Below are 72089 nucleotides of genomic sequence, written 5' to 3' on the forward strand. Positions count from 1 at the left end.
CAGCTACTCAGGAGGCTGAGGCAGGAGAATTGCTGGAACCCAGGAAGTGGAGGTTGTGATGACCCAAGATCATGCCACTGCACTCTGGCCTGGGTGACAGAGTAAGACTCTGTCACAAAAAAAAAAATAAATAAATAAATTTTTTTTAAAAATGTGATTTTTTAAAAATCTTCTTGTTTTGACTTTATTTTCTGACTTTTCTGCAATGAACATGTACCACTTGACTAAATTAAAAAGATCAATAAAAGTTATTTTTAAAATATGCCTGTAGCGCTATCAGTTGGGAGTTACTGATCTGTAGTAGGTAAGAACTCGAGGCAAATTGCGGTCTCTGTGGGAGCTAATTTAAACTTGTCAGAGCAGTTAAATTAATTAAGTCTTAACTGACATTTAACAGCAAGGGTGGCAGACCTGATATCACACAGCAAGGACTTAGAAAATTAGGGATAATGACATGCAGGTTGTATTTCTGCAAAGCATACTCAATTCAAAGTGCATCAAGTAGTGTTCATAAAAAACGCCTCTGTATTTTAGGTTATTCTTTTCCACAAGAGTTGCATGGGTGGAAATATCTAAGATGAAACACAAGCCTATTTTTGTTGGCACTTCTCCTTTGTATATTTTGACAAGGGAAGTATTTCAGGCTTTGCTGAAACTCATTCACATATGGATCATTGTTAATAAATCCTGCAGAACTTTCCCCCTGTAACAAAGAGGGATAAAGAGCTCTCTTCTTTGGTAAGTAAATGTTCTTGAAAAAAAAAAATAATAAGTTATAAGAGTTAGATTTGTAATGTCCAGGAGAAAAGACGAACTTCAGAGTTTCCAGGGAAGTGTGAAACAAACTTCCAGGCTAGAAGGCAGAGACAGGCTTAGTTGCCATCACAGCTGTTCACTTGGCCTGTCCTGGGACAAAGCTGGGTGAAGGAAGGAAGTGAGAGCAGACCAAGGAAAGGAACCACAGCACGCCTTGAAGAGTCAAGAACAGTGCAGCTGACTGTCCCAAGCAAGAAACTTAAACCCCAGCCTTCAGGAAAAGGAAAAGTTTAGCAGGAAATCCTAGACTCTATTTTTGCTTCAGGTAGGTCTGGAGGGAGCATATATCCCTTGCATATATGAGGCAAACAGAAAGAACCCCCATCTCCAGAGTCTAAAGAAACTAGCCAAGAAGTTTTCATTTTTCACGTGGAAACCTCCATAGCCATGTCAGACACTGAATCAAAATATAACAGAGTGGGTTTGCCAAACACTTCTAGGGCAAAGGTTTCTTTCTGCAGCTCTACCAATCCCAGACTATTACCTGTCTACGGCCTCCTAGGCTGGGCTTTAATCACTTCCAGCTGTGCTGGCTCCTATAGTCCCTTTAGCCCCTCCCCGTCTGGCCTCCCTGCACTCTGCCTCTCATGTAGGAAAAATTAAGTATTGCACTTAAATCCCCCCTTAGGACTTAGGGGTCCCGAGCAGGATCCTCACCACAGTATCCATCTCCAGCCACAGACGACAGGGCTGGCTTGCCTCATGTAGGGGTGTCTCCTTTCTGCCCTGAAGCTGAGCTCTTCTCCTGGCTCCCCACTAATCGGTTACAGCTATGCACACAAAGTAAAGGAGGTAGAGCACAGCTCCACTGGAGAGAACCTCTGCCCTCAAAATCCCATCCTGGTACCCACATACCCCAAATTCCTAGCCAGTGGTGTCCTGATGGCACCAGCTGCAGGGATTGGTTCATTAGGACTAAATTTGTTCCCTAGGGCTAAACCTTCTCCAGGCAGTCATCTTCTGAAATATACACCTTTCTGCCTGGGTGGTATCTGCATTATATCAGTTTAAGCGTTGGTGATTTGCAGGGACTGAAAATCTGTGGCTAGAATTAGAATGGAAAGTGCCTGACACCGGGCAGCCATTACCCTGTCTCTTACATGTCATTAATTGATTATGGGGCAAATTATCCTGATAACAAAGACTGAGGCTTCATTATCTTCAACACATCATGTCAGGTAGCCACTAAACTCTGAAAAGAATCGGGGAATTCGGTGAAATCTCTTTGCCATCTTTGGGCTAAGCCCTAAGCTGCATCTTGGGTTTAGTGGGCAATGAATCTGGGCCAGCAGGCAGGGATTGCCTAAATCGGTGTTTCCTAAACTTGATCTTACATCAGATTCATCTAGAGGGCTTTTTAAAACACAGACTTCGGGACCCCACCCCCAGAGTTTCTGACTCAGTAAGTCTCAGATGAGGGCCTAGAATTTACATTTATACCTTGTTGCCCAATAATGCTGCTCCAGGCCTGGGGACTACATTTGAGAACCATTGTTTTACATCACAGCAAGGAACTTGAACTTTATTCATCAGGCAATGTAGGATCCTTGGAGGGTTTTAATGTAGGTGGGAGGGGGTCATGGGATCAAGTTTACACTTCTGAAAGCTCAGGTGGCCACAATATGAAGTATTGACTTGCAGGGACTGCAGCTGGGAGAGGACGGCTAACCAGAGGCTATTGGCAGAATCCAGATAATTTTCACTATGAGGTGTCTCATATAATGTTACAGTGTGAGATCCTGGCAACAAACTGCACTGATTAGCCTCCAGGAGGCTGAGAAAGGTAGAAAGTTGAGAGAGATGATTTAGAAGAAAGATGAAGGCACGGCATGGAGGCTCACGCCTGTAATCCCAGCACTTTGGGAGGCTGAGGCAGGCAAATCACTTGAGGTCAGGAGTTCAAGAGCAGCCTGGCCAACGTGGTGAAACCCTGTCTCTACTAAAAATACAAAGATCAGCCAAGCGTGGTGGTACACACCTGTAATCCCAGCTACTCAGGAAGCTGAAGCAAGAGAATCGCTTGAACCCGGGAGGCGGAAGTTGCAGTGAGCCAAGACTGTGCCACTGCACTCAAGCCTAGGAGACAGAGTGAGACTCCTTCAAAAAAAAAAAAAGAAAAGAAAAAGGAAAAACTCTCTAAAATATAGGAGGCCTGAAAGATAAATGTCGGTCATTCCACAATTTTGACAAGGGCCAGTCTGGTTCCCAGAGGGCATGAGAGACTGGGACCTTGCAGAGAGGTCAGAAGTCACACTCACCAGGCAGACCTCCTAAATAGGTACTGGCTCTCTCCCTTCCTTCCTCCCTCTCTTTCCTGTGGGGTAATATTATTAGGGTGAATGGTGTGTAGCGAACAGGTCTGATAATTACTAGGAGACAAGCAGTTTCCCAGCTTCATTTTTCAAAGTCTCAAAAACACAGACTTGGAGTGCAGGCTTTCCTGGTTCAGTTCAATAATGTTTGGCTAAGCCTGGTCCTTCTGGCTGAGTGTCTGAGGTATAATTTTGGAAGGGCATTAAAAATAATCTACACTCTACCAATAGTGCTTTTCTAAGGAGGATAGGCCTATGGTTATTAGCATACACATGATAAAAGAGAATTCAGAATTTTACTATACATTCCAGATATGTAAGTGAAGCCACTGTAAGGTTTGGACAAATCATCATAATACCCACAAATGGCATCATGGAAGACCCTGCTTTTCAACTTTCAGTGGATTCATGTGGCTTCCAACATCCCTTGACTCAGCTACAGGCTACAAAATTGGTTAGACTGGCCTACTCTGAGTCTGCTTTGCTTGTTTTCATCTTTGCTTCTGCCCAGAAAATTCTTCAGCTGTAAGATTCCTGTCTCTTTCCTCTCTAAGTTCTGACCTAACCTTAAGGTCTCTCTCAAATTTACCTTCCTTCATCACTTTTCTTCAAACACACCAACCCATTATCATCCCTCTCCACCCTGAAACCTTATGGCAGTTACAGGCTAAGCTTATCCTTTGGTCCTTGGATATTAGTTCCCTTTTTAGGAGTAAAAGTCTTGTCTTCCCAGACTGATAGTAAATTCTTTGGAGCCTGGAGTAATTGAGTCCCATCTGTCTAAAAATGAGCCATTATATTCACATTATACTTGCATGGGTGACATGGGGAATGTGTTGGCTCAGTTCCTAGATCCTTGGGCAATGAGGCCTGCAGTTGGGCCTCAGGCACAGCTAGAAGCAGGGACATAAACACTGCCAGCTCACGATCTCTTCCTCTCCAGCTCTTGTTTCTGAAACCTGTTCTGTTCTCTTAAACTGTATCCTCAGCAGTGGTGGGAATTTGGCCATTGCCAGCTCTCTGACTCACATTTGACAGTCAAGCCACCAGAGAGGGCATAGCTCCCTTCCCTGTTTACAAGTTCAAAAAAATCAGATTGGCCTGGCTTTGAGACATTCCTAGCCTTGGATCAATTAATGAATGATGGCCAGTGGGGAGGGGGAGAGCCCATTTCATGCCCCATTCTCCTTTCCAAAGAAGCTCAATTTTGTTACCCTCCCTTTGGTGTATGGTTTCAAGGGGACCAGCTCCCGCTGTAGCCTTGAGGGTAGGTCTGAAAAGTGCAAGCCGAGGGTCAGCAAACTTTTTCTGGAAAGCACAAAATAGCCAGTATTTAGGCTTTGCAGGCCATATCTCTATTGAAACTGCTCAACTCTGCCACTGTAGTCTGAAAGAAGCTATAGACAATGTGTAAATAAATGACAGTGTGGTTGTGTTCCAATAATATGCTATTTACTTATGGACACTGAAATTTGAATTTCATATCATTTTCAAATACAGTGAAATATTCTTCTTTTGATTTTTTTTAACCATTTAAAAATGTGAAAACCATTCTGATCTCTGGTTTAAGCTCATCCCCTGCCAATGTTTTAGATTGGACCAGAACATGTGATACAACTTGGGTCAGTAGTGTTACTGGTGGTGAATCCTTATGGCTCTGCAGCAACCTCAATTCTTGCCTCTTCAGAAGAAAGAATTTGACCTAGGAGAGACCAAGGCAAGGTTTAAGGCAGGAGTAAAAGTTTATTGAAAAGTTTTAGGGCAGGAATGAAAGGAAATAAAGTACACTTGGAAGGGGACCGAGTGGGCATCTTGAGAGATCAAGTGCATGGTTTGACCTTTTGACTTGGGGTTTTATACGTTGGCCTGCTCCTAAGGTCTTGTTACTTCCCCCCTGATTCTTCCCTTGAGGTGGGCTGTCTGCGTGAGCAGTGGCCTGCCAGCACTTGGGAGGGGCCCCATGCACAATGTGTTTACCAAAATTGTGCACACAATCACTTGAGGCATTCACTTACCAGTCGAGTGTTCCCAAAGGAAGGTCATAGACCAGTTAAATGCTACCATTTTGCCTCTTAGTGTGCATGCTCAAGCCCACTTGCCCAACTCCTGAGATCTTATTGGGAAGCAGCTGATCACCAGTTTCAGGTTTTTCTATTGGGAGACTGGCTTCCCGTGGCGCTGGCTGTGGCCAAATACCATTTTAGAGAGACAGTTTAATACCACCTGACTATTACCTGATGGTTGCCTGACATTCCTGGTTGGGTAGAGTTCATCTCCTGCACTGCTCATGTCTGACTAGTTACCTACTGGAACAGCAGGATGTGAAGGGAAGTCTGCTGGGACAGTTTGGGGAAAGATTTTCTCACACGCAAAAAGAAGCATGGGCTGGGCACGGTGGCTCATTACTGTAATCCCAACACTTTGGGAGGCTGAGGTGGGAGGGAGAGATAATTCCTTTCTGCTTCTGGACCCTGCCTAGTCTAGATATGGCTGCTGGAAATCCTGGGCCCATCCTTTCACCAGCAGCGGAGCTGGGCTGAGAGCAAACCCCTCACACTGATGCTGGGAGAGCTGAGAGACAGGAAGAACCTGGTCTGTCATGAAGTCTGAGCCACTGAATTAACCACCTTGACACAGCCCTCCCTGCAGTCTTCCTGTGTGAGTTTATAAATATCTCTGTTATTTCAACAGTTGAGTTGGAGTTTCCTGTTAATTGGCTGCAGAGTGAGTGGGGAGCAAAACACTCAAAGAATAATCTGGAAGCCCATTTTATATGTCCTCATACCTTTATATACTACATCTTCAATATACCACCTGACTGACTGATCTTCACTCTCTCCCTCAAACCCCATCTCTTCCACATTCTTCTTAGTACAACACTTGTATTTCTAGTTCCTTCTAAGGACTAAAATATTCTCTGAAATTGCACGAAATGCACATCTGAAGAAACTTCAGGGAGAGGCTCAATGCGACCTTGGGTCTCTCCTCGGCTCACTCACCAAAGTACAGCCGAGAGTGTTTCCTCATATGACCTGTGGCTTGAATCATCATTCCCTCTGCGCTTCCTGATTCCAGCCTCACACCCATGATGAATTCACCTCTTGAGTTAAACTTCTCTTCCCACAGTTCTGGCCACCCTCCCACCACATTCCTCCCCCCGGACCACCCTCTTGAGCATCTCTCTCACACCCACATGCTTGAATGTCAAGACAGGGAAGCTGTTGTTACACAGCGTCTGACTGCAAGAAATGGCACAGGCTCACACCCCAAGAAAACACCCTGCTTTGCCCTCAGACACAGATTTGGCTAGCAGGTTACCTCCCTGTTTGCATTTCAGGCAACTATGCAGCCCAGTCGGCTGCCTGCATTTTTCCACCAGTAGCTGCAAACCCCTATTCCTTTCTCTGCTTGCTGCTTTTGTCTCTTTCTTCTCTGTATTTATTTTCTTTGCTTGCACACCTTGTTTTTCTTTCAGGGGACCTGCCATATGGTTCTCCTTTACACAAAGTGTGGAGTGTGCAGAGGCAGCTGGTGGGGTCCCTGAACATGCTGGTCTATGCAGGGGTCCCTTGGAGCTCGAGCTGCCACCCAGCAGAGAGAGGCTAAGCCCCAAATGTGGACAGGAGAGGAGGAGACCAGAAAAAGGCCAAGGCAGGCCACACAGCTCATTAGTTCATTTTGATTAGTTGCTTTTATCCAGTTGTGAGGAATGGTGAACAGTGATAGATGCAGACAGTCCTGAGATTTTTATCCTCTGAATTACTTACAACTTGGCAAGATGAGATAAACCATGGAGAGAGCAGATGGAAGTTGATGTGTGCGTGACCAGATTGACTTGTAAGATTTATAGAAAATAGCCCGAAATCCTGATTCTACAGCCTAGAAAGTCTTCTAGGGGGCTTAGAGAGAGACTTTAATAGCTTTCTTTGTCTTTTGCCTCCTTGTTCATTTGTGCTGTTTTTTTGCTCATCAACCTGGGCTGAGAGCCAGGACAGCTGTTCAACTGGACACAGAACCAGGTTAGACTCTGGGCAAGGTGACAGCTAAATCCAGCTCCAGATCAGCACTCCAAGGAGAGTTTAGAGAAAGGGGTGTTTTAGGTTATTCCTCCACCCAGAGGGTATACCAATTTGTAATTTATTTCACCTGAGGGGTTGCCTTTTCTAATTTGTACAAAGATGTCACATAGACTAGCTGAGGGTCAGACCTTAGTCCCTCTCTGACTCCTAGGAGGGAGTATCTGCTCACACCAGACACAAGTGGGTTTCTCATAAACTAAAGATTTGAGGGGTTTTGGGCAGAAGGTCACTTTGCATAATGTACAATCTCTCTCTCACTCTCTTGTTCTGTTCGTTTGTCCCCATCTCCTTCCCCAGAAGCTTAGTGTCATCCTTGTTGCTTAAATAGGCCATGGAAGTCTTGCTCTCCATCTCCAATGAGTCATCAAAGTATTTATTTCAAATAAATGCAAAGCTCTCCCTGCAGGGATGTCTAGTGAATAATATTACCTCTATCTCAATATGTTGTTGATGACCAAAACAAGACAGTTTGTCTTTGAGAAGCACTAAATTGTTAAACATTATTGGTTGCAGAAGTAGAGCTCATGAGGTCAAGAGCAGAAAGCAAGGAATCAGTTATGCTCCCTTTACTCCCTCTCCTGACTCACCATTCAAACTTGTTCTGTGGAATTATGCTTTCCTCAGGTCTCCCAATGTACCTGCTTATTTTTGTTACAGTCTTACTCCTGTAATTAAACTGTCTAGTCACATGAAATAGTAAAAACTTCAAATTTCCTTTAAAATGAAGGCTAACCAACCCTACCAGCTTGGGTCTGCATGATGGTTTCACCTGCCCATGATTCCCTTTCCTCCCTGACTCTCTTTGGGTTGAAGCAGAAGAGGCCAGAGAACCAGGGACAGGAGACGTGTGTGTGCCTGGTACCCATGAAATCTGGTGTTGATTCTCTCAGGCCCTGGCAGAAGCTTAAAGCTGAGTTTCTTTGAGCTTAATGAGTGTTCAGATCTCTTCCTTTTTCTTGAAGTCTATTTGTGGGCTCTTTGGAGTTTCTCTTGCTGGACCCCTTTGACCATCACTTCAGCTGGCTGCTTTTTTTTTTTTTTTAGACCAAGTCTTGCTCTGTTGCCCAGGGACTACAGGCACATGCCACGACACATGGCTAATTTTCACCTGGCTAATTTTTGTATTTTTAGCAGAGATGGGTTGCCATGTTAGCCACGCTGGTCTCAAACTCCTGGCCTCATGTGATCCACCTGCCTCAGCATCCCAAAGTGCTGGCATTACAGGCTTGAACCACTGCACCCCACCAGCTGGCTGCTTTTGATCCCGCCTCAGCTTTGCTTCATGTGAGACTTCTCCATCCTTTTCGTTGTGGTTTCCCTGCTTTGGGCAGGATCCATTTTAAGATGACTGCAGGTCTGCTGTCTCCTCCAGGCAGCCAAGACTGGTCCAAGGGAATGCCGTCTTTGGCTTCGATAGTAGCCTGGGCACAGTCCTCATCCCTGCTGTTTCTAGCTGCCTCAGCCAGCTCTTCCTGGAGAGTCATTTCCCCCACGTGGATCCACTGTGTCTCCCAAACTCTCTTGATGCTATTCAATCAATCTTTGTCCAAATCATACTAACTTCAGCTGTTTTGTTTTTGACTTTTTATTATGGAAAATTTCAAAATGCAGAAAAATTGAGAGATTATTATACTAAACTATAATAAACCCATGACCCAATCACCCAATTTAACAGTGATTAACTCAAGGCCAATCTTGCTTCATCTTTACACAGATGCACTCCCCATTCCACTTCTCTGCAAATACTGGATTATTCCCAAGCAAGTTTACTTTTCATGTGAAATTCTTCAATAAGTATCTCTAAAATTTAAGAACCCTATTTATAAAAAAAAAAAAAACACATACACCTAATATACCAAACCAACAATAATTTCCTAAAACCATCAAATAAACAGTCTTCAAATTTCCTTTTATCATCATTTTTTAAAACAGTTGGCTTATTCAAATCAGGACTTTGAAAGTCCATACATGCAGTTGGTTGACATGTTTCTTTTAATCTGTAGATTTCCCTACCCTCTTTTTTCTCCCTTTGAGATCTATTTCTTGAAGGAACAGGGTCATTTGTTCTATAGAATTTTCTACAATCTGGATTGTTACTGACTGCATTCCTGTTTAATCAGTATTCTTATCAACATTTAATATGTTCTCTGTCTTCTATATTTCCTGTAAAATAGTATGGTACACAGAGTTAAAAGATTAATCAGAATCAGTTTCCATTTTTTGTAAGATTAGTTCTTGGAGATGTTGTGGACTTTCTATTGCATCATGTAATGTATGGTTGTCTTTCTTTTCATGAGGTCAAGATTGACCACTGGGTTCAGGTACTATCAGCTTGATCTAGACATTTGCCTTGGACTTAATAATGCTAGCAGTTATTAATGGTTACTTCCTAGATCCATTATTTCATTAGACTATTAGCCTTTTATACCCACTAATAAAAAAAAGTGCATTCTAAATCTAGCATCCTTGTGCATTCATTGGCTCAATTTCTCCTATAGAGAGAACTTTTCCTCATTAATTATGGGATATAGTCCATACAGGAAAGGGAGGTTAGGTGTGAGGACTAAGCTCTGATTTTTTAATCCTGCCCCAATTCCCCCCAAGCTGTCTCTTGTGGGGAAAATCTACATTCTATAGAGAATCCCCTTCCCTTTGTAGGTTTTTCTTAATCCGGAAGATAATTAACAGAGTTTGGCATCTTTTAAGTCTGATAAGAAACATTTACACTCTATTCTGTCTGAAGTGTGCTATCTGAGACTTCATCCACATAATAATAACCTTGGCTTCCACAGCTCTTTATCTTGATCTAGACCCTCCCTTCTATTGATTCCAAGTCTTTGGATAAATTCTTTTAACCAGCTGCCAATCTGAAAATATTTGAATCCACCTACAACCTGGAAGCCCACTGAGTCAAGTTCTCCTGCCTTTTTGGATGAAACCAATGTACATCTTCCGTGTATCAGTTGAGGTCTTATGTCTTCCTAAAATGTATAAAACCAAGCTGTAGTCTGGGATCTTCTGGGGCTGTGTCACAAGACATGGTCACTCATATTTGGCTCAGAATAAATCTCTTTTCACAGATTTTGACTCTTTTCATCAACAGAATGAATATTTCAAATATTATTAAAAGATTAAGAGTATTAATGGCTCCCTGTCAGAGAGGGAAGAATAAATTGGGAAGTGGCAACTCAGTAGGTCAACACCAGCAATTTTGCTGTCCTGGTTATTTTACTGAGGACTAAGCTCTGATTTTTTTTAATCTTGCCCTAATTCCTATCTAAGAGGTCTATGGAGTCATGCCCTACAATCCATAAATTCTCATCAGATGGATTTTATTTAACCCTATATATCGTGACTTACTTTCTAATCGTACTCTGGCATAACATTATGTGACAAAGAAGAAAGTCAAAATATTTTACCCCAAAACGTGCTTCTTTGCCATATTTTGAAATGGTCCTGCAAAGCTGTCCTTTGTGGGGGAAAATCTGCATCTGTAAGAATCTCTATTAACATAGCTAGCTTTTTTTCTTCCAGACCCCCCAAGTCCTGAAAAGATTAAGTAAGAGTCTAGCACCTTTTAAAGGTCTGAATAGGAAACAATTGTCATCTGTTGTCTCTAAGGGCAGCCACTATAAGACTTCAAAAGAAACTCGCTCTCTATAATCTTTTATCTTACCTGAACATTTCCTTTCTATTGATCCCAAGTCTTTAGACAAACTCAACCAATTGTCAACCAGAAAATGTTTAAATTTACCTATAGCCTGGAAGCTCCCCCCTACCCCCCTACCCGCACTTTGAGTTTTCCCACCTTTCTGAGCTAAACCAATGTATTTCTTAAATGTATTTGATTGATGTCTCATGCCTCCCTAAAATGTATAAAACCAAGCTGCACCCTGACCACCTTGGGCACATGGTCTCAGGACCTCCTGAGGGTTGTATCATGGTCCATGCTCTTGGCTCAGAATAAATCTCTTCAAATATTTTACAGAGTTGACTCTTTTCATTGACATTACTATGCCTTGGTTTTCATATTTGAAAATAGTTTGCTCATTAACCACTTTGAGCTTCATTCAAGTTTTTAAAAAGGGCGTTATGCAAAGTCCTGTGAAAATTAGTGTACCCTCTACTGCTACTAAAGATAGAAGACAGAAATATGGGGTCAGCTTTAAATATGAAAGTAATTCAATCAGCGCCAGTTCTCATTTGCCATAAATGTAGACATCAAGCAATGGAAACGGTGCTGTTTCCTCTTAGCTTTAATGTATATTGCAGGTGCACATATCAGAAGATAATGAAATTCTAAGAGCCCCATGAGAGCCTAAAACCACACTGGATTGGCTGCATAACAGAATTCAAAATTGGAGTAAGGGACAGAAGAACTATAAAACTGACAGGATTCATTTTCGGTATGAAGTTTAAAAGAGACATTCTTACAACTCAAAGTTTGCAAGCTCTGCAATTTTTATACATTTTAGAATCAGTGTGTGAAGTTACAGACATCTTCTTTCAATAAGGCACACCAGGAAAGGTGCAATAAAGCTAAAAACGCACAAATGCTTGCCCAGGGGCTCTGGACACTCCAGCTGCTCACTCAATACCAGTGCTTTGAGCCACCTATACTTTAAGACATCCCTGAAAACCCTGTTCACCAGTAGAGTGGATTGTCTTACAAGGGAGGGATCTCTTTCTCTCGAAGTATTTCACATATATACCTATCACTTCTCTTTTCCAGTCCTGTGTGCTCCCTTGCTATCCCTGGGTTCCCCCTGTACAGATATGGACAAAGAACTCAGTACCTCTTTGAGTTACCCCAAAAGAATCCACTCACCCAAAAGCTTTAAATAAGTAAGGCAGCCTTTGCTAAACACTTTGAAAGAGAGACAAAGGAAAGTGTTTAAATTACTATCCTACAGCAAGCAATTTTAAAATTTCTTTATGCTGTGTATGCTCTCTGGAGTCCTGTTTCAATGATACTCTCCAATCTGAATGACCTTTTCTCTCTCTCTCTGCTTCTCTTCCATGAACTTCTTGCCTATGCAAATGCCTGCCTATCCTATCTTTTTACTCTCTCACTCTCAGATTTCCTCAGAAACTTCAATTGTTTCTACCCTTTATTATTAGGCAGATCAACCTAGCTTTCTCTGTTCCTGCCCTCAAATTTGCCTATGAAAAGTCATTGCAAGGATTCTGCAAAGTAACAGATTCTCCAGTTAATAGAAGCAATACTCCATAGTTCACACATTTAACAAATATTTCCTGTGTGTCTGCCATTTGTCAATGGTTGTCTTAGGAGGTTAGGATATCACAGTCAGTGACCATCTTTTTCTGTTTGAGCATGCTTATGTTGTCTCATCTCTACCCCAATTTTCTCATTAAAACATTTCTTCCAAACACACATAGTATTCTCTGAAGGGAATTCTGATGAATAAAGTTGTCTACACCTTGCTATATTTATTGATGTAATGCATATATAATGTTACATATATTCATGTTCCAAATATTATATATGAGTATTTATTAATGTTTCATATGTTAATCATGAAGGAATTAAAAATCTGAACAGACCTATAACTAATACTATTGAATCAGTGATCAAAAACCTCCCAACAGAGAAAAGCTCAGGATCAGATGGTCTCACTAGAGAATTCTACCAAACATTTAGGAAGAATTAACACTAATCCTTCTCAAACTCTCAAAAAGTAAAAATTAAAGAGTACAGCCGGGTGCAGAGGCTCATGGCTATAATCCCAGCACTTAGAGAGGCTGAAGCAGGAGGATTGCATGAGCCTAGGAATTCAAGGCTAGCCTAGGCAACATAGAGAGATCCTGTCTCTATGAAGGAAAAAAAAGAAAAGAAAAATTGAACTGGAGAAAACTCTTCCAAATTCATTCTATGAGGTCAGCCTTACCCTGTATTCAAAATCAAAGATACTATAACTAAACTACAGGCCAATATCCTTGATCAATGTAATACACCACATTAACAGAATGAAGGACAAATTCCACGTAAACCATCTCAACCGATAGAGAAAAAGCATTTGACAAAAATCAGCACCCTTTCATGACAAAAACACTCAACACTAGGAATAGAAGGAATTTACCTCAACATAATAAAGCCATATGTGAAATGCCCACAATAAAATCATACTCAATGGTGAAAACTAAAAGCCTTTTCTGCAAGGTCAGGGACAAGGTAAGAATGCCCAGTCCTACCACTCCTACTCAACGTAGTTCTAGAAGTCTTAGCCAGAGCAATTGGGCAAGAAAAATAAATAAAAGGCATCTAGATATAAGAGGAAGAAGTAAAGCTTTATGACATTGAGCTTATTTCAATGGGGAAAAGCTTTATGACATTGGATTTGTCAGTGATTTATTGGATATGATACCAAAAGCACAGCAATAAAGGCAAAAATAGACTAATAGGTTTACATAAAACTTTACAACTTTGGTGCAGCAAAGGAATAATTTAAACCCTTTTCCCATTCGTCCTGAGAATACTCACTGGTGGTGCTTGCAGCAGCAGCATTTACCCTGAGATAACGTTGCCATGAACTATCTTGCTTTTATTATTATTTTCTCATCACTCTAGCTACCGACTTTGGAAACAAAAGACATCATTCAATTTATAGCATTTGTAGTTAGTAGTGATATTTCTATTTATGAAACATAGTAATTCTCAATTGCAAAAAATGTCAAATCCTAGAAAATGTAGCATTCCTACAAATAAAGTTAATATTGTTGTCGAATAGTTATAGGCCAAAGATTCATTTGATGAATCTGATTTTCCTGAAATGTTTCTGATGATTCAGACAATTCTTATGTGAGTTCTGTTTATAAATAACTCTAAAAACAGTTTTTATATTTTATTTTCACATTGAAAATCAGATTTGTATCAGCTTCAAAGAGTGTGTTTATATAAAATTAAATAAGTGCTGGCAGTGAGCTACACTTTCTTTTCTAAACAGAAAAAGGGTTAACAAGTGAAAAGGCAACCTACAGAATGGGAGAAAATATCTGCCAATCATATATCTCATAAGGGTTTAATATCCAGAAAATAACCCCTATAAAGAACTCCTACAACTCAACAACAACACAACAAATAATCCAACTAGGAAATGAACAAAATACCTGACAGACATTTCTTCAAAGAAGATATACAATTGGCCAAAAAGCCATGAAAACCTGCTCAGCATCACTAATCATTAGGGAAATGCAAATCAAAATCCCAATTAGATAATCGCCTCACACCCACCAGATGGGCATTATCAAAAATACAGAAAATAATGTGTTAACAAGGATGTGGAGAAATTGGAACCATTGTGTATTATTGGTGGGGATGTAAAATGGTACAACCACTATAGAAAATAGTGTGAAGTTTCCTCAAAATTTAAAAATGAAAATACAGTTACTGGGAGCAGGGTGTGTGTGGCCAAGATGATCAAATAGAAGCAGCTAGTATGCGCTGCTCTCACAGAGAGGAATGGAAAGGGTGAGTAAATACAGCACCTTCAAGTGAAACATGCGGTGTACCCACTGGGACTAATCAAGGAAACAACTCGACCCACGGAGAATGGAGAAAAGCAAGGCAAGACGACAGCCCACTCAGGAGCAACATGAAACCAGAGGAACCTCCCCTGCCCAGGGAAGTGGTACTGAAAAATCTGAGGTGACTAGGGACTGGAGCAGACCCCCAGCATACTGCAGTAGCCCTATGGAAAATTGGCCAGACTATTAGGTGGGTGCCCATTCCCATATCTCCTTGCTGGACAGGTCCTCCAGGCTTGGGCCTCCAGCCACCCCTTGCCGGGGCTATCAAGCCATTAGAAGCTCTATAACTTCCTAGACAAAGCCCCCAGGCACAACTGAAAACCTCTTTTCCCAAGCCTTTTTAGTGGAACTGCCCTTGCTACCCTTGGACTAATGAAAGAGCAAAGTTCCTAAGTGCCTTATCCACACCTCCAACAAGCTGCAGTCAAAGCAAGGTCCATCTCCTATGGGTCCCACCCACCCCCTACTGCTCATCACCAAACAGACAACCCCCAGCTTGGGCCCACAGCATAGACCTCCCTCCTGGGCTGATTGCACTGAATGACTGCTAACCTACGTCTCTCAAGCAAAAGACCCTTGGCCACAACCACTACTAATGTCCCTTCTTCTGCTCCAGGTTGGGGAAGGAACATAAACACTGATATCACCTCAGAGCTGCAGTGGGCAACCCAGGAGTGCCAAGCTGTGAACTACAGCCAGCACTCAAGGGGGAGAAGAGCCAATGCCTTCAGAGTATTGAGAGGGAACATGGTTGCCAACTATGAGGAAACATAGGGGAGCCACACAATTGAGCAAGAATCTAGCAATTGACCAATAAGCCTAAGTGCCATCTACTTGATCACACCCCAAAATTTCAACACTAAAAATACCTTCCTAACATACTCCACTCTGAAATCAAAGACAAAAAGTCAGCTTCAAATACAGACCCTGCACAAAGCCTTGGCTTTGTGAAAACATCCAGAAAAGAAGTCTGTTGATTGCACTCAATCTACCACATCATAGATAAAAAAACACCATTGCACTCACCTGGCACCAAATGAAACCAACTCAAAAAAAAAAAAAATATATAAAAAATTCCACTAACTCAAATGGCCAGAATGTCATGTGTCCTCCAAACAACTGCACCAGATCTCCAACAAGAGTTCTTAACCAAGCTGAGCTGGCTGAAATGATAGAAATAGAATTCACAATATGGATAGACGTGAAGACCATCAGGATTCAGAAAAATGGCAAAACCCTATCCAAGGAAACTAAGAATCATGACAAAATGATACAGGAGCTGGAGGACAAAATATCTGGTATATAAAAGAACCTAATGAGTCTGACAGAGCTGAAAAATGCAATACAAGAATTTCACAATGCAATCACAAGTATTAACAGCAGAATAGACCAAGCTGAGGAAAGAATCTCAGAACTTGAAGACTGGCTCCCTTAAATAAAAGAGTCAGACAAAAATAAAGAAAAAAGAATAAAAAGGAATGAACAAAACCTCTGAGAAGTATGAGATTATATAAAGGGCCAAATCTATGAATCATTGGCATCCCTGAAAGGGAGGAGGAGAAATCAAGCAACTTGGAAAACATATTTCAGGATATCATCCATGAAAACTTCCCCAACCTTGCTAGAGAGGCCAACAGTCAAACTCAGGAAATAGAGAGAACTCCTGCAAGATTCCACACAAGAAGATCATTCCCCAAGGCACATCATCTTCAGATTGTCCAAGGTCAAAATGAAAGAAAGAATGTTGAAGTCAGCTAGAGAGAACAGGCAGGTTACCTACAAAGGGATGTCCATTAGGCTAAAAGAGGACCTTCCAGCTGAGACCCTGCAAGCCAGAAGAGACTGGGGGCCTGTATTCAACATTCTTAAAGAAAAAAGTCTGCAGCCAAGAATTTCACATCCAGCCAAGCTAAGCTTCTTAAGTGAAGGAGGAATAAGATCCATTTCAGGTAAGCAGATAACTGAGGGAGTTTTTTACCATCAGACCTGCCTTACAAGAGATCCTTGAAAGGAGCACTAAATGCAGAAAGACAACTACCACCTAATAAAAAACTCACTTAAATACACAGACCAATGACACTATAAAGCAACCATACAAACAAGCCAGCAAAACAATCAGATAACAAGACAATGACAGAATCAAATCCACACATAGCAATACTAACCTTGAATGTAAATGGGCTAAATGCTCCCACTTAAAACGCACAGACTGGAAAGCTGGATAAAAAAGCAAGACCCAATGGCATGCTGTCTTTAAGAGACCCATTTTACACATAATGACACCCATAGGCTCAAAATAAAGAGATGGAAGAAAATCTACCAAGCAATTGAAAACAGAAAGAAAAAAAAAAAGGCTGGGGTTGCAATCCTAATTTCAGACAAAACAGACTTTAAACCAACAAAGATCAAAAAAGACAAAGAAGGGCATTACATAATGGTAATAATTTCAATTCAACAAGACCTAACTATCCTAAATATATATGCACCAAACACAGGAGCATCCAGGTTCATAAAGCAAGTTTTTAGAGACCTACAAAGAGATTAAGACTCCCACACAATTATAATGAGAGATTTCAATAATCCACTGACAGTGTTAGATCATCAAAGCAGAAAATTAACAAAGATATTCAGGATCTGAACTCAACATTGGGCCAAATGGATCTGATAGACCTTTATAGAACTCTTCACCCCAAAACAACACAATATGCATTCTTCTTATTGCCACATGACACATACTCTAAAATTGACCAAATAATTGGACGTAAAACAAACCTCAGCAAATGCAAAAGAACCGAAATCATACCAGACACATTTTCAGACCACAGTGCAATAAAAACAGAAGTCAAGACTGAGAAAATAGCTCAAAACTATGAAATTACATGGAGATTAAACAACCTGATCCTGAATGACTTTTGGGTAAACAATGAAATTAAGGCAGAAATCAAGAAGTTTTTTTAAATGGATGAGAACAAAGACACAACATACCAGAATCTCTGGGACACAGCTAAGACAGCATTAAGAGGGAAATTCACAACACTAAATGCCCATGTCAAAAAGCAGGAAAAAGCTCTAATTAATAACCTAACATCACAACTGACAGAATTAAAGAAGCAAGAACAAATCAACTCCAAAACTAGCAGAAGACAAGAAATAACCAAAATCAGAGTTGAACTGAAGGAAATTGAGACATGAAAAACTATTCAAAAAATCAATAAATCCAGGAGTTTATTTTTTGAAAAAAAAATAAGATGCATAGGCTGCTAGCAAGACTAATAAAGAAGAAAAGAGAGAAGATCCAAATAAACACAATTAGAAATCATGAAGGAGATGTTACCACTGAAGGCACAGAGATAAAAATAAACATCAGAAACTACTATGAAAACCTTTATGCAAACAAACTAGAAAACTAGAAGAGATTGATGAATTCCTGGACACATACACCCTCCCAAGACTGAACCAGGAAGAAATTGATTCCCTGAATAGACCAATAATGAATTCTGAATATGAATCAGTAATAAATAGCCTATCAACTAATAAAAGCACAGGACCTGATAGATTCACAGCCAAATTCTGCCAGATGTACAAAGAAGAGCTAGTACCATTCCTACTGAAACTATTTCAAAAAATTGAGGGAGAGTGACTCCTCCCTAAATCATTCTATGAGGCCAACATTATCCTGATACCAAAACCTGGCAGAGACACAACAAATAAAGAAAACTTCAGGTCAGTTATCCTTGATGAACACTGATACCAAAATCCTTAACAAAATACTAGCAAACTGAATCCAGCAGCACATCACAAAGCTAATCCACCATGATCAAGTAGGCTTCATCCCCAGCATGCAGGGTTGGTTCAATGTGTGCAAGTCAATAAATGTAATTCATTACATAAACAGAACTAAGGACAAAAAATGCATAATCATCTCAATAGGTGAGGCAGAATAGGCTTTTGATAAAATTCCACACCTCATCATGTTAAAACCTCTCAGTAAACTAGATATTGAAGGAACATAGCTCAAAATAATAAGATCCATCTACGACAAACCCACAGCCAACATCATATTGAATGGGCAAAAGCTGGAAACATTCCCCTTGAAAGGCACAATAGAGGGAGTGCCCTCTCACACCACTCCTATTCAACATAGTGTTGGAAGTCCTAGACAGAGCAATAAGATAAGAAAAAGAAAGGGCATCTAACTAGGAAGAGAGGAAGCCAAAAGCTATCCCTGTTTACAGAAAACATAATTCTATATCTAGAAAACCCCATAATCTCAGGCTAGAATTTCCTTCAGCTGATAGCTTCAGCAATTTCAGTATACAAAGTCAATGTACAAAAATCACTAGCATTCCTATACACCAACAGCAGTCAAGCTGAAAGCCAAATCTGGAATGCAATCCCACTCACAATTGCCACAAAAAGAATAAAATACATAGGAATAAAGCAAACCAGAGAGGTGAAAGATCTCTACAATGGGGATTATAAAACACTGCTCAAGGAAATCAGAAAAGATACAAACAAATGGAAAAACATTTCATGTTCATGGATAGGAAGAATTAATATCATTAAAATTACCATAGTGCCCAAAGCAATGTGCAGATTCAATGCTATTTCTATCAAACTACCAATGACATTCTTCACAGAACTAGAAAAAAATGATTTTAAAATTCATGTGGAACCAAAAAAGAGCCTGAATAACCAAGGCAATCCTAAGCCAAAAGAATAAAGCTGGAGGCATCCATGACCTGACTTCCAACTATACTACAGGGCTACAGTAACCAAAGCAGCATGGTACTGATACAAAAACAGGTACATAGACCAATGAACTGGAAAAGAGAACCCAGGAATAACACTGAACACCTATGACCATCTGATCTTCAACAAAGCTGGCAAAAACAAGCAATGGGGAAAAGACTCCCTATTCAATAAATGGTGCTGGAATAACTGGCTAGCCATATGCTGAAGATTGAAGCTGTACCCGTTTCTTACATCATATACAAAAATTAACTCAAGATGGATTAAAGACTTGTATGTAAAATCCAAAACTATAAAAACTCTGGAAGACAACATAGGCAATATCATCCTGGACATAAGAATGGGCAAAAATTTCATGACAGACACAAAAGCAATTGCAACAAAAGCAAAAATTGACAAATGGGATCTAACCCAACTTTAGAGCTTCTGCACAGCAAAAGAAACTATTAGCAGAGTAAACAGACAACCTACAGAATGGAAGAAAATATTTGCAAACCATACATCTGACAAACGTCTAATATCACACATCTATAAGGAATTTAAACAAATTTACAAAAAAACACTATGTTAAATAGTGGACAAGGGACATGAACAGACACTTTTCAAAAGAAGATGTACATGCAGCCAACAAGCATATGAAAAAAAGCTCAATATCATTGATCATTAGAGAAATGCAAGTCAAAACCACAGTGAGATACCATCTCACACCAGTCAGAAAGGCTATTACTAAAAAGTCAAAAAATAACAGATACTGGTGAGGTTATGGAGAAAGGAACCACTTACATGCTGTTGGTGGAACTGTAAATTAGTTCAACCATTGTGGAAAGCAGTAAGGCGATTCATCAAAGAGGTAAAAGCATAACTACCATTTGACCCAGCAATCCCATTACTGGTTATATACCCAGAGGAAAATAAGTCATTCTACCATAAAGACACATGCATGAGAATGTTCATTGCAGTACTTCACAATAACAAAGACCTGGAATCAACCTAAATGCCCATCAGTGACAGACTGGATGAGGCAAATGTGGTACATATATACCATGGAATACTATGCAGCCATAAAAAAAGAGTGAGGTTATGTCTTTTGTGGGAACATGGATGGAGCTGAAGACTGTCGTCCTTAGCAAACCACCTCAGGAACAGAAAACCAAATACCACATGTTCTCACTTATAAGTGGGAGCTAAATTATAAGAAAACATGGACACACAGCTGGAAACAATGGACACTGGGGCCTACTGGAGGGCAGAGGGTGGGATGAGGATCCCTCAATAGGATCAGAAAAAAATAACTATTGGGTACGAGGCTTAACACCTGGGTAATGAAATAACCTGTATAACAAACCCCCATGACGCAAGTTTACCTATAGAACAAACTTTCACATGTACCCCCAAACCTAAAATAAAAGTTAAAAAATAAAATAAAATAATTATCACATGATCCAGCAATCACACTTCTGAGTAATTATCCAAAACAATTGAAAACAGGGACTCAAAGAGATATTTACACACCCATGTTTATTGTAGCTTTATTCACAATAGCCAAGAGGTAAAATAAACCTAAATGTCCATCACCAGATGATTGGATTAATTAGATATGCATACAATGGAATATTATTCAGTCTTTAAATAGAGGAAACTCCTATTATATGCCACATCTAGGGGGAAACTTAATGTCATGTTAAGTGAAATAAGTCACAAAAACTGTTGACTTTTGAACAACACAAGTTTGAACTGCATAGGTCTACTTATACTTGAATTTTTTTCCAATAAAATTTACACTAAGTATGCCTGCCTCTCCTGTCTCTCCTTCCACTTCCTCTACCTCTTCTGCCTCTGTCTGAGAAAGCAAGATCAGCCCCTCCCGTTCCTCCTCCTCAGCTTTTTCAATGTGAAGACAACAAAGATAAAGACTTTTATGATGATCCTTTCCTACTTAAAAAATTGTAAATATATTTTCTCTTCCTTATGTTTTTTTTGTTTTTTAAAAATATTTATCTATTCTCTTTCCAACTTTTATTTTACATTCAAGAGGTACATGTGCAAATTTGTTACATGGGTAAATTATACGTCACAGGGGTTTGGTTTTATCACCTAGGTAATTGGCATAATACCCAATGGGCAATTTTCCAGTCCTCACTCTCTTCATACCCTCCGCCCTCAAATAGGGCCCAGTGTCTATTGTTCCCTATTGTGTCCATGTGTACTCAATGTTTACCTCCCACTTACAAGTGAGAACATGTAGTATTTGGTTTTCTGTTCCTGTGTTACTTCACTTAGGAGTATGGCCTCCAGCTCCATCCACGTAGCTGCAAAGGCCATAATCTCTCTCTTTTTTTTAATAGCTGTGTTGTATTCCATGGTGTATATGTACCATATTTTCTTTATCCAGTCCACCAATAATGGATATCTAGTTTGATTCCAAGTCTTTGCTATCATGAGTAGTGCTGAGATGAACATAACATACATGTGCATGTGTCTAGAATGATTTATCTTTCAGTGGGTATATACCCAGTAACGGGATTGCTAGGTCAAATGGCAGTTCTATTTTAAGTTCTCTGAGAAATCTCCAGACTGCTTTCCACAGTGGCTAAACTAATTAACATTCCCACCAGCAGTGTATAAGTGTTACCTTTTGTCCACAAGCCCTCCAGCATCTGTTAGTTTTTGACTTTTTAGTAATAGCGGTTCTGACTGGTGTGAGGTGGTATCTCATTGTGGTTTTGATTTGCATTTCCCTAATAATTAGTGATATTGAGCATTTTTAAAATCTGCTGTTGGTTATGTGTGTGTCTTCTTTTGACAGGTGTCTGTTATTGCCCTTTTCCCATTAAAAAAATGTATTTTAATAGTTTTTTGGTTACGGGTTGTTTTTGATTACATGGATAAGTTCTTTAGTGGTGATTTCTGAGATTTTGGTGCACCTGTCATCCAAGCAGTGTACACTGTACCAAATATGTAGTCTTTTATCCTTCACCCTCCTCCCACCCTTCTTCCCAAGTCCGCAAAGTCCATTATATCATATCATCCTTATGCCTTTGCATCCTCATGGCTTGGCTCCCACTAATAAGTGAGAACATACGATGTTTTCCATTCCTGAGTTAACTTAGAATAATGGCCTCCAGCTCCATCCAAGTTGCTGCAAAAGTCATTATTTCATTTCATTTTATGGCTGAGTAGTATTCCATGGTGTACACATACCACAATTCCTTTATCCATTTGTTGCCTGATGGGTATTTAGGTTGGTTCCATATTTTTGAAATTGTGAATTTTGCTGCTATAAATGTATGTGCATGTGTCTTTTTCTTATAATGACTTCTTTTCCTTTGGATAGATACGCAGTAGTGGGATTGCTGGATCAAATGGTAGTTCTATTTTTAGCTCTTTAAGGAATCTCCACACCATTTTCCATAGTGGTTTTACTAGTTTACATTCTCACCAGCAGTATAAAAGTGTTATGTATTCACCACATCCACGCCAACATCTATTTTTTTTTATTTTTAAATTATGATCATTCTTGCAGGAGAAAGGTGGTATCTCACTGTGGTTTTAATTTGCATTTTCCTGATAATTAGTAATGTTGAGCATTTTTTTCATGTTTGTTGGCTGTTTGTATATCTTCTTTTGAGAATTTTCTGTTCATGTCCTTTGCCCACTTTTTGATGGGATTATTTACTTTTTGTCTTGCATATTTGTTTGAGTTCCTTGCAGATTCCAGAGATTAGTTCTTTGTCAGATGTACGGTTTGCAATATTTTCTCCCAGTCTGTGGGTTGTCTGTTTACTCTGCTGATTATTTCTTTTGCTGTGCAGATCTTTTCATTTAATTAGATCCCATTTATTTATTTTTTATTTTGTTGCGTTTGCTTTTGGGTTCTTAGTCATGAATTCTTTGCCTAAGCCAATGTCTAGAACAGTTTCTCCGAGGTTATGTTCTAGAATTCTTGTGGTTTCAGGTATTAGAGTTAAGTCTTTGATGCGTCTTGACTTGATTTTTGTATAAGGTGAGAGATGAGGATCCAGTTTCATCTACATGTGGCTTTCTAGTTTTCCCAGCACCATTTATTGAATAGGGTGTTCTTTCCTCACTTTACGTTTTTGTATGCTTTGTTGAAGATAAGTTGGCTTTATGTATTTGGCTTCACTCCTGGGTTTTCTATTCTTTTCCACTGGTCTATGTTTCTATTTTTATACCAGTACCATGCTCTTTTGGTAACTGTAGCCTTGTAGTATAATTTGAAGTCAGATAATGTTATGCCTCCAGATTTGTTCTTTTTGCTTGATATTGCTTTGGCTATGTGGGCTCTTTTTTGGTTCCATATGAATTGATTTTCCTAATAATGTTTTCTTTTTTTTTTTAGTCTACTTTATTGTAAGAATATTTCATATAAAATACATGTTAATCAACTGTTCATGTTATTGGTAAGGCTTCTGGTCAACAGTAGGCTATTAGTGGTTACGTTTTTGGGGGACTAAAAGTTATACACAGACTTTTGTGCAGGGAATTGGTGCCCCTACATTGCTCAGCGGTCAGCTGTATTGTATGATTCCACTTTTATAAGTTATCTAACATAGCCAAACTCTTAGAAACGTGAAGTGGTGGTTGTCAGGGGCTGGGAGGAGATGGGAAAAGGAAAGTTGTTGTTCAATTAATTTAGAATTTCAGTTTTGCAAGATGAAAAATTTGTAGAGCTCTGTTGCACAATAATGTGCATATAATTAACACTACTGTATTGTATACAAAAGTTTCAGATAGTAAACTGTATGTTGTGTTTTTTACCACAATAAAAAAAAATACTGGTAGAAAACCCTCCCTCATGAAAAGAAAAAATATATACATACACATATATACATATTATATATGTAGGTATGTGTGTGAGTTTCTTTACTGTACTTTTTTGGGTTTTTTTTTCAAGTTTTCTTTGATGAGTATTCATTGTTTTCATAAAAAATAATTTGGAAATTTCAGTTCATGAAAGAAATTCTGTCCCAAAACCCTACTTCTTCCATGAAACTATTCTTGTTTAATATCATCCATCTCTTTTCAATTTTCTGCAGATTCCACATCTCTATTTATACTTTCACATTGGCTTTCAATATTTGTGGATATTCCCTATGTATGTTTCAGGATGGACTCCTTATTAGATTGAAAGCTCTTCAATAGGAAAAAATCTGTCTTCAAATTCTTCGATATTTTGTTGCCTACCTATAAACTACCTTTTTGTTGTGTGAATGCTCAGATTAGATTTCAGTGGGACAGCCTTTCTCAAATTATGTATCATGGGGCTCTAGTTTCCTGGAGATGCTCCACAAATGAGGAGTTTCCTAAAGAAATAACTTTAGGAACACTTCATGCTTTCTGTTCCTGTTTAGAATTCACAATGGATATAAGCATATTAAAGGCTCTGAAAAATCCTGCTGTAAATAAACCTGCTTAACTTACTTTAACTCAGCACTTCCCAAACAAATTTGATATAGAGCACTCTTTAAAAATAAAAGAAAAAACCTATTGACATTGGCTGCCTTCTGGAATACTTTGTAGAAAATCAATTATTGACTGGACATGGTGGCTCATGCCTGTAATCTCAGCGCTTCGGGAGGCTGAGGCTGGCTGATCACCTGAAGTCAGAAATTCAAGACTAGCCTGGCCAACATGGTGACACCTCGTTTCTACTAAAAATACAAAAATTAGCTGGGCATGATGGCAGGTGCCTGTAATCCCAGCTACTCGGGAGGCTGAGCCAGGAGAATCGCTTGAACCCAGCAGGCAGAGGTTGCAGTGAGCCAAGATCACGCCATTGCACCCCAGCCCAGGTGATAGAGTAAGACTCTGTCAAAAAATAAATAAATAAAAATTTGTTTAAAAAAGAAAATCAATTATTATCTCCTAGAATACAGAGGCAGAGCTTATATCTTATTCCTCTTTGTACTTGCCATATCGTAATGTTGTCTGACACATAATAGTGTTAAACAAAGTAAGTGCTTTTGTGTGAATAGAGAAGTACCAGAAAGTGAGCTTCTATGAAGCCCACAGTGATATGTGGTTAGATAGCTGTAGGCTAAGGACAGATTGATCAGTTTTTAAAAATACACTTAGCAATTGTTTAAACTGAGTCCACAAGAAGCTGGTCAATAGAAAAATACATGAAAATGTCCCAATTTTAGGATTAAAGCAAAATTATAGGCCTGGAAGATTAGCTAAGGACAGCACAGCTTACATGCCATGAACCATGTACGCACAGAACATTTAGACAGCATGCAACATTTAAGATCACCTGGTCCAATTCCTCTCAAACATTTGCATTGACATATCCCTATTGGCCAAAGATAGTGAACGCATACTTTGAGAGAGGTCTATAGGAGAAGTCTACCTGGCCAAATACCAACAGGGAGTTTCATTGAAGTTTTATATTTTATTCCAAAAGAAAAAAATCAGTTATATAATTGTTCCATAATATTCCTGAGTTTATTTTAACATAAAAATAATATTTCACATGTATTAGTTGACTGGCACAGTACTTCTGTTTGAGATGCAAAGCCTATTCCAACTCCTCCATTTAACACTGGGAAAACTAACATCCACAGAGAGAAAGTGACTTTTTCAGGATCGCACAGCAAATCTCTGGCAAATCTCATCAGGCCTCCTGACTGCCAATTCTGTGCTCTTCCACGGCTAGATGCAGCTCTCCCACCTCACACAAGACTCACAAAATGGAAATCGACTCAGTAATTCCACTCCTAGGTACCAATCCTAAAGAAATCATTGCAGACACAAAGAAAAATCCAAAGATGTTGTTTACATTAGCATTAAACTGGAAAGGCTCTAGATTTCTAATAATGGGAACATGGCTAAATAAAATCCATGTGATAGAATATTTTGGAACCATTAAAATGATGCTTATAGGGAGTTATACAGTATTCAATTTAAAAATATGAAAACAGGCTTTCCTACTCTGTAATATATGTAATAACCATCTACTATTTTTCTATCTCAAATACAATGTTCAAAATATTATGAGTGAACATTGTTGAGCAGTGGAGAAATGGATGATTTAAATTTTCTTCTTTATACTTTTCTGTTCTCCACATTCTCAGCAATGAACATACAACTTTTATAATTAGAATTAAGTAGAGTATTATTTTAAATTTATTTGTAATTTAAAAAATATTTATGGGAAGATAAACACAATGCTTGGCTATTTTAGCTATCCGATGCTGAGTTTCTTTCCAGACCCTTCTTTCTCTGTCTGGAAGAGCTACCACAAGTTGCGTGTTGGTTGCGCTGTTTTCACGCAAAGGTTCTGAGCCCACTGGTAAACCCTGGGAAGAAGATAATACAGAATGCCCTCCACAAATGTCTGAGCTGCCAGGATGAACCTTGGACAGAAATCCCCTTGCGTGGCTGGCTTTGTCCTGATACTTCTTTTATCCACCTTTCTTCCCTGTTCCCTTGTTGGATTTTTACTCTAGAAAGAGCCAGCATGCAAGTTGTGCCCAACCTGTGAGCACCTGGGCAGTTCTTGCTCAATGTAGCATTTGTCAGTGAGAAAACATTATCCTTGGAGGCTGCAGACACTTGTGTAATGCCATCAAATGAAGCTGGACTCTTGTTTCCAAAGGGGAGGAACAGAGTATCCCGAAAGGAAAATGTCTTGAAATAAACCAGGATAACACATCATTCTAGCACAGTGGTTCTCAAACTCCTGAGTGTGGGTTAGAATAACATGGAGGGCCTGTGAAAACATCCAGCTGCGTCCCACCCTCAGAGATTCTGATTCTGTATATGGAAAATGTGGCTGGGGAGATGAAAATTTGCCTTTCTGCCAAGTTCCCAAATAATGCTGATGTTGCTGGTCTGGGGGCCACACTTTGAGAGCCACTGCTCAGGCAGAATCGGAGGCCTGTTTAAAACCAGGGAAAGAAGGGTCCCTGTGGCTGTGGACCTAAGGCTCTTAGCAGAGGAAACATTTGATTCATAAACTTCTTTCCTTTCTTTAGCCTAATCATTCTCTCCTTCTGTGCCTATTTAGGAGCTGTTCATTCGCTCATTCAGCAACTTAAAGAGCACCCAGAATACACTAGACAATAAAGGCGGAGCAATTACCAGGACAGATAAGGTCTAACTTGGGGAAGCCTCTAACCCAGTGGGAATGGTCAGAATTGATCCAATTCTGATGTGCGTTTCCAGTGTTATTTGAGAATGTTCTACTCTATTACAGTAGATGTGAAACTCATGCAGTGTGTTAACTATAGATAACGAGTCAGCAAGCATCTTGTGAGACAGTCAGGATTCATAAGATAAGTAAATATAAGTAAGTAGAGCACATCAAGAGAAATCTGATATTCCTAAGGCACCAAATATTTGTGAAATGCTAAATGTACATGAGGCATCTGAGCCATTTAATATACAGTGTTAATTTAGCCACCCTTGGTGAGACTCTGGCCCCATGTGTCCTCTGCCCAAGAAACACAAGTACAACCCAAAGGTGCTCATCATGCTAGCTGGCCAAAGGTACTTGTTCCTGCATCTTCCATAAAGCAGGCATATGGTCAGGGTTCCAGGTATCTTCCACTTTGAGGGGACCTTAGTCAAATCTCAATTCTGGTCTTGTAACCATACCATCCATGTGAAAGGCTCAGGTGGCAGAGAGAGAAACAGAGCATGTGCACTTGGCTTAACCCAGGACTCCGGTGGTATCCACCCTATTTGCACCCATCCTTTGTGTGTTATTCTGTCCCATCCCTTTCCCCTAACTTCTTACTGTATGTTTTAAATTGGTTCAAACATTTTAGTTTTATATGTGAGACCTTCTGTTCCATGACCTCTGGGATAGATTGTCTTGTAATACACAGCATCGATGTAATTTCCTATAATACCCTAATAATCATGCAAACACATTACAAGCACATATTACTACATTTTCTCTTGGCTTTTGGCATTCCCTCTACCCTTTACCGCAGCTTAACCCTTAAGCTTGTCTTAGGAAAGAGAATGGACACAAAACAGACCTGGGTAATAACTATCTGGCAGCCTTACTGCAAAAATCAGAATAAGTATGTATGAGTGTCTGGGGAAGGGTCTGGTTTGCAGTGTGTTCCCCACTAAAGTAGCTATTAGTATTACGCTTCTACCCTCTACAAGATAATACTGCCTTCTAAAAAACAATACAAAATCTTAAAAGCCTTCTTCAATTCTTAAAGGATTTTTTTACAAAGCAGTACTAAATTATGCGGCAAAGTCACATCATCTAATGAACTTGGTCACAGCTTTATTTCTGTTTCTTTCCCCAGAGCACAGGGTCTCCCTCACTCTCTGTTTTAGGGGACTGCTTCTCTCTCACATTGCTTGGGTATAATTACTCTGCAACTCACAAAACAAAGAGCATGTCTGGGGTTCATCCACTGACACTATCACCTTGTCCCCTGCTTGCAACTCCTATCACTTAATGACAAACATCATATATTTCTTCTGTAAAATCAATGCTTTGTAATTAATCAACCCCCAACAAAGCAAGCCCTCTTCTCATTTACTGAGAAATCATGGGAACCCCCTTCCTATTTGAAACATTCTATAGCACTGGCTTCCATGAACTCCACAAAACTGTTGTCTGTATCAAGACAGGAAAAGCTGGGACACATTTAGTAAGGTTTTGTTTAGGATTTTTAAAATGCAGCCTGGAGGGATCTCCCTTCTGCTAGAGCTGAGAAATTAAGCTGCAGAACCCGGCTGAAAGCAGCCATTCAGAGGAGCAGCTGAAAGTTATTTCACCATGAAGCCGGCCTTGGCAGGCCTCCGACACTCCATATGGTTGCAACTCTGGCCTCCAGGAAGCCCCCAGATCATTCTCTCCCCTTGGTTTGCATTGTTTATAATCCCAGCATGTGTGTTTGAAAGGCAATTATATAGAAAAGATGCCTCACTCTGAGTTTTTTTCCCTATTAACTTTTACGTGAATAATCCACTGAGCTGTAATTTAATATTTCTTCCATGTATGTATTCTCTGTTCATCTAAGTTATAAGACAATTAAACATGACTTGAAGCAAGAAGGACTCAAGCAAGCAAATGAGGTTGTTACCCTCAAGGGGCTAAGGTGTGAAAAATATGTATACTGTCTTAGTCAGTTTGGGCTGCTATAACAAACTACTAATAGACTAGGCAGCTTATTAACAGTAGACATGTATTTCTCACAGTTCGAGAGGCTGGCAGTCTGAGATCAAGGTGGAGCATGGTTGGGTTGTGGTGAGGGCTCTCTCTTCTGGGTTGCAGACAGCTGACTTGATCCTGTGTCCTCACGTGGCAGAAAGAGGGCTAGTGAGCTCTCTGGAGTCTCTTGGATAAGGGCACTAACCCCATTCATGAGGGCCCCACTGCCATGATGCAATTTCCTCTCAAGGCCGCACTTCCTATATCATCACCTTGAGGGTTAGGATTTCAACATATGAATTTGGGGAGGACACATTCAGTCCATAACATCTATCTCCCTGTGCACTCTAGAGGCCTTAGAAACACCAAGTCCTCCTTCATTCCCCAGCTCTCCACTCTGCTTCCCTAGAAAGCTGCACACAGACTCCTCCTTCGGCCCCAAATCCAAAGCTTTTATGCATAAAGAGGTCAGCTCTGTGACCATATCAGACCCCACAGAAACAAGGCAGTTTCTCTCCTGGCTCAGCCCATGTGAAAGGCACCCTGCTAGGGAAATGCTGATACCATGAATTTGCTTAGAATGAGAATCTGCTGTCACTTTTTATCACTTGATGGAAAAGCAGAGAAATTTTATTCCTCCTTCCCTCTTGAGCTCAAGTAAGGTTCCTGCTGTCCAACAGAAATATAATACAAGCCACAAATGCTTGCCATTTTCAGACATATGCAATTTAATATATGCTAGTAGCCACATTTTAAAAAAAGAATTAGAATAATAAATTTTATTTAACCCAATATATCCCAGTTCTATCATTTCAACATGTAATCAATATAAAAATTATTAATAAAAAATTAAGTTATCTTTTTATAGTAAATCTTCAAAGCCTACTGTGCATTTTGTATTTACAGCACATCTCAATTTGAACTGGTCCCATTTCAAGGGCTCAATTGCCACATGTGACCAGTGGCTACAATATGGGACTATGCAGGTTTAGAGGCTCAAAAACAAAGTGAGTGGCATAAGGAGAACCTCTGAGTGAGAAATTTCCATGGAAATCACATGCTGTTTCACATTTTTGGGAATTTCCTTCTGTCTGATGAGTGCTGCTGAAGAACACTTCCTCTGGGATGAGGCTTACCTGTATCTGTACCAAGAAAGCTTCCTTCTTTACCTGCTCCCTCTTCTCCAGAGCATTGCTATTCCCACTCTCTGTGCACACAGATCCTCTGGTGCTGATTCAATAGATCTAGAGTCTCCCCTCCTCATTCCTCTCCAATCATGCCCTTCTAATAAGCTCCCTAGTGACTCTGCTCCTGCTGGTCCTTGAACCCCACTTTGAATAGTGAGGTGCTGGATACTGATGCTCTCCAGAGCTGTGCACATTTGATCCAATGGAGGCAGTAGATGTAATGGTGGGAAGAATGTGAACTTGTACTCAGACCGCCAGGGCATAAGCTTCAGTCCACCATGTGCTAGCTGTGAGCTGGGCAAGCTACTCAACCTCTCTAGGCCTCAGTCTCCTTTTCTATTAAAATGGAGGCAATAGTAGGGCTACCACATTGGGTGGTGCCAGCACATAAGAAATGGTCAGCAAAGCTCAGAAATTTTAGCTTTACGACATTCAATTCAGCCTAAATTCAGACATTGAGAAAAGGAAAGAATTACATTTTCTTGATTTAAACAGAACTGTGTCTGGCTTAATCACTTCCTCAAGGAAGCCTTCCCTAACTGTCTAGTTTGAAGTCGATGTACAGCCATGCATTGTTTAATGGTGGGGATGTGTTCTGATAAATGTGTCATTAGGCAATTTTGTCATTGTGCAAATATCATAGGATGTACTTACCAAACCTGGATGGTATAGCCTACTACACACCTAAGCTAATAGTATTGCTCCTAGGCAATAAACCTGCACAGCATGTGAGTGTACTAAATACTATAGGCAATTGTAGCCCAATAAGTATTTGTGCATCTAAACATGTTTAAACATAGAAAAGGTAAAGTAAAAATATGATATAAAAGATAAAATATGATAGAACTGTGTAGGGCACTTACCATGAATGGAGCTTGCAACACTGGAAGTTGCTCTGGGTCAGGCAGTGAGTGAGTGGTGAGTGAATGTGAAGGCTAGGACAGTGCCGCACACTAGTGCAGACCTTATAAACACTGTACACTTAGGCTACACTAAATTTATAAGAAGATTTTTTTCTCTCTTCAATAAGAAATTAACCTTAGCTTACCATAAATTTTTTACTTTATAAACTTTTCAACTTTTAAAAACTTTTTGACTGTTTTGTAATAACGCTTAGCATAAAACACAAACACATTGTATAGCTGTCCAAAAGTATTTTCTCTTTATATCCTTATTCTATAAGCTTTTTCCCATTTTTAAATCTTTTTTTAACTTCTAAAACTTTTTTGTTAAAACTAAAACACATTAGTCTAGGCCTACATAGGGGCAGGATCATCAGTATCACTGTCTTCCCCTTCCACATCAGGTCCCACTGGAAGGTCTTCAGGGACAGTAACACGCGTGGAGCTGTCATCTCCTAGAACAACAATGCCTTCTTCTGAGGGACACCTGCCTAAGGCTGTTCTACAGTTAACTTTAAAAGAAATAAGTAAAAGGAGTATCATCCAAAATAATGATAAAAAGCATAGTCTAGTAAATATATAAACCATTAAGATAGTCATTTATCATTATGAAACATTATGTAACTGGTAAAGCGGTAGGTTTTTTACACCAACATCACCACAAACACATGAGTAATGTGTTGTGCTGTAATGTTGTGACAGCTATGATAGCACTGGTTGATAAGAATTTTTCAGGCTCGTTATAACCTTATGGGACCACTATTGTATATGCAGTCCGTCATTCACTGAAACATAGTTACGCGCATGACTGTGGATGCATCCCCTGTTCTCAGATGTGTATATCTCCAGCATAGCCGTTATCACAAATTACCAGTCTTAGTCCATTTGGGCTGCTATAACAGATTACTATAGACTAAGTGACTTATAAACCACATATATTTGCTTCTTATAGTTCTGGGGGCTGAGATGTCCAAGATCAAGATGCTGGGAGATTTGGTGTCTGGTGGTAGCCCATTTCCTGGCTCATAGGTGGAGCCTTCTCACTGTGTCCTCACAAGGTGGAAGGAGAGAGGTGGCTCTCTGGGGTCTCTTTTATAAGGTTGCTAATTCCATTCATGAGGGCTCTCCCCTTATGGTCTAATTACCTCTCCAAAGGCCTCACTATGTAATACCATTGTCTTGGGAGTTAGGATTTCAACATACACATTTTAGGGGGACACAACATTCACACCATAGCAGTACTATAATTATTAACTTATTTCTCTGTCTCCCCCATAGGAATTTCAGTAGTTTGAAGGCAGCAAGGGCAGCATCTCACTCATTGCTTTCTTATGGCTGGAGAGCCAATGACGGCTTGGCTGCGTAACAATCACTTGGGGAATTTGTTAATGATATCGATTCATAGGCTCCACCTCCAGATAGTCTGGTTCAGTGGGTCTCATTTGGACCCAGAAATCCATATTTTTTTAAAAAGCACCTCAGAGATTCCGCTGCATAGTCAGGTTTGGAAACCAGTGGATTTTTCCTCTTTGTATCCGTGGTACCCACCAGTGCCTGGCATGTAGTCAGATCCAAATAAAATGTTTGCTGAATGAACACATCAGCCTTTCCATTGATACAGCAAGTCATAATCTCCAAAGGGCTTGCTTATATGTAATCTTATCTGCAGGGGTGGATCAGGTTTTGTGGAACCCAACCCTTAGTCAATCTGAGGAGCCTCCTTAAAAAAGAAATACAAAATTAGAAGTGAACGTTAATATTTATTTAAAATGAAAAAAATCACAACAAATTACAAACTGAAAAAATGACAAATGCTACATTACAAAAACCACTTACTACCTTTACTAATTAATTGCCTGATATGCCTCTGTAATACTTTTCACCTTTTTTTTTGGAAAGGGAGAAAATATTATTTTATCACTTCTTTATGTGTTAATGATTTTATTATGTTATTGATAACAAAATTTTCAATAGAGAAATAATGACATTTAGTTATTTGTCTAACATAGTTCATCACATGTTGTTTCCCTTAAAATCTGTAGTTTTTTACACACTTGCTATTTGTAGTATTTCTACTAGTGTGTGTTCTATAAACACAGAAATCTTAAAAATTATATTTGTTGTAACTGCCCTAAAAATATGTGTGGATAATGTGTATTTGTGTATTCTCCATTATCAAGTATAATCCTAGCAGAATCTTTCTTAACTAGGTGTTGATGAACTGAATTATCCAATCACAACATCATACAGTGGTGATTAGAATTTTCCACAAACCACCTTCTGGCTCTAAATAGTCCAAACCTTGTTTTTCCTCTTCTACCCACATATTTCCAGTGTTGGGGCTGAAGCAGGCCTCATATCACTGTGTGGCTTCTGTCCCACACCTTTGGGTCACAACACCACATGAGTCAACACAGTGACTACTATGGGGTAGTAGGATCATCCCTGGAAGTCTTTTTTAAACTGGAACAACTAGCAATAACTTTACCGTATCTGAAAATGACTGACAAATCTAATGATTCCATTACACCCAAACTAAATGTATCTCCAACTCAGCTTTCTCTAAGCTGGATTCTCAAAATACCTTTGTCCAATCCATTAACAACTAACACAAGGGGAAATGCAATAAACAGAAATACAAACTGGAAAGAAGCCGCAGTCTTAAACAATAGCTGTTAAAATCTTACTTTTGCAATGTAATTTAAAGATATGACCATGTGAACACATTGCCTGAACTCCTCCCAGGGTCATGTAAGGGACTTATGCACATAAAGGTCTCAATATCCAAGCTCAGAGAGCTTCACAGTCAATCTACCTCTGCCCATTTGATCCTTCACAATCCTCGCATTAGACAGAGTTCCCCAGTTGTGTGCAACAGAGACAACTCTGGGTCAGCAGGAAGGCATTTACTGGAAACATATCAGTCCCCAGAACTGAAGGAAAAGCTGAAAAACCATTTCTCTGAAAGCAGCTCTTGGATCCAGGAAGCAAAAACACATCAATAGGCTTTTCAGATTTTCCCCCTTAGGATGAGTGGGATTCAAATGTTTTTCAGCCATTGCTTCAATAGTTCAAAAATGTGATTCCAGGGACATAACGAGCATGGCTCATGGGCCCACCCCCTTGTCCAGGGAGGAGATGAGTGGCTTGATTGACATTTCCACCAAGACTGGGTCCAATGGGAAGAGGCCTGATTACCCAACACTGGATCAGGTGCTGCTATCAGAATAAGGGGAACATGGAGCCAGCCTCTCAGATAGAGTGAAGCCCACAGTCTTCTCTGCTATGAGAAGCTCATCAGCCAAAAAGCCTAATCAAAACTGAGTGTGTGCCAGCCGGCAGCATTGCTCCCTCCAGGTGGTTCTCAGTAAGGAGTCTTGTAATAGGAGGTCTAAGTCATAATAACATTTGCTTTCTGCAGCTAGGAGTTGCCTAAGCTCCTTGAAGCATATCAGAGCTAACAGGGAGAGCCCTGGGATAAAAATCTTGCAGGAGTTCCCACAGCTGGACCCAGACTAATGCTTTTTCCAAGTGCAGAACAGCAAAATCTGAGTTGTGGCTATCATTGGCAATGGTTCTCAAACAACAGCATGCGCTCGAGTCCCTGGAAGGGCTTCTTATGATGCCGATTGCTGGGCCCCATGACTTCAGCAGGTCTGGGGTGGGATTTCAGACTCTGCATGTTTAACATGCTCCCAGAGGATGCTGAAGATGCTGGTCTGAGGACCACATCTTGGAACCTACTGGTTTTAGAGGCTTCTTTTATCTTCTCCACATGATTACTGCAAGGGATTCCACACCCTCTACCTGGCTCAGCTATCAAGGAGAAGCTTTCAAGGTTAAAAGGATAAGGATCCTTTCAAGGAAAAGGATAAGCAGCGTATCAAGTCATCCAACAACTGATCACTGGCTTTAAGACACGGCGTATAAGCTTGTGTATACACCAGGGGTTCTCATGTTGGACCAGATAATTCTTTGATGTGAGCAGTGTCCTGTGCACTGTAGAATGTTTAGAAGCATCTCTGGCCTCTACCCTCTAGATGCCAGTAGTATCCTGTCCCTCTACCCATGGCCAGCTGTGACAATCAAAACTGTCTCTAGACATTGCCAAATGTTACTTGGGGAGTGGGGGGAGCAAAATTGCCTCCAGTTGAGAACCACTAAGATATATGAGAACCACTAATATGTATGAGAACATGCTTCTGCAGCATGAGTGGGTTCTAGGGGAGAGCATTCAAGATTTCTCCAGCTGGGCTCTATGCAGTCCCCTAAAGCAAACTGTAAGTTGACATAAATCATAATGATGCCTTTCCTTTGGCGCACACATTTTTAGGGCTATTTCACTTACTCAAGTTCCTCTGATTCCTGACCTGTGTGATTGGTACAACAAATATTACCATCTTCCCCATTTTAAGAATCTCATGCTCTGCTGACTGAGTGAGCTAGCCAGGTGCTCTGTTGTCTCTCTAAAACTCAGAAAGTCTCAAAGAGGTTTCAGATTTGCCCAAGTTTACACAGATAATAAATCTCGGAAAATGACCAGAATACATGCCTTCTAATTTCTAGGCTGAAGAGTTGTCCATCACATGATGCAATATGCATTCATTCTATAAACATTTCATAAATAGCACCGGGCAACAGATTTTCATAATTTTTCGTGGTCAAAAAGCCAGAAAAGACATGAAAACATTTGTTTGTACAGATGGTGGGCTTTGAAAATCCCAACCAGGGCCAATGAAATCTACGCATTACGGGTTAGTTGTTGTCGTTGTTGTTGTTTTGAGACAGAGTCTCACTCTGTAGTCCAGGCTGGAGCACAGTGGTGAGATCCTGGTTCACTGCAACCTCCGTCTCCCAGGTTCAAGTGATTCTCCTGCCTCAGCCTCCTGAGTAGCTGGGATTACAGGCACCCACCACCACACCCTGCTAATTGTTGTATTTTTAGTAGAGACGGGGTTTCACCATGTTGGCCAGGCTGGTCTCCAACTCCTGACCTCAGGTGATCTGCCACCTCGGCCTCCCAAAGTGCTGGGATTACAGGCATGACCCACCATGCCCAGCCTATGGCTTAGTGCTAAAGCTCCTCCTGAGGACAAGTTGATAGCCATGGAGACTTCTTGGTATATAAGATCAGGTAAACCTAAAGTTCCCTCGGAAATGTACCTGATCAAGCCAATGAGATTCTTCTGATGGCTAGTCTAGGCCCTGTAGCCATAAGCAGAGCAGGGACTCCTTGTCTCAGATTTATCCAAGTTACCTCTACCTTTTCTAATATGTCAAATAATATTTTCAGTGGATAACATCCAGGCCTAAGTCACCACCTATGTAACAATCTCTCTCTCTCTCTGTCTCTCTCTCTCTCTCTCTCTCTCTCACTCTCACTCTTACCCTGAATTTATTCCAGAGAGGAGTTGAAGCCAAAGCTCATAGTGAAACATCAAGCCACATAGAGAGTTCAATAAATGCTAGAAATTCAGGGTTAAGGCATCTCCACATGTACACAGTATATTGCCACCTCGCATCATATCTACCAGCTTACACTGCAGTGTGTGACTCTGGTTTGTTGGAATGAGTGGTTGGGCAAAGACAAACCCCCAGGGGCTACATGTATCTACAGGAAATATTTTTCCTATTACTTTAATTTAGCCTCCCTGCCTTTCTAATTTCCTTGTTTACTGTCCTAAAGAGAAAGCAATATCCACTTGAGTTTGAGCACACAACATGCCAAGAAACTACAGACAAGAACAAACCCAGGAAATTAAGAAGATAGCCCAGTAAAATATAAGTATGGGAAACAACCCATAGCCTTTATGTTTTTATGCTAATTTGAAAGCATCCCTAGTAAGGGGGTGTGTGTGTGTGTGTGTGTGTGTGTGTGACCATTATCAGGGTCTTACTAGTGAGAAGACTAATAAATGCAACACAATTTGTCCGGTTTTCAAAGCTGGTGGTCATTTATGTCTTCTGCCTCTTAGGCTCAAGAAAACCTTTCAATATGAAGTTAACATGGTTGAGGGTTGCTGAGTGAGCCAGCAGGGCTATGCCAGAGAGGGCAACGGACTTCCCTCCTAGTGAGATCAAAACAGAGCTCTTGGCTGGAAAGAAGCCCCTAAATAAGCCCTAAAGTAAACTAATAATGAAAGCTTGGATTCCACCAATCCCACCCTCTCTCTCAGTGTGAGATTGTCTCAACGTTCCAGCATGCTGTTGGAGGCTCTGGTGATGCCAGGCAGATGGAGTTACAAAAATAATCGCCCAGCCAGAATGCTCACTGCCATGTGGGAATGACTTCATGTCATGACTGCACATGCCCGAGTGATTTTGCCATCCAAACAAGATGAAGTTACTCTAATGGCTCCCACTGGCTCCATATGGCCTCTCGATGTTCTGTTCCCCGTGGTGGGATTTTCTTTGGTCTTATTTCTTGCTGTGAAATGTATTAAGAGGAAGAAAGGGAATAATAATGAAACACAAAACCCTTACTTACCCGAGTTTGTCTGAAGAAAAAGAAATTCTATGGAAAATATATGGAAAAAAAGACCAAATGAAACTGTAGCACCTTTTCAGTCTTTGACCACATCTTCAATGAAATAAGAACTTCTTGAACTAAAATTTTATGACTCTATTTTGTTCTGGGTATATTGTGTGTTTCTGTTAATACTTTTGAAGATGGTTGTGTCAACATGTATAGAGATTTGAGGTAATTAACAATATCAATTTCATAAAAGATATTCAAATAATTGAATAGAAAGCTAAAAGCATGGGTATTGGGTTATCGGTTTATTACTTTCTAGCTGTGGAAGCTTGGGCAAATTACTTAACAGCTCCAATTCATTTTTCTCATCTTTAAACTAGCCATAAAAATGATAGTCTTGTTGGGTTTTATGAAAATTCTATATGTAAAAGGAAAACTAAAGCATGTTATCAAAAGTTGGTGAAAAAAAGTAGGGATGTAGAGGTAGTTATAAAGGTAATTATTAGAAACTAAAATTGTTAGTATAAATATCAAGTTTTAGGAGGGCAGGAGGAAGAGGTATAGTGTGTGAGAACTTAATCTTCATCTTTTTATTGAAAAATTAACAAAATGTCATTTGTAGGTGATAGATTTAAAAATGGGAAGTATATAAATATTAACTAAATTTAGTGCAAACTACCAGAAAAGCAAAGGACAGCAATGTTAAAGGTTGATTTTGGGGAGTGGGGCAGGGATGAGTGAGTGTTGTATGCAAGACTATTACTTTTTATCATAGTCTCTTCTGTATTCTTTGATCTGCTCCCATATGCAAATATATGCTTCTATTTAATAAAAAATAAAGCATCTTAAAATTAATAAGATTTAAAAACATAAAAAGGTTTACATTAAAATAATACTGTGAAAAAATTAACAAATTGTTTCTTTCCTTTTTTACAAGTCTAATATTTTATTAATTGTACAATATAAGAAAACTTTCCAATTATTTTTGATGTGTTATAATTAACCATAGCACATGATTTAAAATATTAATCGAATATGAGGGAAAATACTTCCATCAGATATACATCCACTTATTACCTACCATTTGATGTCTAAGGAGACATATTTCTTCAGATCTATTTTGAAGCATATTTAATATACACTGATTCAGAGAAGTACAAATATAACTATTTCAGTAAACGTAATACACATAGTTATGCAACATTATCTTAAAAAAATTGTCTTTTTCTCTAGGCAAGAGAAACTTTTCCAATTATCCTTTAAATTTATAGTCTTAAAACAGACAAAGTATTATCTAATGTTGTAATAGTACAGGTATATTGTAGGTATATGAGTAGGAGGATGTGATCTGGAACCAGGCTGCATAGCTTCAAAACTTAGCCCTTATGTGTTTCTGAACAAGCTATTTAGACTTTCTTAGAAACAGTTTTCTTTTCTGTAAAATGAAAATAATATTGACTACCTAATAGAGTTTTCATGAGAATTAAATATATTTAATACCTGAAAGCTCCTAGAACATTGCCTCTCCCTATGCCATTGGCAAGTATCAATAAATGTTAGCTGTTATTATTACTACCCACTATTTTCGGCAAAATTTATTTTTTTATTTTTTTAAATAATACTTAAAGTTCTAGGGTACATGTGCACAACTTGCATGTTTGTTACATACGTATACATGTGCTGTGTTGGTTTGCTGCACCCATTAACTTGTCATTTACATTAGATATTTCTCCTAATGCTGTCCCTCCCCCATACCCTCACCCCATAACAGGCCCCGGTGTGTGATGTTCCCCACCCTGTGTCCAAGTGTTCTGACTGTTCAATTCCCACCTATGAGTGAGAACATGCGGTGTTTAGTTTTCTGTCATTGCGATAGTTTGCTCAGAATGATGGTTTCCAGCTTCATCCATGTCCCTACAAAGGACATGAACTCATCATTTTTTATGGCTGGGTAGTATTCCATGGTGTATATATGCCACATTTTCTTAATCCAGTCTATCACTGATGGACATTTGGGTTGGTTCCAAGTCTTTGCTATTGTGAATAGTGCCTCAATAAACATACGTGTGCATGTGTCTTTATAGTAGCGTGATTTATAATCCTTTGGGTATATTCCCAGTAATGGGACGGCTGGGTCAAATGGTATTTCTAGCTCTAGATCCTTGAGGAACCGCCACACTGTCTTCCACAATGGTTGAACTAGTTTACACTTCCACCAACAGTGTAAAACCGTTCCTATTTCTCCACATCCTCTCCAGCACCTGTTGTTTCCTGACTTTTTAATGATGGCCATTCTAACTGTTGTGAGATGGTATCTCATTGTGGTTTTCATTTACATTTCTCTAATGACCAGTAGTCCTAAGCTGAACCAGAGTATATGAGGACTCTAAACCCTCACCCCTCCAACACTCACCCTGTGTGCAGTTTCTGTGGGCACCTGGGGTGAGAAGCCAGCTTAGTATGTGTGCCCCAGGCCTGTACCCTGGGAACAGAGAAGACAAAAAATCTAGAAGATATTTCTCTGTAGTAATTTCTGGGCCATTTTGGGATCCACATATCGTAGCTGAATGGGAAATGAGGGAAGGGGCATGCTGCCATTGCTTTGAGGAATTCCATAAGACCCCAGCTCAGGAAGCACCAGTGCCTGGAGGAGGATGGTGGGGGGTGGGGGCAGGATTTACTGTTTGGTGAGCACTGGGAGTCACACCCTAAAGTGGGAAAGTGATGTTCCCATGGCGGATAGAACCACAGTGGCACGTTCTGGAGGGCTCACAGGCTACAGTGGGGTACATGGGACACAGCCCTGCATTACCTGAAATATTTGGGACAACTTTAAGGGTGGTGTTGAAGTTCTGAAGGTTTGTAGATAGGGCTCTGAAATAACAAAATTTAAGAAACTATTTTAACATGACCCCATTAGTGTCCACAGGCCTGATGAAAGGTGTATTTCATAAGTACTCCTGACTGAGATAATTATGGAAGCTGAAGCTTGTTCTTCATCCTTCCAATTACAGATGGATTCATATCATCTGGTTGATGGTTTAAGAGTGCACCTGCCTAGAGACATTGCTGGACAATAACTTCCCAAATTCACTAATAGTTCCTGTTTCTATAATTATGTAGCAACCTTCTCCTTTTAAAATGTCTCACAGCCTCTCTTTAAAATGTTGTTGGCCAGGCATGGTGGCTCATGCTTGTAATCTTAGCACTTTGGGAAGCCGAGGCAGGTGGATCATGAGGTCAAGAGATCAAGATCATCCTGGCCAACATGGTGAAACCCCATATCTACTAAAAATACAAAAATTAGCTGGGCATGGTGTAGTGTGCCTGTAGTCCCAGTTACTCAGGAAGCTGAGGCAGGAAAATCACTTGAACCCAGGAGACGGAGGTTGCAGTGAGCCGAGATCATGCCACTGTACTCCAGCCTGGCAACAGAGCGAGACTCTGTCTCAAAAAAAATAATAAAAATAAAATAAAACAAAATAAAATATTATTGTTCCTGTGTGTTAAGTATAAAATGATTGACAATTATCTAGTCAATAATTATAGTAAAAAAATATATATATATCTAACTAATAATTATAGTAAGGCTATACATATCAAGAATCCACAATGCATGCCTACATTTTAAATGTCTTAAAATATGACCTAAACTTTGATTTGCCCTATATATTTATCAAATTACTCAGGGAATTCTAACAAAATATTTGTTAAGGCAGAAAAGCTATAGTTATGTCATTTCAGGAGATAAGAAATCTGATCCCGTTGATAGAAAATATTATAAAATACATTTTAAATTTCTTAAGACCTATTAAAAATAAGGAAGCTATGCTTATTTTATTATCATCATTTGGATATATGACAAATTCCCTCAGTGATATGCAGATCAAGGTTGAAGTATATATATTTCAGAAAAAATCAGATTATGTGGCCTTAAGTAAGTTATTTAACCTGTCTTAGCCCCAGTTACCTAAACTAGGCATTCATTTATTCATTTATTTGTTCATTCAACAGATATTGTTTGGGTTCCTACTGTGTGCTGAGCACTATTTTGAGTATCCTCAGTGAGTACTGAGTACTGAGGATATACTGGGTACTGATGATACAGTCTTTCAAGAAAGACAAGCTCCTTGCTCTCATGGAGTTGGCATTTCTAATGGGAAAGAGAGAGAGACAATTAAAATATTGAAAATTCAAAAAATCAAAAATAATACCTGCTATTGAATAATACTAATAGCTCTTTCTGGCATCCAGATCACAGCTAAAATGTCACCCCCTTAGAAGAACTCCCTGTCCATTCAATCCTTCCCTTTGTATTTAATCTAACTACATTTGACTCAATACAAATAGAAGGATTGAATGACAAGAAAAAGCAAGCCATGAAAATGTTAGGGGAAGAGGATTTGAAATGGAGAGAATGAAAACTACAAAGCTACTTCAATGGAGGAGAGCTTGGTGTGTTCAAGAATGAAAGAAAAATTCTGCCTGACTGGAGCCTGATAAGGAGGGAAGAGGGTGGTGCCGGAGTTGCCTGGCTGGATAGGTAGATAAAGGAGAATTTGAAAGGCTATGATAAAATAAATTAATTAATTTAAAAAATAAAACCATTAGAGGTTTTATTCTGAATGTGGTGGAAAGTTTATCTATTGCTGTGTAACAAAGATTGCTGCAAAAGATTTGATGTTTGTTGCAAAGCCATTTCTTAATCTTATCATCCTTTGCCATTAGAAGAAGCTGAGAATTTTCAGAACCTCCAAGTCCAGGTTCCTTTTGTTTAAAAGTCCTTCTTTAATCTTATCTCTTTCCTCTTGCATTTTAATGTAAGCAGGAAGAAGAAATCAGGAGTCACCTTCAACACTCTGCTTGCAAATCTGTCTTAGCTAGGAAACCTAGCCCATTAGGCACATTTTCTGCTTTCTACATATCAGCCAGGCAGGATGGCTCACACCTATAATCATAGTACTTTGGGAGGCCAAGGCGTGAAGGTCACTTGAGCTTAGGAGTTCGAGGTTACAGTGAGCTATGATTCCACCACTGTACTCCAGCCTGGGTGACAGATACATTAGCACAGTTCAGTGTTGCTAAACTTTCTGCCCCTATATGCAAAGATGATCCTCTGTCCTCTAATTTCCCATACCATTTTCTTTTTGAGTCTTCACCAGTACCTCTTTGAAAGCCATTGGGCTTCTGCTAACACTTAGTCAAAACACCTTATGCTTTCACTAACACACTTTCTTAAAAGTTCTTTCTACTTCCACCCACTGCTGGATTCCAAAGCTACTCCCACAGTTTAAGTTTTTGTTATGGTAGCACCAAGTGTTCAGGTACTAACACCGATATTAGTTACCAATTGCCATGTAACAAATTGCCCCAAAACTTAGTGGCATAAAGCAACAAATATTTTTAATTTCTGAGAGTCAGAATCCTGGGAATAGTTTAGCTGGGTGGTGTTACCCTGAGTAACTCATGAGGTTTTAGTGGAGGTGTTAGCTAGTAGGGTGGTAGTCATCTGAAGGCTTGACTGAAACTAAAGTATCCATTTCCAAGATGTTTCATGTAAATAGCTGGCAAGTCTGTGTTGCTGGTTGGCCATGAGTGGTTGTCATGCAGTCCTCTCCACGGGGCTGCTTGAGTGTCATGACATGACAGCTAGCTTCTTTCAGAGTGTGTGACATAGGAAGACCAAGATTAAAGCCACAATGTCTTTAATGTTTGAGCACTGAAATTTTCAAATAATCAGTTCTATGATATCCTAGTGTTTGTACACTTCCAACTCATTTAGGGCAGGATGGGAATACACAAGGGCATGAATACAAGGAGGCAGATATTGGGACCATCTTTTTTTTAAGATTCAGGGGGTTCGTGTGGAGGGAAACAGAATGGAAGTGGGGGGATGGTTGGAAAATTATGTATTGGGAACAATGTTTACTATTTGAGTGATGGGTACACTAGAAACCCACACCTCACCATTATGCAATATATTCATGTAACACACCTCCAACAGGATATTAATAACACAGAGAATTTGGACAGTTAAGAAATCTGTTTTGTTTATCTTTGTTTTTTCATTTACATCAGTGTTTCCCAGGTTTTGAACATGAGACACAGGCCTACAGTACTTTTGCCTAAAAAGAAGAAATGAAGCTACACTTGGGGTTCCTAAACTTTGTGAGAAAGGCTTTTAATTTCCTTGAAAAACATGATGCAGAAGTTGGAGGGGCAGCTACAAAGTGACCATATTCTTCTCACTACTGGGACATGTGGCAACCTGTAGAGAGGGAGGGCTCAAAGCTGCACCTGACATGGGGCCAACCAATACAGCCCTGAAGTCCACTGCTGGGTACTCATTAACTGGTTGGAAAGCTAACCCTGTTATCCTTTACAATTAGAAAATTATGGGCCGGGCCAGGTGGCTCACGTCTCTAATCCCAGCACTTTGGGAGGCTGAGGAGGGCAGATCACCTGAGGTCAGGATTTCAAGACCAGCCTGGCCAACATAGTGAAACCCCGTATCTACTAAAAATATGAAAATTAGCCAGGCGTAGTGGTGCACGCCTGTAATCCCAGCTATTCAGGAGGCTGAGGTGAGAGAACTGCTTGAACCTGGGAGGCAGAGGTTTTAGTGGGCCGAGATCGTGCGACTGCACTCCAGCCTGGGCGACAAAGCAAGACTCTGTCTCAAAGAAAAAAAAGAAAAAGGAAAAAGAAAAAAAAAGAAAATTATGTAAAATTTTGATGATCTCACAAAACAAACAAGCAAACACATTTTCAACGACTAGGTATTGTTAGCTGCTAATAATTACCCAACAGGCAAAAATCTGCTTCACCCTAAAGTACATTGTGCCCTGTTTTGCAGGGAAGAGACTGTTAATAACAGCCCCACTACGAATCCTATTGGCAGATTGTCCCTCAGCATGAAAAGGCCAAATATAGACGAGTTTCATGCTTGAAACTAATGTTTAAGATCTGTTCAAGCACTTAAGCCTTTTACCATGAAGACGATATGTACCCCCTGCGCTAGGCTACATATTCAAGAAGAGCTCAGCCAGAGACGCTGGGAAGAGGCTGAGCAGGGGCTGGAGAAAGTCTGCATTATTACTGGCAGTGTGTCCTGGGGTCCCTCAGCTGGGTGTGACCACGGAAGATGCAGACAGACCTTTAAAATCGATGACAGCATGTCTCCAAAGAGGATGAGCGGCCAAGAAGAAAAGCAGCCAGCCCAGCAACCCAGGCAGGAGCCCAAGTGATGCAGGCGATAATATCTCCTTCCTAGAGAACGCGGCTTCTCTATCGTTGTGCTTCTTTTCCATACATTCATGTTTTCTAAACAAGGCAGGATTGAGAGTGAGAAGAGGTGGAGGGGTCTTACTGAGTGAGCTGAGGGGGCCTTTTCAGGGTCACGAATTTATTAATTCAGCTCTCCAAGGCCAGATTTCCAACTATAAAATAGAGACCGTAATAGTATCTACCTAATGGCGCAGATCAGATGAGAGTCTTACCACAGTACATGGCCTGTAGGAGGAGCTCTGTTAATGTTGCCTTAATTTAGACAATGATAGTAGTGTTTACCTCCTTGAGCTCATGTCATATGCTGACCATATTTCGCTTCCTTCTCCTAAGAGGGCCTGTGTCCCAGCAGGCGCTTGGCCAAAGCATGCTCATGGTAATTGAATCTAAGGTCTGGTGGTGTTGTGTAAAGAATAACTGATACGCAGAGATTCTGAAGGGAGCTTTGGGAATGGAACATCTGGTTTGGAAGGAAGCCTTATAGGCCAACCCCCTGTAGGCCAGGGTAGGAGAGGAAAACAGGAAGTTTAATTCATCTTACTTTCTTCGTTTTTCAAGTTACAGTCTCCAGCTGTTTACATCAACTTTGCTTTTCCTAAAGAGCACAGACAGTATAAAGCACTGTAAGTCACACCCTTTCCATGAAGTAGCCCTTTGTGGAAAATCGGAGTTATTCTTTGACTTGGCTAGTTCATCTTTTATTTTTCTTTTCTTCGCCCAAAGCAAGTATCTTTTCCCTGGCTTCTTTTCAGGCCCGAATAAGTTGTAGAGAAGGACGAGAGGAAAGAAGTTTGGGAAGAAGAAGGTGGGGAGGAGCAGGAAGGTGGAAGAAACAAGAGAAAAACCCAGGGGAAGAGGAAAGAAAGGAAAAGAGTTCATACTCCAGAAATTTAAGATACCAACATGTTTCCAGTGTTGGAGGGTCTGCACGTGGGTCAGTATGAATTCAGTGGGGCACCACAAATGGGTGTTGTTGTCCTCAGAACTGAAGAAGAACAACAGGAAACGAACCCTCAAAATGAAGACTATGTGTTTCTCGAAAATAAATTATATTCAACTTATTGACAAGTATCACTGCAAACACTTAACATGACATTTTCTAATCTTCCTGTTGCCCTCGTATCTCTTCCCTCTAGCGTAGGGGTGAATGAATAGTCTCTGGTGCTAGACTACAAGGATTCAGACCCCAACAGGGCTACTCGCCAGTCAGGTGACCTTGGGCAAACCACTTAACTCTCTGGGCCACAGTTGACTCATTTGTAAATGGGGATGATGATGATGATGATGATGATGATGGTGATACCTTACCTATAGCCTAGGCTATCCTGAGGATTAAATTAGTTAACATATGTAAAGTGCCTAGGCACAAGGTAAATGCTATATGAATGTTAACTATGATTATTCTGGCCACTCTGTTGAGATACTTGAATCCTACAACACAAAGTGGCATGCACTGTTTTTTCATAGCACTTACTGCATGCTTTCAACACTTCATATATAAGACACCATTTTATGCCCTAGGAGGCAGGTACATTATGAATATGACCCATATTATAGATGAGGAAACTGAGGCACAAAGAGATTAAGTAACATGCTTAATTTCCTGTGTCTCATAAATGACAGAATTGACTTAAACCTAGGTAGTTCAGCTCTAGAGAGAGGTCGGCAAACGAGGGCCTGCTACCTGGCTTTGTAAATAAAGCTTTATTGAACCAAGGTTATTCCCAATCATTTACGTATCATCTGGCTGCTTTTGCATTAAAATGGCAAATTTGAAAATATTTGTTATCTGGTCTTTTTACACTAAACGTTTGTTGACTCCTGATCTACAGTCTAACTACACTTATAACTATTAAGGTAGGGTTGCCAGATTTAGTAAATTAAAATATGAGATGATCAGCTAGATTTGAACTGCAGATAAACAATGAAGAGTTTTTTTTTTTTCAGTATAAGTGTATCCCATGTAATGTTTGGCAACTCTACATTAAGGTAACCTGCCTCTCTGATCTACCTTTGAATACATGGCCAACATTTTTCAGAAACCAAGTTCCCTTTGTCTCTTCTGAATCATGGTGAGCTAGAGCTGCAAGGGACCTAAGATGGTCAATAACTTGCCCAGCATCCACTCAGGAGTTCGTGACAGAGCTGGCCTGGAGTTGTCTCTTTGTATAACAGGTGGCCTTGTTAAAGTTTTTAAGGTGTGGTGGTGGTGGGGAAGCATGGCATTTGTGGAAAAGACCTGGACCAGAAGCATGGCTGAGCCTAGGAAAAATCATGACACAGAAAGTCATCTCTGTTAGGCACAGACAGACAAAACCACATGATCTCACATATATATGCAGTGTAAAAAAGTTGAACTCACTGAAACAGAGAGCAGAATGGTGGTTACCAGAGACTGGGGGTGGCAGTGGTTATGAAGATGTAGATGTTGGTCAAGGGATACAAAATTTGAGTTAGACAAGCAGAATGAGTTCTAGAGATCCATTGCACAATGTGGTGAATACAGTTAATAACAATATACCATATACTTGAAAATTGCTTAGAAAGTAGATTTTAATTGTTCTCCCCACAAATAAATAAGTGTATAATGTAACACATATGTCAATTAGTTTGATTTAACCATTCCACAATGTATCTAATATGGTTTGGCTATATGACCCTGCCAAATCTCATGTTGAATTGTAATCCCCAATGTTGGAGGTGGGGCCTGGTGAGAGACGTTTAGGTCATGGGGCCAGATCCCTCATGGCTTGGTGCTATCCTCATGATAGTGAGTGAGTTTTCCTGAGATCTCATTTTTGTAAAGTGTGGCACCTCCCCATCCCCCAACTCTCTCTTGCTTCTCCTCTGCCATGTGAGACGCTGGCTCCCCCTTTGCCTTCTGCCATGAGTAAAAGCTTCCTGAGGCCTACCCAGAAGCCAAGCACATGCCAAGCACCATGCTTCCTGTACAGCCTGTGGAACAGAGAGCAAATTAAACCTCTTTTCTTTATTAATTACTCGGTCTCAGGTATTTCTTTATAGCAATGCAAGAATGGCCTAACATAGCATCTCTGTTTCAAAACATGATGTTTTATGCTATAAATATATACATTTTTTGTCAATTTAAAAATATATTTTAAAAGGAGGGAAAAAAGAGAAAGGCATCTCATGACTTCCTGTCCACTGGTCACCTCACCAGCCTCAGTTTCCCCCACAGCAGACTTGATGTACATCTTTACAGCTGACATTGCCTGAAACCGTATTAACTGCTTCCTTTCAGCTTCTATGAAGTATAATAAAACCAGCAGTGCTCTTCCCAGGTGAACTGAGACTTCTCTTCTCCCTCCTGTGACCTGGAAAAAGTCTTGGAAATTGGAAAGAAGCAATTCAGAGTCAGACCAATTTGTTGTCAGGGGTAATGACAGCTAATATGCAACCTGTCTTGGCTGGAAGAGGGAAACACCTCCTGTTTCCCAGGCCATGCCCTCAGAAGGATGAATCTTGTCCTCTGTGCATTCAGGAGAATGAGGGGATCAGGATCCCATGCCTGATTCCTTGTCTTCCACTTCTAGCTCTGTATAACTTTGAAGCAATTATCAAAATCCATCCACATGCAGATAATCATGCCAGAGTTCAGTAGATATTCTATTCTTGTATTCAGGTGAGGTGGTACTTTAAAGGTTTATTCCCTTCGTGTTCCTCTCTTCAGAGGACAGTCAGAGACACACACCGTGGGCCTGAAAGGCAGGGGCCTACCTTGTATGTTAAATTACCAACCTACCTCCTATTTCCTGAGAATACATTGATTCATGCCTCTTAGGAGTTTCAAAATCCCGAGACATACATGCAAAATAAAAGTCAAGATCGATTGGTTTTAAAATATGGGCACAAACTCTTCAATGCTCTTCCCATCAAGAAGTGGATGAGGGTCTATATTTACTCTTTAATCTGTGTAAGGTTATGTCTGCTTTGACCTATAAAGTGTGGTGGAAGTAATGCTTTATAATTTTCAAGGGTAAGTTACAGAAGGTCATGCAGCTTTTTAATCTCTAAGATTGTTTACTAGAATACCTACTGTTATAGCCATGCCACACCATGTGAGAAATCCAATGACCCTGAGAGGCCCCGAAGGGAGGAAACCCAGCCACAGGGAGAGACCACATGTAGATGCTCTGGTCAACAGTCAGCTGAGCTAGCCTTCAACTGAGAGATACAAGGTATTTGTGTGCAGAAGCTTCCATAGGTACCAACACCCAAACTTTCATGTCACTTCAGGCTGTCTGAGTCTTCAGAGCTGAGACCTCAGATGTCATAGAGCAAAACATCCCCTGTTGTGTCTTGCCGAAATTCCCTATCATCGAACCTGTAAATCTAACAAAATGGCTACCTCTTAGGCCACTAAGTTGGAGTGGTTTGTTATGCAGCAATAGATAAACCGAAACAATCATAAACTTAAGAGAGAGAGAGAGATAGCGTTGTATTATAAGCCTTTGGGGTCTATATTAAAATTTACATTTTAGGATCTTAAAACTGTGAGGAAGAGTAGATAAATAGATGTATCGGTGATTAAAACATGAAAATAATTTTTACAACTCAAGATGGCTCATTTAATATTGGCCAATTGTCTTCAAAGAGGTTTGCTCAAGTGTGGCACCACAACTTGGAACGGCTCATTCGTGAAAAGGTAGCATCATGGGGTTTGCAATACCCAAGGTTTATTTTCCAGGGGGATGTTTACTTTTACTTTTACTTCCCCATAGGCCCCAACTCCCTATTATTCTTTTATGCTTCCCTCCTTGTATATAACCTTTCAGCAAAAGATCAAACTCTGGCCCTATTTCCCCTGACACCGATGGAGAAAAGAAAAAGGGAAAAATTTGGATCTAAAGAAGTCCACGGAGACTCTATATAACTGGGAAATGTTCCATTTGCATTTATTTATTTTATATATGGTTTCAAATTCTTTGAGATTCTCGAGGACTTTGGTTTGCCTGACTTTGGGGCAAAAGTAAGTCTGTGTAGTCCAGCATTTAGTTGGCTGCCTCTCTTGATCTATGCTTTGCTCCAGTAGCATAGCAAAGACTTGCTTTGTATTGTAGACAAACAGAAGTAGGCGTTTGGAAATTTGGCATCAGGGTGGAGCCCAGAAAGTAGGTAAAAGTTAAAACAGACAAAAAGTTGAAAAGATGAACTATTAATCTTGATAGCAGGCATAAAAGCTCACTAAAGAAGAAAGTACTTTATATATGAAACCACTGCATAGCAAGGAAGACCCGATACCTGAAGATTAAATTAAATCAAGGCATAATTGCTTCTAAAAATAGTAATAATGAGAAAGCTATTGGAGTTGTACATTAAATTATAGATATTTGGCATAAACATTGTAACCAGATGAGTTTTCAGTGTCTCTGTAGGCTCTTTCTCCTCTCAAACCATTTTGCCCACTGTCATTATATTAATCTTCCAAAAAGTTTATTTCCATCAAAAAGTGCCAGAAAATATTTTCTCCTACTGTCCTATTTTGGATTTGAGAAATTGAAAGCCAGAAAGGTGATTTAGCCAAGGTACACAACTGCTTCATGAACTGGGGCCCAGATCATCTAATTCCCAGCTAAAACTATGTGCTTTCTTAAGGCACAGGCATTGAAAGGCAGTAGAGAAGATAGAAGAGAGGTGGCGAGGAAGCAGCAGCCAAGAGACTTGGGTTATCACCCAGGAAAACAGAAAGAAACTCACAAAAACTGTGATGCTGTTCATCGAAAGTGAGTATAGGTGATTAAAACAGAACTGCAATTACTCTTGTAACTTTCTATTTCAACAATCATAATAAAAGAATTCATGATTGAAATAAGCCACATTAAGCATCCTATATGTGCACTTACACCCCATGTACATCAGTTTTTATGACCAAATGGATTTGCTTCTTGCAGAATAATTTATGTCATCTATGTAAGATTCATTAAAAAATCCTCACAGAGGGTAATATATATCTAAATAGTTTATATATTTTGACTTCATGGCACTCAGAGAAACTATAATTTGACTTCACAGCACTCAGAAACACCAGGGCTGAGCATAGGCATGGGGGCTCATGCCTATAATCCCAACAGTTTAGGAGGCTGAGGTGGGCAGATCACCTGAGGTCAGGAGCTCAAGACCAGCCTGGCCAACATGGCAAAACTCTGTCTCTGCTAAAAATACAAAAAGTAGCCAGGCATGGTGACGGGCACCTGTAATCCCAGCTACTCGGGAGGCTGAGGCAAGAGAGTCGCTTGAACCCAAGAGGCAGAGGTTGCAGTGAGCTGAGATTGTGCCACTGTGTTCCAGCATGTGTGATAGAGCAAGACTCTATCTCAAAAAAAGTAACAAATAAATAAAAAAACAATCTCACAGAGGCATGTTGATAGGAATAGAAGAAAGGATTTTAAAGCAATTTTATTGAGCTCAAGATACCTATTTTTAGATTTTTGTCTGAAATGAAGAAAGAAGGTCTATAATTTCAAAACTTTCATCAATTGAAATGGCATCATATTTGTGCTGAAATTACCTTGAGTTTTTGCAATGGTTGTCCTTAAATTGTAACACTCAATACCAAAATCCATGCTTCAGATATGAGCTATTAAAACTAGAATACACAATCAGTATCTTGAAGAGATATCTGTATCCCATGTTCAGTTGCAGCATTACTACAATAACCAAAATATGGAAATAATCTAAGTGTCCATCGATGGGTGAATGAGTAAAGAAAATCTGATACACACACACACACACCCACACACACACAATGGACTATCATTCAGCCTTAAAAAAGAAGGAAATCTTGCCATTTGCGACAACATGGTTGAATCTAGAGGACGTTATGTGCTAAGTGAAATAAGCCAGGCACAGAAAGACAAATACTATATGACCTCACTTATATCTGGAATCTAAAGAAGTTGAACTCATATAAGCAGAGAGTAGAATGGCAGTTGCCAAGGAATAGGGAGAGGGGTGAAAAATGGGAGATGCTGGCCAGAGAGTGCAAAGGATCAGTTATGAGGGAAGAATGGGTTTTGGAGCTGTAATGTACAGCATGGTGATTATAGTTAATAACAATGTATTGTATACTTGAAAATTCCTTTAAAAAGTTGATCTTGAGTCTTCTCCCCCCCACCCCCACACACACAAAATCATAACTTTGGAAAGTGATGGATATGTTAATTAGCTTAGTTGTGGTAATCATTTCACAATTTATATCATCACCTTGTACACTTTAAATATATACAATTGTTGTGTGTCAAGTCTACTTCAATGAAGCTGGAAAAAAAGAGTAAGAAAACATTCCCCACAAAAACCTTCGTCAGTAACCAGATCCCACCCTTCCTGACCTAAGTCCAACGGAATGAGAGCTCAGAATCCAAAATGAAGTTGAATCACAGAAAATGCACAACGTTTTCTTTCTTTTATGCTGGAGTTTGTGAAATGAGAATCATACCCATTAAGTATTTCATATATCAAAAAAGAGACTCTTAATGGTATCCTTAGACCCTTATAGACTCTCCCAAAGACAACTGTTTTATTTTACTTAATCGGTGAACACAACCTCTCTGAAATGTAGCATCTTCAAAGACAATCAGTTTTAGTAAAATTTCTTCCTTTAATTGATTCTCTTTCTTGTATATTTAATATAAAGAAGAAACATATGTTCCTGGAAAGACCTATTTTACAAGGCGTTAGATTGGGTCCACAGCCAGATGGAACAAGTCAAGACGTAGAATGTGCAGCAGCCAGTGTGACAAGGCTTGCAGCTCAGACAGTCATTGAGCGCCTTCCTCAAGGTCTTATTAAAGCCTACATGAAGCCCCAGTGCCAAGCATTGCAAAAGTGAGAGAAATAACATACTGTTTTTCCATCACCTCTTTCAGTTACAACTGAATTCACCTAGCAAATAATGGAAAAGTAAATGGAATGGGTTTTACCTTCTTTAATAGCTGACATTGCTATATTGATCTTTTCCCATACAATAGTAGCGGCCCCAGCACCAACAATGGATTTTATTCTGGTCAGTGACATTTTCTTGAAGGAATCCCAAGTTTGATAAAATGGAGAAACATTTCTTACAATTGACATAAAGCTTTGTGTCTGTAAGTCATAAAATCTGGAAGAAAACACCTTAGTCCAATGTTGCTGTTTTTCCCCAAGGTAGTTATTAACAAACACACAAGGCTAGCAATAAAATTCAATGATGTTTCTAAAACCAGGAGAAAAATTATTGCTGAGTCTGCTGTAGTAAGTAATTAATATAAGGCAAATCATGACACTATGGGATTAGGAGCAGGAAAAATTCATTAAAATGCTCTTTGTGTACTTAAAGCAGTTTGTATATCCAAGTGAATTACTTGAATGCTGGAGGACATTTACCCTCAGCATCTGTTTTATTATCCACTAGGAACCTGTGCACATACCTTGGCGAACCTCATCCTTGCTCCACCAAGATAAACATGCCAGAAAGGGATTGGGTTTGGCCAAGAATGAAGCATTCACTACACCATCAGGCATTTTCTTCTTTGTCATAAGGGAGCACTCAACTGGTTTTCCAAAGGCACACGTGCAAAATAGAATTATCTCTGCCTAGTTGTGATGGCTCTTCCTCCTTCCTGTGGGGACAGCCCTGCCTCAGTGCACTTTCATAAGGGCAGCGTCTTTCCCCCATGAGACCTGTGTGATTTATAACTCTGGAGAAAAGCTTACACTCCATCTAATTGGGTGGTCAACATTTGGACTCAATTTTGAAATTCATTTTCTGTTACTCTTTGTAAACCTAACAATATAAACAAGTGTAGTTAATTTAGACGTCTCTAGGCAATTTTCATCCATATGTACCTTGCGGCTTAAATTAAAAAGCAATTAAACCAGAAGAGTCTATTTTGCTGTCAGAAAATTGCTGTCTTAACGAGGGGGTGTGTGTGTGTGTGCGCGCGCTCCTGCCTGTGCGTGTGTGTGTGTGTGTGTGTTTCCAATAAATAAACATAGTGAGTCATTGGATTGTAAGCTCGTTGAGGGCATAATCTTGTTTAAACAAAATATTTAATTCAGTTATTTTTATTTATCCTTTTAATCAACAAATATTTACTATGTGCCCAGCACTATCAGACAGTGGATAAATGAATGAAGAAATAAATGAACAAATTAATTAATAAACCATCCACTTCATGGCCTTGTCATATCTCTCCAACATTAATCCTCCTGTTTTTCATGCCCTGAAAAAATACAGCAATTTACAAAAACCCCTTGCAACCCACAGATCTTATACTTGGGAGTGAACAAGCAGTACCATTGCTAGTATTATGGAAAAAAACATTTTTTTAATGTAAAGTATGTGTATCTCCATGGTAATGAATAATTCACCTGAGTACCTTCTGGATTTACATACACTATGGGTATTTTAATAATATCAGTTAACATGAAGCCTTTACTTTGGCTGGAAAAATATTCTAAGTTTTAATATATAGTAGTCCCTCCTTATCCACAGGGGATACATTCCAAGACCCACAGTGGACACCTGAAACTGTGAATGCTAGCAAACCCTATATATACTATGCTTTTTCCTATACATACATACCTATGATAAAGTTTAAGTTATAAATTAGGCACAGTAGGAGATTAACAACAAAAACTAAAAATAGAACAATTGTAATAATATACTGTAATAAAAGTTATGTGAATGGGGTCTCTCTCTCAAAATATTTTGTTGAACTGTACCGGTGGGTAGCTGAAATCCTGGAGAGCAAAACTACAGATAAGGGGGACTACTGTATCTTCTTATTTAATCCTCACAACAACGCTATGAGGTAGGTATCACCCCTGCTTCATATCTGAGGAAACGGAGATACAGAGAGGTTGAGTAACTCCTGTAAGGCTGCACAACTATTCAGTGAGAGTGCCGAGCTCTTGGTATCTGCAGTCTGACTCTAGTACTTCTGCTCTTAAACTCGACACACTCGCTCCCATCTCCACAGTGCCACAGCCCAGTCCATTTATAGTAAAGAGGCTGGCAGGCCTCAAAGGACTCTATTTGCTTAGAGCAAATTTTCATCTTCACCCACTTAAACAAGGAAACAGAGGATTGTTTGAGCTACACTGACCAGCAAACAAGAGCTTCAGGGGCCATCATTCGTGTAAGAATTCCATTTCTGCAACATTGTGTGTGCACGTGCATGCACACATAAACCGAGGCAAAGAATAATCGTTACCAAAATATGAGTGTTTGTTTTCTCAGACTGATGAGATTTCTGATGAACTATTTCCCCTTGCATTTTCCTGTTGTTTGATGTTTACAAGAGCAATAAACAATTGATACAATCAGAATAAATATATTAAATCATTTTTATTGTGAAATAGTGATGGCTCTGGAGTCAGCTTGGGTTTAAAACACTTTGATCTGAGCTTGGGCATGTTTCTTATCCTCCCTACTTTGGGCTTCGTTATCTGCAAATTGAGGTTAATAAAAATACTGCTATCACCAGACCTGGAGAAGATGACAACAAAAGACACACCGTGCCTTCATAGAGTGTGGCAGGTCCAGAGCCACATACATGTGGCTTCCGGAGATGCAAATGAAATTTCCACCTCGAAGACCTGCCATCGGCTCTCATTTCTAACAAGAAAGGCCAGGCCACCACGTGGCCACAGCTCAAACAGTGAGATGTGCTCCAACTCCATTTGGATTGTCAAATCCTCTTTTCTGTTTTATATCAGAAGTTCAGAACAGCCCCAGGCAGCAGCACTACAAATGGCTTCACCCTTGGCATTCCTAGCATGCGAATCAGTGTCTAAACAACATACTGGAAAGTTGAGTCTATTCATCTCCTTTGATCTGGCCAAAGAGGAAGCATTTTCACATAAGACAGGTACAGTAGTTCTTTCATGCTGTCTCTATGCATATTCACTTTTGAAAAGAACAGTGATTGACAGTGAAACCCATCCATGAAACAGAGAATGGAAATAGCTGGGAAGACTGGTTTCCCTGCTGCTTGTGGGGTAGAGAACACTGATAGAGGCCATGGCAGCTCAGAAGAGAAGAAAACAGGAGCCAATGGTCTGTGAAACAATAATAATGATGATTACACCTCGTCACCTTCCCTGGCTGTAGAAGACCTTTGCTATAATATATTTGGAGGAATTCCCAGCCATACATGGCCAGATTCAGTAAGAACCAGTATCCCTGGGTTTCCCAGCCAGGGAAAAAGCATGTAACAAGGACTCCTCTACTCAGAGCCACTCAGCTGAGACTTAGGTGACTATAACAGGTCCATTGCCCAATGCGCAGTAAGTCAATACACCGACACCTGGGGCTGGAGCAGAGAAGGTTTTAATCATAAGGCTGCCAAATGAGGGGATAGGAACAAACCTCAAATCTGCCTCCTGGGGAGTTTGGGGATAGGGACTTCAAGGGGTTTGGAGTGGGTCAAGGTGTAGGGATCGTTGATTGGTCTGAGAATGCAGGGTGAAGTCATGGAATGGGGAGATGAAGAAACTGCATTCTCATGCTGATTTAGTTCCTCTGTGGGGGTCTTCAAATTGTGTGACAACAGCTGTTCCACTGGAATTCAGCATCTGAAAAACATCTTAAGCAATGTTTAAAGAAAAAGCCTTGTGATTCCAATGTGTGATCCTATCTATAGGAACAAGGGATGCAAATGGTCAGTGTCTACAGTTATGTGACTTTCTGTTATAAGAAGGTGGGCCAGAGTGCGGCCTGATGAATGCTTAATTATAACTGTACATCTGCCCAGAGCTCAGTATGTAATTCTTGTTAACCCTGTGGGGACAGTTTCACTTCCAGTTAGAAGCAGGCTCCCTGGAGCTCCTATTTTACTAGTGAGGGCAGCACTAGAGGTATCTGGCTTCCAGAAGTGCCACAGAGTCACAATGTAAAGTTCCCGGGGGGGGCGCAGTATTGGCAGGATAGTGGCTGCAGTGGTTTTTCCAGTGTTGGGCAGGGAAGCAGTGGCATTGTCCTTCTCAAAGCATTCTAGCATTGTTTTGTTCATCTCTCCTGGAAGCCTAGCCTCAAGTCTCCCAATATCCTTTACCAAAATCATTTCCTGCTTAGTTAGTGGCAAGTTTCTTATGTATAACTAAGAACCCTAAAAATTACAAATGCCTACTATAAAGGAATATTTTTAGCCTTCCAGGAGCCCGAGAACCACGACTGGGCAAAGTTATTGCTAGCTAGTCCCACACGTGGAAACTGAGCACAGGACTGCTCTGCCCATCTGTTTATCCCCATCCAGGAAACCCATCACGTGAAGGGGCCCTTCTACCACTCCCTGCGCTCTGGGTCTCCAAAGCCCTCATTGCTCTTAACATGATAGGTTCCCCCCTCCCCCGTATCAGTGGCTTTCAAAGTCTGCTATATGACAATCAACTGGGGAGCTTTTAAAAAACACTAATGCCCAGGTCGTACTCCATACAAATTAAACCAGAGTCACTGGGGTGGACTCCAGGCATCATTAACTTTTAAGCTCCCCAGGTGATCCTGATATGCAGCCAAGTCTCAGAACCAGTGGTCTAACCAGTGGTATTCAAACTGTGCTCCCCAGACCAGCACTTCCAGGGAGCTTGTCAGAAATGCAAATCTTAGGCCCGGCGTGGTGGCTCAAGGTTATAATCCTAGCACTTTGGGAGGCTGAGATGGGAGGATCACTTGAGCTCAGGAGTACAAGACCAGCCTGGCCAGCATGGTGAAACCCTATCTCTACTAAAAATTCAAAAATTAGGCTGGCGTGGTGGCATGTGCCTGTAATTCCAGCTACTCAGGAGGCTGAGGTGAAAGAATCACTTGAACCTGGGAGGCAGATGTTTCAGTGAGCTGAGATCATACCATTGAACTCCAGCTTGGGCAACAAGACAAAACTCCGTCTGAAACAAACAAACAAACAAACAAACCGAAAAAACAGAAATTCATATCTCAGGCCCCACCCCAGACCTACTGAATCAGAAACTCCAGGGAGAGTTCACTACCCCACAAGCAGCAATCTGGGTTTTCATAATTGCCCTCCATGTGACTCTGCTGCATGCTCAAGTCTGAGAACCACTGGACTAAATCACCCCCAGGCTGAAATTTAGGCAGTTATAAAAGGTACTCTTTCTGGCCATTGCTTAAGAACACTTTTATTCTTGCAATTAATATGTCATGATGCAAATATCTACATAGAGAGAATTTTTCATGTGTTCCAGGGTGGATACAGACTGCAAACCAACTTTATCCGCGCCCCCACCCCCCAACTCAAGATCAGAGTGAATCCATTTTTTAGAAGTCTAAAATATCTATTTCATGATGTTTATCCAACCAGACTGTGTGGCTTCATTTTGAAAGGTTGAACTGAAAAAAAAAGATGGGATGATTAGCACATAGAACCCTTAATCAGAGACTTGAATTATAGCAATAAAACACATAAACACACACTTGACTTGAATTATAGCAATGAAACACATAAATACACACTTGTGCCTGCATGCACATGCCCACACACACGCACATACTCTCTCTCACACGCACACAATTCCATGAAGTGAGTATTGCCTGTCCCTAGCAGCACTTGTGGATCGCAGGGACAGGAAGAAATTGGTGGTTGACCAGGAGAGACCTAATATGCAATAATGTATTGCTTGGCACAAAAATCATACAGTCCCAGGTGAGGAAGGATTATCCTGTGACCTTTTTTGTGTAAGAGAAGATTAGACAGATCTGTCTTCAAAGCCAGCTTCTGCCACCTACCAGCAGCAAAAGGAGAATAATCATTTTGGTCCTGTAGTAACAAGTGCTATCAATAAATGGTTTTATGGTTGCTAACTTTATTATTGCTATTCTCATCAGCATGGCAGTGGCCACCTGGAGTTCTTCTAAATACAATCGCCCTCTTGAGACTCGTAAGCACAGAGAAGGATGACCTCATCAAACTGATTTTTCTATCCAGTCCTGATAAAGGGAGGCTTCAAGAAAGCCTGAAAGAGAGGAGAGGTCTGATAAATTTTAAGCACAACTGTCTCCTCTCCAGGCTCCAAAATAAAGTAGAGCATCTGGGCTTCAGGAAATCGTAGAAGAGAGTAATTGCTTTAAGAATGTTATTTCTCATTTCTTTCTGATATGCTCATTTTTTAAAGTAACATGATGAGTAGCAGCCAACACCCTAGTGGAAGCCTAAAGAGAGACAGGAGGTTGCAAGAGCTTATAAGTAGAGAAAGCAAAATGCAGGGGGCTCAGAAGTGATGGTTAATAATCACAACTAACGTTCATTAACTAGGCACTTACAATTTGCCAGCCACCCAAAGGACTCCACCTAGCTTTATCCATATATAATCATGAGCCCCATGTTGCAGATGGAAACCGAACACAAGATGGCTAAATAAACAAAGTGAATGTGGAGATTCGAACCTGAGTTTGCCTGGCTGTGGAGTTACCATTCTTAAAGTGCCAAGGAGGGGTGACCCCTATAATTAGAACCGCTGGAGTCCTACTTGCCTCTGCTATAAAGACACCATCATGTCCATTGCCATGTTTGGGGGTGGATATGATGCTGTAGGCGCAGGCTCAACTTCAAATGGAAATACAGAAAAACAATTGCAGTATATTGCAATTAGTGTCACCCTGGGGATGTCTCAGTGGGAGTGACAGCTGAGCTGAGACCTGGAGGAGTTACCACTGTTCAAGAGGGGGCAGAAGGGAATTCCAGGCAGAGGGAACGGCCAGCATGGATGCCTGGAGGCTGCAAGTATGGCCCTTTAGTAAGACTTAAGTGTTCAGTGTGGCTGCAATGCAGACCAAGGGTTTTAATGTTACCGTGGCAACTGAGGAGTCATTAAATAATTTTAAATAAGGAAGGGTCTTGATCAGATTTGAGTTTTAGAAAGATTGTTCTGGCTGCAGCCTGGAAAATGTGTTGGGTTTGGTAGTTGCTAATCAGAGGCAGAGAGACCATGAACAAATAAGTATTGAGAACTTACTAGATGCCCATCATTGTTCTAGCATTGCGCTCTGTGGTAAACTAGGCAGCTTGAAGCATGCTCTCCTGGAACTCACATTCTAAGGGTGGAAGGAAAACAAGCAAGTTGCCACAAACACAGAAGCTATGGAAATTGTTCAGGTGAGAGGTGGAGGTCCTCCCTCCTGTGCTTCTCAGGCTATCTACAGTATAGGGAAGGATTAGATTTCCCTAGCTCATCCCAGACCCATAGGTGATCCTAATGGGCATGATTAGTGCACCCTCACACAACATGGTACCCACCACTCAAATCTGACAACACATGAATTGGACTTTATTCTGGGAGACACGTTCATTGATTCCGTGTGTAGATGTTTGCAATAAAAGTTTCTAGAGCTCTACTCTCAATTACGTTTTGTTTGTTTCTTTGTTTTGTTGTTTTGTTTGTTTGTTTGTTTTGAGACACAGTCTTGCTCTCTCACCAAGGCTGGAGTGCAGTGGCGCAATCCTGGCTCACTGCAACCTCTGCATCCCGGGTTTAAGCGATTCTCCTGCCTCAGCCTCCCGAGTAGCTGGGACTACAGGCGTGCACAACCACACCCGACTAATTTTTTTGTATTTTTAGTAGAGATGGAGTTTCGCTATGTTGACCAGGCTGGTCTCAAACTCCTGAGCTCAAGTGATCCGCCCGCCTCAGCCTCCCAAAATGCTAGGCTTGCAGGCATGAGCCAACATGCCTGGCCTCAATTACTCTTAATCAGGGTGGACTGTGATGCTTCTCCCTGAGATAGAAGCGGATCTGGAGGAAGGCACAGCATTGGAGATATTGACAAGATGGGCAGCTGGTGGAATACAAGAGATGTCTGAGCAGGTGAGTATGTGGGCTTGAATTTTAATCCATGAACAGGTGGGAAGTGCAACACACATTGTCATTTCAGTTCCTTCAACTTAAATATGATTCTGATTCACTGTCCTACATCTTAGATCAACTTGTGTACATGGGAAAGTCCATTGGAATTGACTCACAGTGAAAAGCAAATACAGTTGCTAACTGAATTATGTTGGAGCGCCTACTGAGAATGTGACGGGGAAGGGAGGAAGGAGGAGCAGATCTCAAAGTTGCGTGGTTTGTGGGGTACACAGCATGATGAACCCACTCTTGCTGGTAGGAAACTGCATTTTCCCAAGAGGCCTTGACTCTCCAGGATGAGGTCCTTGGTCTGAAACCCTGAGCAGAAATCCTTGTTCCAGTAGCTGCAGTAGCCCAGGAAGCAGCAGCAGGTCCTGGCTTTCCCGTGTTGGGCAGCCTGCTCCATGGAGGTGGTCTCAGTGGTCTTCCTTCTGCTCTTGCAGCCAAGTTCTTGGGTTCAGGGGTTGGCTTTTGATGGCCTTCTGCCCTGGAAAACGCACCACCCGGAGAAGCTCTGAACAGAGGCACTTCACAGGCCTGACTACCCCCAAAAGACGTTTTTTAACACAGATGGCTTCAAAGGCAAAAGGGCACACAGGCTTTCACCTTGAATTGGGTGTGGTTGTGAAGACTGATCCCCAGAGACTTGGCCCTCCCCACCTCCCACCCCCTTCTATCTTCCCTCCCCTACCTCATCCCTGGAGGCACTCTGAGGGCCAGTCCAGTCCACACCCTACCTCTATGGTAGGAAACCCATCAGAGGGTTGCAAAGTGCCTCGCTGTCATCCCAAATGCAGTGCTAAGTGCAGTGCTGGATGCAGTCGCAGACCCCGATGTGCTAAGGAGATTGAAGGAAGATTGTGACTCATCACTAGGCCATACCACCAGCAGTGCATGTTGAATTGATAATTTCAGAAATCAAATGATCTGGGGAAGCACCATTATAGTATATTGTATTTGTGTGTGTTTAAAAAGACCAATTAAGCTGGGCATGGTGGTGTATACCTGTGATCTCAGGTACTCAGGAGGCTGAGTTGGAAGGATGGCTTGAGCCCAGTAGGTGGAGGCTGCAGTGAGCTATGATCACACAACTGCATTCCAGCCTGGGCAACAGGGCAAGACCCTGTCTCAAAAAATGTTAAAAATTTAAAAATAAAAAAAAAAAGATCAATAAGCTAAACATGTTTTAAATATCACAATTGCCATTTCTTCATTAAAAACAACACCAAGAACCTCAAATAATGAAACCTGTCTGACATTCTCTCGTCATCTAGGACACTTGCTTCTCCCTCACCCACCCATCCCTATGAACTTGTCCATTCATCTCCTGAGTTAAACCGGAAAAAGAAAAAAAGAAAAGAAAAAGAAAGCAATAATTTGACCAGCAGGGGGCAGCAAGAGACAAAGAATAAAACAATCGCTTTCGCTTCCCCAGCCCCCAACTTTGTCTGAAATCCTGGATTAGAATGGTTTAAATTGGGAAAAGGATGGTGGAGGAGTGGGGATGGAATCCAAACCACAGAATCCAAATTCATAAAGCTAAATGGATGCAGAACTTGCTGGAACAAGATTTACAGAGGACAATAGCCAGACAGTCATTTTTTTTTCTTGAATTCTATGGAAGAAGGCCGCCCAGCAGATATTTAAAGAGAACCTGGCTCTCTTTGACGATGTCCACGAACTCAGTAACATACATGTTATTTGGGAAATATCCTATAGATAAAGATGAAAGAAAGTGGTTCCCTTTGAATATTCACCCCACCGTGAATTGGAAATGTGGGTCTCACGACGGGCCAGGAGTACCTGGGCAGCTGGGGTGTCTGGCATCCAGCCCTGGGCATCTCGGGACCCACCTGACCAGGTAAGGAGAAGTGGAAGACACTGGGAAGAAGGATGGGTGGGCCTTGTGGTCCTGGACGGAATCTCTTACTTCCTGGTGAATCCTTAATGTGTATTAAAATGTCAACCCTGATACAAAGAAACGTGGACCCTAAGGAAGAGAGTAAGGGGACACAGGGAAGGAAATTGTGGTCGTGGGAGGCTTCTTCATGGGAAATGTTTATCTGGGGTCCTTGGCTGAAATGGTGGAATTAAAAGTCCTGTAGCCTTCAGGACACGTGAGCTTGTGCCTATTACAGGGACTCTGTATTAGTTTCCTAGGGCTGCCATAACAAAAGTACTACCAACAGGGTGGCATGTGACAAGAAAAAATGATTCTCTGACAGTTCTGGAGGCGAGAAGTCCAAAACCAATGTGTTGGCAGACCACATTCCTCCAAAGCCCCTAAGGAAGAATTCTTCTGTATTAGTCTGTTTTCACACTGATATAAAGAACTACCTGAGGGGGCGGGGCCAGGATGGGTGGGTGACTAGAGACAGCCCTGATCGGAGCTTCCATCAAAAAGAACTATAATAAGTGTGTGAGTGTTTCACTGGCAACCAGGGTACCCAGGTTCTCTCATCAGAACTGACTAGGCAGCTGGAGTGATCCACGGAGAGGAAGGAAGAGCAGTGTAGTGTGGCGGCCCACTTAAGAGCCTCCCGGGACGGGGGAGTGCCCACCCCCCAGCCAAGGGAGGCAGTGAGTGAGCTGCTACCTGGCTGGGGAAACAGTGTTTTTTTCCATGGAACTGCCCAACTCATGGATCGGAAGATCCCACTTGGGAACCCACACAGCCAGGACCTAGCATCCCCACTCCGGACCCTCGCAGATTCTCATCAGCCTCTCAGCTGGAATCTGCTTAAGCTTACGGAGCTTCGAGCTCCAGGGGGAGGAGTGACCAGCACCACAGCTGTGGCTACCTGCTGTCTAAGCCCTTTGAGCTCCTTGGGGGGAGGGGCAGCCTAACACGCTAAGCTTCCTGAGCCGGGGAAGGACAGCATCTATCTCTATAGCTCCAGGCTGTGCTTTCCCCCTGCTGGAGCCAGGGGGGCTGGACGGCTTGGTCCCAAGATGTATCCCCCACAGCCCAACACACCAGCTGTGGCAGACTGTGGCCAGAGGTTTCTTCAGGCCTGACCCTGACTCATCCTTCCTCACTGGGTGGGGGTTCCCTGCAGGAACTCCAATAACTCCAGCCACAGACTCAGGGACAGAACCCAGATCTCCCTGGGCCTGAGCCCCTAGCGGGAGGGGTGGCTGCAGTCTCTGTGGACCAGCAAACTTAGCCTTTCCTCCTGGTAGTTCTGAAGGATCCAGGCAGCCCATACGAGTGGGTTTCCCCCCAGCGAAGCACACCACTTCCACCAAGGGGTAGTCAAAGTGCTTCATTAAATGGTTCTTGTTCCCCATGCCACACAACTGGGTGACATTCTACAAAAGGGATGTCAGACACCCTATACAGGAGAGATCCTATTGGCATCAGGTCAGTGCCTTTCAAGGTCAGAGGTGCCAGGAGAAGGAGCAGACACGCATCTTTGCTGTTCTCTAGCCTCTTGAGTGACATATCTAGGTGTGGAAGTGAACCAGATGAATAGGGCCTGAAGTGAACCCCCAGCAAACCGCAGCAGCCCTATAGAAGAGGGACCTGACCATTGAAAGAAAAAGAAACAAACAGAAGGCAACAACAGCAGCAGCATCATCAACAACAACAGAAAACCATAAAAACCCCATCCAAGGATCAGCAGCCTCAAAGATCAAAACTAGACAAACTCATGAAGATGCAAAAGAATCAACAAAAAAATGCTGAAAACCCAAAAGGCCAGAGTGCCTCTTCTGCTCCAAATGATTGCAACGTCCTTCCAGCAAGGGCATAGAACTGGACAGAGGATGAGATGGACAAACTGACAGAAGTAGGCTTCAGAAGACGGGTAATAACAAACTACGATGAGATAAAGGAGCATGTTCTAACCCAATGCAAAGAAGCTAAGAACCTTGATAAAAAGAGGAATTGCCAACTAGAATAACCGGTTAAGAAAGGAACATGAATGACCTGATGGAGCTGAAAAACACAGCACAAGAACTTCATGAAGCATACACAAGTATCAACAGCCGAATCAACTGAGCAGAAGAAAGGATATCAGAGTTTGAACACCACCTTGCTGAAATAAGGCATGCAGACAAGACCAGAGAAAAGAGAATGAAAAGGAATGAAAAAAGCCTCCAAGAAATATAGGACTTTATAAAAAAACCAAATCTACAATTGATTGGAGTACCTGAAAGAGATGGAGAGAACAGAAACAAGCTGGAAAACACACTTCTGTGAATTATCCAAGAGAACTTCCTAAACCTAGCAAGAGAGGCCAAAATTCAAATTCAGGAAATACAGAGAACACCACAAAGATACTCCATGAGAAGATCAACCCCAAGACACACAATCATCAGATTCTCCAAGGTCGAAATGAAGGAAAAAATGTTAAGGGCAGCAGAGAGAAAGGCCAGGTCACCAGGCTTTCCCTACAAAGGGAAGCCCATCAGACTAACAGAAGACCTCTCAGCAGAAACTCTACAAGCCAGAGGACAATGGGGGCCAATATTCAACATTCCTAGATAAAAGAATTTTCAACTCAGAATTTCATATCTAGCCAAACTAAGCTTCATAAGTGAAAGATAAATAAAATCCTCTCCAGACAAGCAAATACTGTGGAATTTTGTTACCACCAGGCCTGCCTTGTAAGAGCTCCTCAAAGAAGCACTAAATCTAGAAAGGAAAAACTGGTACCAGCCACTGCAAAAACACACCAAAATATGAAGACCAATGACACTATGAAGAAACTGCATCAACTAGTGTGCAAAATAACCAGATAGCATCATGATGACAGAATCAAATTCACACACAAAAATACTGACCTTAAATGTAAATGGGCTAAATGTCCCAATTAAAAGACACAGACTGGCAAATTGGATAAGAGTCAGGACCCATTGGTGTGCTGTATTCAGGAGACCCAACTCATGTGCAAAGACACACATAGGCTCAAAATAAAGGGATGGAGGAAAAAAAGCAGGGATTGCAATCCTAGTCTCTGACAAAACAGACTTTAAAGCAACAAAGATCAAAAAAGACAAAGAAGGGCATTACATAATGGTAAAGGGAACAATTCAACAAGAAGAGCTAACTATTCTAAATATATATGCACCCAATACAGGACCACCCAGATTCATAAAACAAGTTCTTAGACTCCCACACAATAATATTGGGAGACTTTAACACCCCACTGCCAATATTAGACATATCAACAAGACAGAATATTAAGAGGGATATTCAGGACTTGAACTCAGCTCTGGCTCAAGTTGACCTAATAGATATCAACAGAACACTACACCCCAAATCAAAAGAATATACATTCTTTTAAGTGCCACATGGCACTTATTATAAAACTGACCACATAGTTGGAAGCAAAACACTCTTCAGCAAATGCAAAAGAACTGAAATCATAACACTCTCAGACTACAGTGCAATTAAATTAGAACTCAGGATTAAGAAACTCACTCAACCACACAATTACATGGAAATTGAACAACCTGTTCCTGGATGACTCCTGGGTAAATAATGAAAATAAGACAGAAATCAATAAGTTCTTTGAAACCAGTGACAATGAAGAGACAACATACCAGAATCTCTGGGACACAGCTAAAGCAGTGTTAAGAGGGAAATTTATATCACTAAATACCTACATCAGAAAGCTAGAAAGATTTCAAATCAACACCCTAACATTACAATTAAAAGAGCTAGAAAAGCAAAAGCCAACTAATCCAAAAGCCAGCAGAAGACAGAAAATAGCTAAGATCAGAGAAGAATTGAAGGAGATAGAGACATAAACCCCCCTCCAAAAAATCAATGAATTCAGGAGTTGATTTTTTTAAAAAAAATTAACAAAATAGATAGACCGCTAGATAGACGAATAAAGAAGAAAAGAGAGAACAATCAAATAGACACAATAAAAATGATAAAGGGGATATCACCACCAACACCACAGAAATACAAACTACCATCACAGAAGACTATAAACACCTCCATGCAAATAAAGTAGGAAATCTAGAAGAAATTTATAAATTCCTGGACATATACACCCTCCAAAGACTAAACCAGGAAGAAGCCAAATCCCTGACTAGACCAATAGCAAGTTCTGAAATTGAGGCAGTAATTAATACCCTACCAACCAAAAAAAGCCCAGGACTAAATGGATTCACAGCTGAATTCTACCAGAAGTACAAAGAGGAGCTGGTACCATTCCTTCTGAAACTATTCCAAACAATTGAAAAGGAGAGACTCCTCCCTAACAAATTCTGTGAAGCCAGTATCATCCTGATACCAAAGCCTGGAACTGACACAACTAAAAAAGAAAACTTCGGGCCAATATCCCTGATGAACATTGATGCAAAAATCCTCAATAAAACGCTGGCAAACTGAATCCAGCAGCACCTCAAAAAACTTATCCACCACGAACAAGTGGGCTTCATCCCTTGATGCAAGGTTGGTTCAATGTACACAAATCAATAAACATAATCCATCACATAAACAGAACCAAAGACAAAAACCACACAATTATCTCAATAGATGCAGAATAGGCCTTTGATAAAATTCAACATCACTTCATGTTAAAAACTCTGAGTAGGCCGAGTGCGGTGGCTCACACCTGTAATCCCAGCACTTTGGGAGGCTGAGGCAGGCGGATCACAAGGTCAGGAGATTGAGACCATCCTGGCTAACACAGTGAAACCCCATCTCTACTAAAAATACAAAAAATTAGTCGGGCGAGGTGGCGGGCACCAGTAGTCCCAGCTGCTCAGGAGGCTGAGGCAGGAGAATGGCGTGAACTCTGGGGGGCGGGGCCTGCAGTGAGCCGAGATCACACCACTGCACTCCAGCCTGGGTGACAGCGAGACTCTGTCTCAAAAAAAAAAGAAAAAAACCTCTCAGTAAACTAGATATTGATGGAACTTATCTCAAAATAATAAGAGCCATTTATGACAAACCCAGAGTCAATATCATATTGAATGGGCAAAAGCTGGAAGCATTCCCTTTGAAAACCGGTGCAAGACAAGGATGCCCAAACTCACCTCTCCTATTCAACATAGTATTGGAAGATCTGGCCAGGGAAATCAGGCAAGAGAAAGAAATAAAGGATATTCAAATAGGAAGAGAGGAAGTCAAATTGTCTCTGTTTGCAGATGACATGATTGTATATTTAAAAAAAAAAAAAAAAAACCCTAATCTCAGCTCAAAAACTCCTTAAACTGATAAGCAATTTCAGCAAAGTTTCAGGATACAAAATCAGTGTGCAAAAATCACAAGCATTCCTTTACACCAACAATAGACAAGCAGAGAGCCAAATCATGAATGAATTCCCATTCACAATGACTACAAAGAGAATAAAATACCTAGTAATACAGCCAACAAGAGATGTGAAGGACCTCTTCAAGGAGAACTACAAACCACTGCTCCAGGAAATAAGAAGGACACAAACTAATGGAAAAAATTCCATCATCATGATAGGAAGAATCAATATCATGAAAATGGTCATACTGCCCAAAGTAATTTATAGATTCAATGCTATTCCCATCAACTACCACTGATATTCTTCAAAGAATTAGAAAAAACTACTTTAAATTTCATATGGAATCAAAGAAGACCCCATATAACCAAAGACAATCCTAAGCAAAAAAAACAAAACTGGAGGCATCATGCTACCTGACTTGAAACTATACTACGAGGCTACCATAACCAAGACAGCATGGTACTGGTACGAAAACAGACATATAGACCAACGGAACTGAACAGGGACCTCAGAAATAACATCACACGTGTACAACTATCTGACCTTTGACAAACCTGACAAAAACTAGAAATGGGGAAAGGATTTCCTATTCAATAAATGGTGCTGGGAAAACAGGCTAGCAATATGCCTAAAACTAAAACTGGACCCCTTCCTTACACCTTATACAAAAAAGAGGCACTTGTGAGCAAATACAGCAGATATTACTTTTAAACAGAAAACAGAAACTGGAACCCTTCCTTCCACCTTATACAAAAATTAACTCAAGATGGATTAAAGACTTAAACATAACACCTGAAACCATAAAAACCCTACAAGAAAACCCAGGCAACACCATTCAAAACATAGGTATGGGCAAAGACTTCATGACAAAAACACCAAAAGCAATTGCAACAAAAGCCAAAATTGACAAATGGGATCTAATTAAACTAAAGAGCTTCTGCACAGCAAAAGAAACTATCATCAGCGTGAACATGGCAACCTACAGAATGGGAGAAAATTTTTGCAGTCTACCCATCTGACAAAGGTATAGTATCCAGAATTTACAGGGAATTTAAACAAATTTACAAGAAAAAAGCAACCAACCCCATCAAAAAGTGGGCAAAAGATATGAACAGAAACTTCTCAAAAGAAGACATTTGTGTTCCCAAAAAACCTATTAAAAAAGCTCAACCTCACTAATCATTAGAGAAATGCAAACCAAAACCACAGTGAGATACCATCTCACACCAGTCAGAATGATGATTATTAAAAAGTCAAGAAACAATAGATGCTGGCAAGGCTGTGGAGAAAGAGGAATGCTTTTACACTGTTGGTGGGAGTATAAATTAGTTCAACCATTGTGGAAGACAGTATGGCAATTCCTCAAGGATCTAGAACCAGAAATATCATTTGACCCAGCAATCCCATCACTGGGTATATACCCAGTGGATTATAAATTATTCTACTATAAAGACACATGCATACGTATTTTTATTGCAGCACTGTTTACAATAGCAAAGTCATGGAACCAGCTCAAATGTCCATCAGCAATAGATTGGATAAAAAAAATGTGGCACATATACACCATGAAATACTGCACAGCCATAAAAAGGAATGAGATCATGTCCTTTGCAGGGACACGGATGAAGCTGGAAGCCATCATCCTCAGCAAACTAACACAGGAACAGACAACCAAACACCATGTGTTCTCACTCATAAGTTGGAGTTGAACAATGAGAACACATGGACACAGGGAGGGGGACAACACACACCAGGGCCTGTTGGAGGATGGGGAGTGAGGGGAGGGAACTTAGAGGGCAGGTCAGTAGGTGCAGCAAACCACCATGGCACACATATACCTATGAACAAACCTGCACATGTTCTGCACATGTATCCTGGAACTTCTTAAAAAAAAAAAAAAGAACTACCTGAGACCGGGAAATTTGTGAAGAAAAGAGGTTTAATTGACTCATAATTCCCCAGGCAGTAAAGGAAGCATGTCTAGGAGGTCTCAGGAAACTTACAACCATGGCAAAGGTGAAGGCGAAGCAAGCATGTCTTACCATGGTGGAGCAAGAGAGAAAGAGAGCAAAGGGGGAAGTGCCACACACTTTTATACCATCAGATCTCATGAGAACTCACTCACTATCACAAGAACAGCATGGGGGAAGCCCTCCCCATGACCTAATCACCTCCCACCAGGTCCCTCCCCTGACACGTGGGGGTTACAATTCAACATGAGATTTGGGTGGGACACAGAACCAAAACATATCACCTTCCTTTTCTCTTCCAAGCACCTGGTGGCTCCCAGCAGTCCCTGGCCTTCTTGGGTAGCAGACTCATCACTCCAGTCACTGCCACCCTCTTGGCATGGCTTTTTCCCTGTGTATGCATCTGTGTCTGAATCTCCATCTCCTTTCTCTGATAAATATATCAGTCCCTGGATTGAGGGCCCACCCTAAACCAGTATGCCCTCATTTTAACTGTTTACATCTGCAAATACCCTGTTTCCAATTCAAGTAACATTCTGAGGTTCCAGATGGATGTGAATTTGGGGGTGAGGGGTCACTATTCAACCCAGGACAGAACAGACCCTGAACAGGAATCATGTTGTGGCAATCAAGCTAGATGACGCTGCTGCACTCAAATCCTGTTACTTGGTCTCCCTAAGCCTTGGCTTTCTCGTCTGTGAAACGGTAGCATCACCCCTACTGGGATTGGGAGATGAATCTGAGATTATATGCTTAATGCAGTTCATGTACAACAGTGGTCCAGTGGAAAAGCCGGCTGAACTGTGGTGGAGGAGGCTCTTTGCCCATTCACAGCCCCAAGGGACCTACCCAGCCCTCACGGGCATTCCACACATCTCCCCAACTCAAGACCAATGACAGAAAGGGGAAGCTTTTGAGCAAGACAGTGATTCCTTGAGGGAGGAGTGTAGCATTTTTATCTTTGTAGCTCTCCTATTTAGGACTAAAATGGGAGGTAGGTTTCCCTGATGCAGTTCTCAGCTTGACTTTTCCCTTTGGCTTAGTGAGTTTGGGGTCCCGAGATTTGTTTTCCTTTCACACACCTAACCTCACTACTGGTAGGGCCAGTGCTGGCTGTAGCAAGGATTGTTTTGGAAATCTGGCGTAATCAACAACCACAAATCCTGGGAGGAAGATGGGACATTGAGAGAGCTGTGCTGCAGACTTTTTTAATTAAAAAACTTCTTTTAAAGTTTTTTTCACTTGATTTATATATATATATATATATAAAATTTCAACTTTTATTATAGATTAAAGGGTACATGTGCAGGTTTGCTACATGGGTATATTGTGTGACACTGAGGTTTGGGTTCCAAATGTTCCCATCACCAAGGTAGTGGGTATAGTACCCAATAGGTGGTTTTTCAGCTCACACTCCCCTCCCTCCCCTATCTAGTAGTCCCCAGTGTCTTTTGTTCCCATCTTTATGTCTATCTGTATTCAATGTTTAGCCCCTACTTATAAGTGACAACATGCAGCATTTGATTTTCTATTCTTGAGTTA

This window comes from Hylobates moloch, unplaced genomic scaffold (assembly GCF_009828535.3).
Source record: "Hylobates moloch isolate HMO894 unplaced genomic scaffold, HMol_V3 SCAFFOLD_2, whole genome shotgun sequence".
NCBI classification, from domain to species: domain Eukaryota; kingdom Metazoa; phylum Chordata; class Mammalia; order Primates; family Hylobatidae; genus Hylobates; species Hylobates moloch.